General features: G+C 52.9%; 3 protein-coding genes across 8 annotated transcripts; 2 read left to right on the top strand and 1 right to left on the bottom strand.

Annotated features, from left to right (window-relative positions):
* Window positions 1-6551: 6551 nt before the first annotated feature.
* S100A9 (S100 calcium binding protein A9) lies at window positions 6552-8834 on the bottom strand. Its single transcript, XM_033093748.1, has 2 exons — window positions 8618-8834; window positions 6552-6961 (listed from the first exon to the last, which is right to left on the bottom strand). The coding sequence occupies exons 1-2, from the start codon at window positions 8756-8758 to the stop codon at window positions 6665-6667; spliced, it is 438 nt and encodes a 145-aa protein (XP_032949639.1). The 5' UTR covers window positions 8759-8834; the 3' UTR covers window positions 6552-6664.
* Window positions 8731-26620, top strand: LOC117015231 (peptidoglycan recognition protein 4-like). Of its 6 annotated transcripts, none has more exons than XM_033093742.1 (13): window positions 8731-8865; window positions 9395-9427; window positions 9777-9909; window positions 11343-11461; window positions 14383-14516; window positions 15043-15146; window positions 15785-15883; window positions 16539-16740; window positions 18130-18248; window positions 19498-19650; window positions 20886-21084; window positions 23799-23917; window positions 24992-26620. In XM_033093742.1, exons 6-13 carry the CDS (start codon window positions 15095-15097, stop codon window positions 25168-25170), a joined length of 1122 nt encoding a protein of 373 aa, XP_032949633.1. In that variant the 5' UTR covers window positions 8731-8865; window positions 9395-9427; window positions 9777-9909; window positions 11343-11461; window positions 14383-14516; window positions 15043-15094; the 3' UTR covers window positions 25171-26620. The 6 variants fall into 6 exon arrangements, with proteins under 6 accessions (XP_032949633.1, XP_032949634.1, XP_032949635.1 ...); XM_033093743.1 differs by having other exon boundaries at window positions 11343-11478; XM_033093744.1 differs by having other exon boundaries at window positions 11343-11478; window positions 14353-14516.
* Window positions 26621-31267: 4647 nt separating this feature from the next.
* On the top strand, window positions 31268-42458 carry PGLYRP3 (peptidoglycan recognition protein 3). Its single transcript, XM_033093468.1, has 8 exons — window positions 31268-31341; window positions 34071-34210; window positions 35056-35257; window positions 36240-36358; window positions 37298-37450; window positions 38671-38869; window positions 41121-41239; window positions 41905-42458. The coding sequence occupies exons 1-8, from the start codon at window positions 31268-31270 to the stop codon at window positions 42081-42083; spliced, it is 1185 nt and encodes a 394-aa protein (XP_032949359.1). The 3' UTR covers window positions 42084-42458.
* Window positions 42459-53059: the final 10601 nt, after the last annotated feature.

The raw sequence follows: 53059 nt of genomic DNA, 5'->3' as shown, positions 1-53059 counted from the left end.
TCCAGCGTCCCAGCACTAACCTCCTGTCCACCGCCGTGAGCCCTAGCCTCCAGCCATTCCAGAATGTTTCCCAGTTTCCTCGAGAACTGTCAGACTCCTTGGACTTGGACCTGGTGTCCTCTTGTTCTCCTTGGCTGAGGGGCCCTCTCCCCTTCATCGCAACCATTGTAATGTATCCTAGGCACCTGTTCTAGGCCCCAGGGTGGGGGGCTTTTCTTGGCTCTGCCACTCCTGCTTGTCCACTAAGGTCCCACTGAAATGTCACCTCCTCCAGGGAGCTCACCCAGCTCACCCACTTACACACCCGCACATATTTCCACCTCCCATCCAGAGTCGTTTTCAGCTTGGGGACTCTGGGGCTTATCTGCCTGTCATGCTGTCAGGCTCCTATGGGGACGATTCGTCCGACAGAGCCAGCCCTCTGTGCAAGGGCGGCAATGTGCCATAAGGGACACTGGTGTCATTCTCTTGGGTCCTATGTGTGCACCACCTTGCCCATCAGAAAGACCTTTCAGGCAGGCTGCTGGCACACTGCAAGCCAAGCCAACTTGTGTAGCGGGGCTTTGGAAGTCAGGAGAAGGATCTGGATTCAGTGGAATGGCTACTGGAGCCCCTGGGGCAAGAATGACCAGGACTCGTCATTTCAACTTGGCCAATATAGAAAGTCTTCAAAGTTGACAGAAAGCAAACTAGACCTGTAAAGACCTGACTTCCTGTGTGTCTCTGATTTCTCTCATTACCTAACCCAGTACTGGGGACACAGAAATGCAATTCTTGCCCTTTCAACACTCAGCTGGGCCTCGATCTGAGGGAGATTTCCTCATCCCTCCTCCTCTCTACCCTGCCTCCCCGCAGCCAAGAAGGTGGGTACAAAGCGCCTCCTCGGTGCTCCCAGGGTGTCTGTGCTCTTCACCCACCTTTGCTTTTCGTTCTCCCACACATAATATTGAAAACGTCTACTGGGGTGTCTGTTGCCCCCAGTAGACCGAGGGCTCCTTGAGGACATAGACGGGCTCAATCAACGCCACTGAGCCTCCCACCTGGTCCGCATGCTTCTGCTCCTGACCTCTCACCCCTCCTCCACACTGCGGCCAGGATGAGCTCCTCCGACATTAGTCGTATTGTGTCACTTGCCCCATTAAGACCCTCCAGGAGTTTCCAAGTGCTTCTTGCCATTCAGACCTGGTTTTTGTTGTTCCCTCCCCAGGGTGGCCCACTGGTTTCCCGCCTCACCTTGCTGTCACTCTGTCACGTCTTGCTCTTTTAATGTTCGTCGTGGAGCTCATGCCCACCTGAGCGGATCTCCTATTTATTCCTTGGCGTGTTTCCTGTCGGACTCCCCAGGAGGGCAGGGCCCGGCGGCCTCCTCTGTGACCGAGCTTCGTGAACAAAGCCCTGCTGAGTGTCGGTTTAATTGAATCCAGTCACTGTTTTCGAACTGAGGGAATGAACAACTGACATGAAATGAGAGTGAGACACTGTGGTGATGGGGAGGCGGGGGGAGAAGCTGAGTCTCTTCTCTTGGGGGAGTCATCCCTGGTTAGGTGTGACCCCAAGTTACTTTTCATCCCCCTCACGAAGCACCCCAGCTACTTGGGACTGTACCCCACCACCGAGAATGGAGGCCAGAGAGCAGCCAACGAGGAAGAGACTGAGAGAGAATGTAGGAAGGGTAGAGAGAGAAAGAGGGGGGCAAGCAAGAAGGAAGGGAGGGGGCAGGGAGAGGTGAGTGGCAGTGGGGGGGTGCTGCTTTTGCTGCTAGGTAGCACCCTGACCCCTGCCATGCCCACTGGTGCCACCTCCCCACCTCAGGGCTTGGTAACCATCCCCTTCTTTACTGTAGAACCTGCATGGACAATTCTGGGTACGTGAGCAGAAAGGGGGGAACTCTCAGGGAAAAGGGGAGACATGCGGGGTACTCAGACAGAGCCAGCCGACCCTCCCTCACGCATACCCCTGTCTCCTGTGTATGGGAGGGGCTGGGGTCCAATCCCAGGGAGCTGGCTGGGGTGTTGGGGTACAGGGACTGAACCCTAAGAAGCAAAACAAGACTTGAGCAACCAGTAGTTTCAGTCCTATTGTCACTTTGGTAATTGGCGTGTCAAAATCCATGACACAGGGCTTTGTAAAATGTAAGTTTTCAGCAACTGCTGGGAGGCAGACCTGGCACTGAGGTAGCTTCTGGATCTTACTTCAGAGGGACGCTTGGGTCAGGGTTGTGTAAGGTTGCCTCAGGGCTGGTGAAACCCGAGGCTTGTCTTCCTGTTTCTCCCTAGAGTTCTTGGGAAAGAGCACGAAGCTCTCTCCTTTATCCTCTGGGGGTTGGGGGCAGGCCTCCCTGGCTGAGATGGGGTCTGGGGTACTTGAGGACCTGGCTGGATCCATCTTCTCTGAGACGTGCCCCTGGGGCTCCCCTTAGCCCTCACCCGGACAGTCTGCCCCTGAGCCTTGTACCTGCCGTCTCCTTCCCACCTACAATCCACGCCACCTACCACACATCGACTTTTCTGAAATGCAAACACGATTGTATCATTCCCTCTCTAAAACCTCCCCTGCTTCTGCCCTTGGCCATCCGGGCCTAGAGTCTGGCCCCCTTTCCTCAGGTCCTTCCTCTGCCCCTCGCACCCTGGGGCCCCTCATTCCTGCCCAGACTCCACATCTGCCCTCTTCCAGGCCTGTGCACACAGGCTCTCCTCCCTGGCTCTCCACCAGGCTTGACGTCCCTTTACCCTCGTCCCTGCAGGGGGACAGCCCAGCTGAGGACAGACGTCCCCACTCAAAGTCCCCCCTGGACCTTCCATCTCTCTGGCCTTTCTTTTTCCTCATTAGAAGCATTTGAGGACTTGTGTCGTCTGCCCTGCAGGTCTGGTAGCGTCTTAATGACAGGGTGAAGCGTTGTTTCCCATGGGGGCCCCTCGGAGCATACACCGCGCCTGACACACAGTAAACCTGACGCATGGTAAGCCCACAGTTGGAGTCTTTTGAGTGAATGAATGAGTGGACTGACAAGTGAGTGAGAAGATCATTCATCTCTCCCCCAATTCTAGAAGCATCTCACATCACCCAGGCCCCCGAGAACATTCAGAGTATTATTAAGCATCTAGGCAGACTGGTAGCTTAGGCTGCCACTGTTCCTTCCTCGTGCCTCCCCAAAAGTCATCCAGAAGTTCAGGTTTCACGGCTCAGGCCAGCAAACCTCCTTCCGGGAACTGGAGGGCAGTCTCTGATGACAGGTTCTCTGTTTTTCAGTCATTTTGATACCGGGGGAAATCCCAAAGTTCTTATTTCCCTAAAGGATGCATTAATCATAGAGGTAGGCACCCATTCTCACCTGGGGAGGGAATCTTAACCTTGACACTGACACTCTCCTTCCCTGAGGGAAGAAGCCGGCTCTCTCTGCTCAACAGAACCAGTTTGTTTTGGAATGAACGGGGCGTAATGGGATGGCAGCGGCTGACTCTCCTTGACCCGCTCTCGTAAACTATGTCTCCAGAACATTCCACAGGGCTGTGGAAGGCAGCTTGCTGTTCGACCTTCCCCTGGGTCTAGAACAATCTCCTGCTCAGACTGAGCTAGCAGGGCAATAGGCAAAGGGAGAACCCTTGGCATGTAAGAAGCCCCGCCATCCTGCTTCTCAGCTGTCCCATCCTCTCCCAGCTTCTGGGTCGCCAGACCGTGGATGTGGCCCTAATGCCCAAGCCTGTCCCCACCTCACATCTTGCCACACAACTCCCAGCGCACTGGCCAGCTCCAGCTCCACCGGGGCCTACGACCACCCTCTCTTCACCTGCTCATGGGTAGTGCTCACTCAGCTTGGTGCGCGCTGGCCCCTGGGGACGTGCAACCAGTCATTCTCTGTCTCCAGGACGCTCCATTGTCAGACCTGCTGATAAGGGTTACAGTTCCCTAGTGGAAGTGCAACAATACAAGTGTCAGAGACTTCTCTGGGCCTGACACAGGAAGCCCCTAATACACTTGAGGAAGCTGGGTAGTCAGGGAGATTTCATGGAGGTGGTGACAGAGAGACCCCAGGGAGGGGAAAACATTGCTGGTGCAAAGGTGCAGAGGCCAGAGAAAGCCTGCATGCCATTTAGGGAAATGTTTTGAAGAAGTGGGTGGGTGGCTGCATGGGTGGAAGGGGTTAGATTTATTCTGTGTCCTGGTAAACGTGCTGGGAAACTGGTGTTAGTTAATGCCCAGCAGGCATGAGGACCCAGACTCTGGCTGGGTGTGAGCACAGACCTTCCAAGTGTCAGTGCCAAAGGAGGAGGCTCCTTTCCTGGAGGAATGCGGGCAGGGCTGTTGGGGACAAACCTGGGGTGTGGCAGGTTGGGTTAAATCAGCAATTTTCAAACTTTCTTTTTCAAGACAAATCCCTTCCTTCACATGGAAGCTTCTAGTGTACAACAGAGAAAGACTGGTACGACTGAGTAAAGCCAGGGAGGGGGCTTCAGATCCATCAGCTCACTGCCCCCTACCTTCCAGTTTGAGATTCCACGATGATTTCCAGAAGCCTTCCATCTACTGGATTTAATCCCACCCTCTGCTTCCCCCCTTTCTCCACCGCAGCAGGAAGCATGTAGGAAATCGGAGGACGTCTGGATGTCAGTACCTGTTCAGAACCTACCACATACCAGCCACTACCCTAGGTGCTGGGAATAAAGCAGGGACTAGGCCAGATGCCACAGGCTTGGCCCCCACGGAGTTCGTGGTCTAGTGGGAGGCAGTCACAAACATCTTCGGGGCACATTGTGATAAGTAAAGGTGGGCAGAGGGGTGACTGGAGTCTCCCCTCCCTTGGCCTCCCCTCTCCTTTTCCCTCCCCTCCCCTCTCCATCTTACCCTACTCTACCTCACCCTAGTCTAACCTTCCCCGCCCTACCTCACTCTACCCTAACTCTACCCTGCCCTACCCTACATTTCTCTCCCTTCTCCTCCCCTCTCCTTCCCAGCCTTACCCTACCCTCCTTTACCTGAAGCATGGAGTTCCGGCAAGGCCACCGATACAACCCTGACCTCCCAACTCCCTAACTGGCTCTTTCCCCTACCAAGCTGCAGTCAGAAGGGGTGACCTCTCCCTGGACAGGAAGGTGTGGGAGCAGGGCTGTCCGAAGTGAGTGTCCTCAGCTGTGGAGTCCTCAAGTTAGGCAGGGAAGGGATTGGGGGCTTCTAAACTCTGCTCCCCAAGTTCACGGCCTGCAGCGGTTCCTGGAAACACCCTCGTGACCTCAAATGGAAGCCCTTATATCTTTGCCCCCACAGCAGAGGCCCCAGGGGTGTGCGTGGCGGGGGCCACCAGGCAGTGTGGGAGAGGCGACTGTGATCCGTCAGCTCTTTCCTTCCCCTCACCGCCGGGGAAGCAGCTGGGAGGCACAGCTGGCGGAGAAGATGGGTGTCAAGCCCTTTTCTCTGTCTTGGCCAACTCCACCGTGGTAGGATTCTGGACTGGTCCCTTTCCCACTCTGTGCCTGGCTTCCCACATGTGTAACATGGGGGATAGACTGGGGCATAGACGGCTGGCAATCTTTCTCCAGCTCCCCCTGATGCTAATTCCCTCATCTTCTCTCCGCAGGAAGGGTGGGCCAAGGCAGACACCCCTGATTTGGGCTTTGGGCTTTGGAAGGCCCACCCCAGCCTGGTGATAACCTGGGCACCTTGTGGTGATGTTGTCAGGCCCGAGGGCCAGGGGAGATGGCAGAGGAGTCACTGGCATGTGTCTGAAGTGAGCAGTTGGGTGTGGAGGCCGCTGGAGGCGGGGAGCTGGGAGCCAGGCTAGGCTGCAGGTTTTGCAAAGAGAGGCAGGTGCCCCTGCTGGCCTGAGCCTCAGCTACTGACCGGGATGGAGGAGCCTCAGTCACCTCAGGGTGGTCAGCTTGCCCACAAGACTTAGAACCAGGACCTTCAGGCCCGAAAGCCTCTCTGGACCCAGAGTCTAACCTCCCCGTGGGGTTGGTGGGCGCGGGCCCGACTCCCTGACTCTCACCCCTGTGTGTACCGGCCCCAGTGTCCCTGGGGAGGGTGAGACACACCCCACTTAAGAGACACCCACTGCTCCTGTGGCTTCGGAGCTTCAATTGTGTGTAAATACACCCATCTATGCTTGTTCCCTCTGCCCAAACTCCCATATTCCTCAGGTACGGCCCGTCCAATGTGTGTCTGGAAACTCGCAGAGGAATTAGTTTCCATTAGGAAAGAAACGGCTGTGTGGACAGTACAGGGTGAAGAGGGCTCGTGGCTGCGGGGGGGGGGGGGTAGGTGTGGGGGCTGGCATGTCGAGGGCATGGGGTATGACCCTTTTGCTTTCTGTGGTGACGAGGCTGGACAGGGAAGTCCTGAGCCGGGCTGGGGTGACCGGGAGTAGGGCCTGAGGTCAGAGGTAAGGAAACGGTCGGGGCAGGGAGCCCAGGGGGCGCAGAACACACCCCCATTCTGGCGGCTTCTCATCTTGGTATCATGAATGAAGGGCTTGAGCTCCATCAATGCCGGGCTGTGGACCCAGACCCCTGGGCAGGACAGGTTGGGAAGGGAATGGAAGAACATGCAAAGAGCACTGGCTTGGAGGAACACTTTATTTCAGCCCCGGCCCCAGCCCCACAGCTAAGGCGATGCCGCATGCAGCCCTGGGGCCCTAGATGGGCGGGGACAGGGTGGCCTGGCCTCCTGATTAGTGGTCGTGGCTGTGGCCATGGCCGCCATGGCTGTGGCCGTGGCCACCATGGCTGTGGCCGTGGCCAGACTGCTCAGTGCCACTTTTGTTCTGGCAGGTGCCGCGGCTCTCTCCGAAGCCTGGCCCGTGGCTGTGGCCTACCCCTGGGGGGGCGGTCTTGTGCATCTCCTCGTGGGACGCCACCGTCAGCCGGGCGATCAGCATGGAGAACTCCTCGAAGCTCAGCTCCTTGTCTTCATTGGTGTCCAGCTCCTCCAGAATGTGGTTTATGGCCGCCTCATTCCTCTTCTGCTTCTGTAGGTTGGGAGGCAGGGCCGTCAGGCCTGGGTGCCGCCAGGGCCGGGGCCCGGTAGCACAGCAAGTGACCCGATGGCAGAAGCACAGGGAAACCTGGCTCCCGGGCCTCAATTCAAAATTAGGAACGACCATTGATGGAGTGCCCACCATGTACTTTCCCATTTATTCCACGTACAACCGGGATCCGACTCAGAACCCAGTCGTGTCCCGTTCCCTCCACTTCTGCCGACTTCGCTCCCTCCCTTTCCATCACGCTCCCTTCCCTAGAGGTTACAAATTAGTGACGCTCATTACAACCTGTGTAACGGGAAGCACCTGAGGAAAACAAGATGATTCATCTCTAGTGGAGGGACAGAGAACAGGGTGGGTCCCCCCTGACCCCAAAGGGTGTGATAAAGTATGCAGGCAACGGGCAAGGTGAGGGAAGGATCCAGGTGAGGCAGAAGTGAGCTTGGGCTGTTCCAGTTATGCCCCTCGCTGGCTGGGGCACCTCGGCTAAGTCCCCTTCAGACACTGTGGGTACCCAGCTCACCTCCCAGGCCCTTCCGCTGCTCTGGCAGCATCTCCGCTCGGTCTGTTTTTCTACAGTATTGCCATCGCCCCGGGGGTAAAACAGTCACTCTGAGCAGCGCTTTGGCGAGGTCCCAGTTTCCCCTCCTGGCCTGTCACTCTGCTTTTGGCAGAGGGCGTGGGGGATGGGCCGGCCCGGGCCTCGCACAGAGGAAACCTTGCCAGCACTGCCTCTGGGCTGTGCTCTTTCTTGTTTGCCTGGCTCAGCGTCCTGCTTGCTGAGGTCTGCCCCTACGGGGAGCTGTCATCATCCTAGTATGTCCTACTGCTGCACCATTCCACCCACTGCGGTGGGGAGGGCTGGCCACCGACCCCAGGACAGCTGCTCCAGGAATGCAACTGAGGCTGGGACCCGGGTGTCCCACCCTTCTTCGTCCGGGCCTCTCTTCCCCCAAAGTCCCCAAGTTGGTGAAGAAACCCAAAAGATCTAGTGGAAAAAATCCTCCTTTTTCCGAGAACTGCACTAATCATTTTCAGATGGGTAAATGTGCGTCCTGAGTGCGGTGCAGCAGCCAGTCAGGGCTGGGCGGGGCTGTCCCACAGGCGGTTTATTTGTTTCCTACTAGAGACCCTCTGGGTCGGAAGAGCCCCCTCAGGACTTGTCCCCAGCGTCTGCCTGAGGCTTAGTCTCCTCGGCTTCTGCGTCCTCCTCCACATTCAGGTCTCAGCTCAAACGTCACCATCTCAGAGGGGTCCTTCCTGTCCACCTACCTAGTCAGTCACCTCCCCCGCCCAGCCCCACCCCCACACAGCACTGGCGTTTACTTTCTTTCGGGCACATATTGGCATTGGGTTTGTCTGTGCTCTTCACCGGTCACCGTCTTTGCTGTGTATCTGTCTCTCCCATCGGGACACTGGGTCCCTGTTTGCCACCACACACCCCTGCCTGGGACAGGGCCGGGCACACAGCACAGCATCCGTCAGTCTTTCCTGATTCTGTCGGTGCTGCCTAACTTGGAGCCCCTCCAGGGACTAGGCGCCCGCTGCCTCCGGAGGCTGGGCTGAAGGCTAGAATTTTCTCCTTGACCATTGCGTCCCACCCTCCCTCCTTAGCCCAGGCGGTGGCCAGGAGTCCCGCCGTACCTTGAGGAAGTTGGGCAGCTCCTTTCTCACCATCTGTTTGAACTCTTTCTGGTTCAGCCTGTCGTGGTGCTCCAGGCGAGTAGAGTACTGGTGGAAGATGTTGATGATCGTCTCAAGGCTGCATTCCATCAGTGACGACATTTTGTCTTCTACCTTCCTGGTCCGTCTGAGCAGAGGAGAGGCAAGGGGTCAGTGCTTAGAAGAAAAGGCCGGAAGCTTCCCTGACACCTCCTGCTGGTTGCTCTCAGGTATGAAGGGGGACACAGAATAAAAAGGAAGCCATGGGCTGCACCTGAACGGGGGCATGATGACCCTGTCCCTCCCATGTGAGAAATGGTCGTTAGAATATCTGGAGAATGCCCCCAAATCAGAGCGCTTGAGAACAGGAGGCGCCTGCAGCACAAGACCTAGAAAATGTGAAGGAAGCTTTAAAGTGAGTGGGGTCAATCAAGGAGGGCTTCCAGGAGGAGGGTGTGAAAGGAAGATGGGAGGGGGAGTAAAGGAAGAGTCGGCAGGCAGGCAGGCAGGCTCCTGCCCAGGGAAGCTGGCAGGTCACTCACCAAAGCTGAGAAGTCACACAGAGGGGTTTGACAGGGCTGTTAGTGCCCAGCATTTATAGGCCACCCCTGGCCATGACTCTCAGCCCTCTAGTGGGCAGATTACATCACAGGGGAGCAGTGTGGTAACCCCGAGTTGGGCTGTCACTGCCAGGAAGGGGGCTGGGGCGTGACAGGAAATGTTCACACAGATCCTTTTGCTTTTTTGTGAAATTCCTAGTCCTGGGCCTGGAGCTGGTGGAGGAGGAAGCTGGTTGGTTGGTTCACTTCCTCTCCACTCCACACCCCTGCCCTCCCTAAACCCAGCCACCAAGCTGCCTCTCCTCTGGCATCCCTCCCTCCCCCTGCCCTGTTGAGGTGGCACCTTCCCACCTACGCTAGCCAGTGGCTGGTGGTGGGCACAGGACCCCCGAGGAGCCCGATCCACTCTGACCCCTCCCCCATGTGGGTAGCCCAGCAAGGATGGCTGAGCCTTCCCCTGCCTGCCTGGCTCTGTGCTTGTGGGAGGGTGAGCGGTTGATGTGGAGTTCTTAGATTTATGGGGGGGGGATTGAGTTGGGGTTCGAAGGGCCCTGGGGGTTGTCAACCCCCTTGTATTGCAGATGAAGAAACTGACACGCAGAGAGGGACCTGAGTCAGGTCACACAGCCGGTTGGTGACATATCAGGAGTTGGGTCCAGACATCCTGGTTCCTGATTAAGGGTGATTCGGATTAAACTTCCTGTTGTAGCCTGGGTGAGAGACCCTCAGGGCTTAAGTGTCTGTAGAGGCTGTCAGCATTACTCCTCTAAATCCTGCTGCGGGAACCACGCCTTCAAGGAGCTCATAACCCGAGACAACTGTTTTGATGTGGCCTCTTGGGCAAGACCCGTCCCTCCCTGGCTGCAAACCTCCCGTCACCCAGGGGAGAAGGCTGAGCCGCTCTGTACGGGCACAAAGCTCCCCACCCTGCCTGCCCTCCACCCCTGGGCCCCCGCCATCGCAGGGCCCACTTCCAGGCCTTTGTCTTTGGTGCTCTCACCCCAGGAATGCCCTTCCCCCACTGTAGGGTGCAGTCCAACCCGCCCTCATTCAAATGCTGCCTGGTCCAGGGAGCCTGCTCTGTTCTTTCCAGGGGCGCACAGTCTCTCCCCTCGGTCAATGGACAACGAGGCCCACACCACTTCTGGCTCTCAACACTCCCTCTCTGGAGTGAACTTATATACATATTTTGCCTTTGTCTGATCTTGGCCTGTAGGTCCTCAGGGGGCGTTCTTACTCACGTTCATGTCCATTCAGGCCTCGGCACAGGGAGACCTCACATCTGCTGAAAGATCGTGTCCTTACTGGCACCCCTGCCCCTCCGCCCAGGAATCGTGGCCGGAGGACCTACTGTACGCACCTTCCCTAACCTCTTGCTTCCTCTGGCCTCTCCCCTTTCACCGGGGAAGGTTCTCTCTTCCACCTGAACCAGTCCTTCGTCTGGTCCTCAGGAAGCCTCCCCTCACTGCCCCGGCCCCCACGGCTGCTCTGCCCCCTGGAAGCCCGAGGCAGCCCGTGTGTGTGTGTGTGTGTGTGTGTGACAACTTGGCCCCCAGCACGTCCCATGTGCACTGCTGAGATGGCACATGGAATAGTGGCTCAGTTCAGACTGGCTGTGTGACCTGGCCTCTTAACCTCTCTGTGCCTCACTTTCTTGATCAGTAAAGTAGGATAATTACAGGACCTACCTTGAGAATTGAGACCGTACATGTACAACTGGAAGAGCTCAGTAAATAAGAGGTATTATTATCGGTTATCTTTTCACCCATTCATTCATACAAGTATTGGTTGAGCACCTACTATGTGTCAGACGCTGGGGGAAGTTGGTGAGTGAATCACAATACATGGGGGCGGCATAATGTTATATCCTGAATTCCTAGTCACATTTGAACTCTGGGGAGCTAAGAACGGGGCCTGGCACAGTGCCAAGCACACGGCACGTATTTAATGAATGCTTGCTGAACGCCTGCTTGAATGAATGAGCAGATCATCTATGAATAAAGGGACAGTGCAGGAAGGGCGCAGGAATACGCGGATGGAAACTTCAGGGGCATTCCCCAACGGGCCCCCCATTGTTTGACCTGATGGAGGAAGCGCACAGGGCCGCGCCCTCCCTCCTCTGGCTGTTAGGAAACCTCTTGTTTCAGGCAATGGGGACAGGTGCCTGGGAGCCTCTCCTGTGTGCGCCCACAGCGCCCTCTGCTGTCTCTACCGCAGCACGTTTCACTCTGAACTGAGGATCTCAGACGCAGTTTTCTGGAACAAGGTACTTAGAGGAAACAGGTGAGGCTGGCTGGGCCTGAGAATGTCAACAAGGACACCGCCTGTTGACACGGGGCTACTGACGCGGGGCCTCAGGGTCGAGACACTAGGGAGCGGTGGAGACTGTGGCGAATGGGATAGCTCGAACTCGGCCCCAGGCCAGGGTGGCCACGTGGCAAAGTGGACCCGGTGCTGCTGGACCTCCGAAGGTCCTCCGAAGGTCCAGCTGTGCAGGTCCTGACCATGGCGGGCCATTAATGGCCCCGTCAACAGGAGCCCCACCCCACCCAGCCTCCTCCCTGCCAACTTAGGCCAGAGGTTGGGATAGGGGTGGTGCGCAGTGGGGTCGTCTCCTTGGGGAAACTCGGAGCCTCCTGCTAGTGCATGAATTGGGGCAATTTTTCTGGTTCTGAACAGTGACTCTGGAGGTGGCCGTTGGGAGAAAAGGGTCTGGTTTCCTGGGCTGTGTTAAAAACAAAGCAGCACAGGTGAGCAGGCAGAGCTCCTGCAGCTCTAATCCCATCGGGGTGCTCCCCCAATCCCCAATTCCCCCACACCCACCCCTGCCCTGGACCAAGAGTGGGTCTGCGCCTTTCCCCTTCTCTGCAGCCTGCTGTTGTCCGTAGAGAATCCTGCTCCTTCTAAGTTGCCAATAGTACACCAGGTGTTATGTCAGGGGTGTAATACCAGGCACCCCTGGGGGCTTTCCCCAGGCTCTGCATCCTGTAGTTTATGGGAGGGACCCTGGTTGAAAATTAGAGCAGATTGAGGGCTGAGAGCTGGGTTTTAGTCCTAGCTTTGCCAGGTCTGCTGGGTGGGCTTTGGAAGTCATTTCCATGTCCAGGGCTCCATTTTCTTATCCATTAATTGAGGTAGTGGGATCAGCTGGCTTTTAGGTCAGCTTCCCCTGACTCTCTGGAATCCCTTTGAAGCATAGAGCCCTGTATAGAAAGCAAAGGGCATTCACACACATTACCAGGTTGGCGTTCTAATTACTGGCCTTTGGGCCAGTCTCCCTCACGAGATTATTAACTCCTTGAGAGTGGGGGTTCTTGTGTTCACTCAGCCCTGGATGGTAAGCTTTGCCTATGAGAGACAGCTGATAAACGTTTGCACATTAATATGTGATTGAATGGGTTTTGATGGAACCTATGCTTAGAAAATTGTTCTTTCCTGTGATTAAAAAGCTGTGCAGCTGGGAGAACCCAGAGAAGGAGGAAAAGGAAGTGGGGAGGAGTGGTGGTGATAGCGAATGGGGCGAGTCTTGTGGGTGAAAGGCCGAGTCCGTGCTGCCCCCTTGTGGCCCACCTGCATCAGGACAGCCTGTGGCATTCGTTGGACCCGGTTCTCAACCTTTTTGTTCTCAAGACCCTTTTATACTTGAAAAATTATCGAGTGTCCCAAAGAACTTTTGTTTATGTGGGTTACATCTATTAATATTTGCAATATTAGACATTAAAAAATTTGAAGTACTTATTCATTCACCTAAAGTAGTATTAGTAAACCCACTACATATTAACACATTAAAAAGAACACACAAAATAATTATATTTGAAAAAGCTAGTGATATAATAAAAAAAAATTTTGCACACCTCTATGGCTTAAAATAAGATCAGTGGCTTCTCATGTCCACTTCTGCCTTTAATGTGCTATATGTGTTGTTTTGATTGAAGATATAAAGAAAGTCCAGCCTCCCACAGATAAGTAGATGGAAAAGGGAAGAGTATATTTATAGTCTGTAAAAATCATTGCGGATATTCTTCTTTGATAATTCACCAAAACTCAACAAGTGGAGGTTTCTTAAAGGTTAGTTGCCATGTAGAATCTGAAACCGTATCAACAAACCCATTGTACCCTGTTATATTAGAATTCATTGGTCTAGCATAAAATTTGAATTGGTCTTTTATGCAGTCATGACTTTCTAGCTTCATATATTGGTCATCTGGAAAATATCGATTCACTAAGTTATACACATCTTCCAAGTGCTGACACATTTCATTATCATATATATATATAGGCATGTATTAATATCACCATTGATCTCCTCAGAAAAGTCTGTAAGTATTGGCAAATTGTCATACTCATGGTGGCAGGCACAATATTCCAAACTTCTAATTTGTGCTTGTAAGCTCGCTCCATACGTGTTTACTATGCTAACAACTCCCATTGGTTGTTTTCCTTGACTGGAAAGTCTCACTCTGTTCATTTTCCAGAAAATGCCTGCCAGGTACATACCCTAGCATAAATATCCACACTTGGCTATTATCTGTTCTTTAAGTGAAAATCGTGTTCCATGAAAATAGTGAGACCAGACTGCAGAGTGTGGACCCGGAGAGGCGATGACCGTAACGTGGCCTTGTGCTGCAAGTGGGCCAGGGGCTGGAGATACCCGGTTTGTGGGAGGTTTCCTGGGTGGGTGACAGTTGACACTGAAGGTGGGGGTATGGCAGGAGGGGGGTGATGGACATGTAGACTGCAGGGCAGAATGACAGCTGTCTCCTGGAACGTACCTTTCTATTTCTCTGCCCCCACCCTGCCCCTGCTGGTGACCTGGGGGAAAGGTGGTGGAAGGGGGTGGGTGTTGCTGAGGGACCTCCACTCTCAGCCTCTACAGCCCAGAGCACATCTGTCTCCAGGGCAGGAAGTCCCCAGATGTGGGACACACTCCGAGGTCCCAGGGGCACCCCCAGGTTGGCCGGGCTTCCCGAGAGCTGGGATGAGGCAGCCGCTCAGGGAGCTTGGGCAATTGTGTCCTTTCCCAGGGAGGAGGCACCTGGGCTTACTCACAGGGCGGGTCCTAGCTCTCAGCCCGAGTCCAGTCTCACCTGAGCTCCTCTAGGTGCTGTGGACCCAGCCTGGAAGCTCTGCTCTCCTTCTCCTCTCCTCCTTGGTTAGGGGCCCAGCTTTCCTCCTCTCTCCTGGCAGCCAGAGCCTGAGGCTCCATTCCCGGGGGGAGTGGCCTCCAGCACAGGGAGAGTGAAGGCCCAGGGAGCAGCGGCTGGAGGACAGGCCAGGGCCAAGTGCGAACGGGGGAGCTGCCTGCACCCAGAGCTGCACAGGTATTTCTGAGTGTGAGTGTGTGTGTTTCTTTCTGGGAAGCCCTCTCCCATCGAAAGATCTGGACTTCACCCGGTGGAGTGTTAAGATGAGGAGATTTCTTCTGCCCTAGAACTGGGGACCGCCCCACTTCTACACCCCTCTCACCCCACCCTACCCCCAACTGGGAAGGAGGTCTCTGCAGTGACCCAAGCATGTGCGTTTCATGTTGGTTCTAGTGTTCCTGGATTCTTCTATGAGAATGGGAGTCTGCAATCCTACATTGCAGCTGTGGTATAAGGATTAAATGAGATTGCATGTTCTCGTGTCTTGCACATAGTAGGCCCTCAATGAAATGGAGTGACCCAGAGTAAGGGGATGAGGGTGTTTACCCATCCGATGAGTAGCTGACCTGAGTGTGGGACCCTGGGAAGCCTGGCCAGGTGCTGGCCCTCAGGAGGCCTGCGTTTCGCAGGACGCAGACATGCATTGGGGGTGGGTGCCTGACGAGTGAACGGGGTCTGATTCACTGTCTGCGTCTCTTCCAAGATCTGTCTCTTCCACGGTCCACACTCTCCCTGTCGCTGTCTAGGACCACGCGATGATGCTTCCGTGCCTTGTGGTCTTGTCCGTGCTGGGTCTCGGGGCCTGGGGTGAGTTTTCCTTCATTGGATCAGAGAGGGACGGAGAGGGATGGTCCTCAAGTCTCTTATCAGGAATTCTTTAAATGCTGATTCCTGTGTAGGGAGAAAGGGTAGCTTTGCATTCAGAGCCCAGAGCTTGGAGTCTGTAGACCTGGGTTCAAATCCTTGGCCTTCCCCCCTGGCAATGATTTCAAACGAGTTATTCAGCTCTTTAAACCTTAATTTTTCCACCTGAAAATTGAGACACGTCTCCTAGATTTATTGTGAGGGTGGAAGGAGACGGTGCGCAGGAAGGACTCAGCCTTTGGGAAATGGGAGCAGGGCTTCTGTTGGTGGTGTGATTACGTAGACCAGAGTCTCACCTCTGCCCCGGCTTTCTGCTTGTCAGTAAGAGAGCTCCTTGGGAAAAGGGTGACGTTCCCGCTCCCTGCCCCTCACTATGCAGCTAACCTCGCAGGATGATGGGGAGTTGGCTGGAGAAAGCACACCAGGTCCTGGGCAGCACAGAGGGGTTCCTGGAGGGGCTCGGGGACCTGGGGCGGCAGGGGGACCATGGAGGGGCGGCCATTCCTGGCCTGAGCCCGTGCACCGAGGTGGCTGGCACAGGGCTCTCTGAGGACCCGGGCAAAACGAATGTCCCTTTGCAGGTGATGTCTCCTGGGATCAAGCACAAGCCAAACACATGTTGGAGAGGCTCCAGTACCTGTTTACCAACGTCTCCCTGCTCACAGGAAATAGCAGAGTGGGTCTGTATGCGAGGAGGCCTAAGGACCGCTGGGGTTTGTCACGTGGCCAGATGTCTCTGAGACTGAAACAGCCACTTGTGACTGGGCTGGGGACATGTGGGGCAGAGTGGGGCACCAGCAGAGCACCTGCACAGATTACCATGGCCCTTGGGGGTGGGTGGTGCCTGGAGGGGACAGAAACCAGCAAGGGGAGAGGTCGCCACTGCACTCAGAGGCCCCTAGCCTGAGGATGGAGACCACACTCTCCCCACCCTCCCTACCCGGGCTCTGCCTGGAGGGAGCCCCCAGGCAGAAGTCACTCGGGGGTGCCCAGGACAGGGGACTCAGGGAGTTGCCCAGAGTGGGTGCTGAGAAGCTCCCGAGAAGACCTTCTGGAGCAGGGAGGGTGGGCGTGCAGGGTGGGGACAGCTGGGAGTCAGCAAAGCATCCAGGCTTCTCTGTGCAGGTGCAGACTCCGTGTTGGGGGTGAGTGGAGACGAGATGGGGGTGTGGAGGGGAAGGGGGTATGCCTGCTGCTGAAGGCCTCCTCCTGGACTCCTCACCTCACCAGCATGGGACAGACACAGCCCAGGATGGCACATGCCACCGCCCGGGGCTGATGTGACAATGGGCACGGTGTGTTGAGTGACGACCCCCTCCTGCGTTCTCCCCACAGATGTCTCCACCATGGTCTCTCGCAAGAAGTGGGGTGCAGAAGCTGTGGGCTGCAGCACTCGGCTGACCACGCCGGTGGATTTCCTTGTCACGCACCACGTCCCTGGCCTGGAGTGTCACAACCGGACTGTCTGCAGTCAGAGGCTACAAACACTGCAGACTCAGCACGTGCACAACAACAGCTGGTGTGACGTGGCCTACAAGTAAGTGGCTGGGCTGGGGACACGGGGAGGCACGCGGTCGGAGCTGCTCTTAGGCACCCTCCCTTCTCATCTGATTTCCTGACTTTCTGTGTTGAGGTTACATTGGGTTTATCATGAATAAAATATTGAAAAAACCCTATAAAAACTCCAGGTCCTTTGGGATTTTCTGTGAGGTCCCTGACGCTGAGATCTCCTGAAAGGAAGCTGGGAAGGTTAAGTACTAACTATACCGTCGAACCCCCTGGGAACCCGGTTGACACAGCACACTGCGGGTTAGGGGTGATGTCCAGGGCCCGGGTGCGTTTGCTTCCCGACAGCGTGGGAGGTTGGTAGGGCAAGCGTTACTATCTCCACGCTACGGGCCAGGGGACCAAGGTAGGGAGGCTGATTTCTTCCAAGTCACACAGCTGTGTGACAACTGTGGCGCCCACACTGGCTCCGAACGGTCTCTTTGTCCGCTGCATAGTCCCTTCACCACACGTATGGGATTCCATCTTGGTGAGGCGATCGTCCATCTCTCACCCTGATGGTCACTCGACCAGACCCTATTGGTGGCCACGACCACATGCCCTCGGCCCACCTCTGACTTTCTCTAATTTCCGTGCGTGGTGATGGCTTCCTGCCTTAAGTGCCCACTGCGTCTCTCTGTTTCCTGCGCCGGGCTTTCACCCAAGTCCTGCGAGGTGAAGGGGAGTGATACCCCCTGACGGGGGGAGGAGTTGTGGGTAATTCCTCCGGCCCCAGCCCTTCTGAGGGACAATTCCAAGGTGTAAGTACGCGGTTCCTGGGAAGGTCACGTGTGGGGCTGGTGGTGCTGCTGGTGCAGGGGATTGAGCCCCAGGCGGAGACTGTTCCCATCCCAGCTCCCACATTTTGTTGGGTTTCTACCTTCTGTCCCATCCTCCTTGATCCCTCATTGTGGCTTCTGGGATCTCTTCCCAAATACACTGCCTACATCCGCATCCTTGTTGGAGGTGCCCCTTCCTGGAGAGTCTTTGTAAGGCAGTTGCCCTGGCAGGGAGAAATCCCATGGACAACCTGTGTGGAGATTACCCGGAAGCGTGCCTTGTGGAGGAAGGCAGGGAGCCGTGTTAAAGGAATGTGGAGGCAGAGAGAATCTTACCTTGTGTGCTTGGGTGTGTGCTAATGGCAGACCTCTTCTTCCGAGCATGAGAAACCCCGGGGGCGTCTGAACAAGGGAGTGGGTCCTTCTGAATTCGAAGGACACGTATAAATGACTTAGCTTAGCCACTGTCTGGGACGAGTCCGCACTGATTCCCTTTAGTGACCATGGCTCGAGCCATTGTCCCTTGGGAGGCAGGTGGTTCCTCCTCTCGCAGGCATGTGCCACAATGCCAGCCCCTGAGCCCATGTCTCCCTGCTCCACAGCTTCCTGGTTGGGGACGATGGCAGCGTGTATGAAGGTGTTGGCTGGGACGTGCAAGGCGTGCACACCCAGGGCTACAACAACGTCTCCCTGGGCCTCGCCTTCTTCGGCACCAAGGAAGGTAATGGTCACCCCAGCTGTCCTTCTCCAAAGAGCCACCTGCTTCTTTCCCATCGCTCTGCTGCCTTCTCCCTTCTCATACTTCCCCGTGACCCACTGTCTCCTGGGATTCGCCCTGCCCTTCACTTCCATGACAGGGCGTGCTGACGGCCCTGCTCGCGCCCTGGATCCCTTCTCAGCCTCTGCAGTGGACTACTCTTCCTCTGGGCACCTTACAGTGGGGGCGCTGTCCCCCCTTCTCTCTACAGCCTCGTTCTCCTCCTGCTCTTGTCTCGGAAGCATCTGGCCCTCAGCTCTCCCTTCTGTGTCAACGACTGTCACGTCTTCCTGTCCAGCCCGGACACATCTGTAGCAACAGTCCCATTCCCTGCCAGGCTCCTCCTCCTTCCAGCTCGCTTACTCCAAGGTTTCCGATGCAATTGAAAAAAACCTCTTTGAGACCTCTGATCCCTGAAGACCTTCCCCTTTCTCCTAGTCTTATTGTTGCTCCCCCACCCCCAACACACCTGCTACAGGACCGTTCCATGGAATCTGTGTCCCTTTGACTGGTAACAAAGTTATTGCGTATCTAGTTTGTCTTTGTCCCCTCCCAATACCCTTAGAGATCATCCAGGAAGTTTCAGCGTCACTGTGATACAAAGTGCAGCCCCAGAGAGGTAAATGACCCGAGGTGACACGGCTGTAGGAGAGGAATCAAAACAGGAGCCCTCTCCTCCCTTTTCCAGCCCCAGGGTGGTTCCCAGCCAGACGCCTCGGTGTGGTATATCTCTGTGACCACCTGCTGCCACCTGCATGTCACCTGGTTAGCGGAGGGGTCTTGAGTCCATTGCTTCCCGGAGCCTCAAGCTCCTCTTTCTGAGCAGGGGGGTTAATAACAGCGGCCACCTCTGAGGTCTGTGGTGAGAAGCAAACCCATTCGTGAAGGTCACGGGCTGGCACATGTGCAGAAGGGCCCCTTCCGGCGAGAAACCCTGAGCACGGCATGGTCTGCAGCTCTTCCATGGACACCAGGGGAGGATAAATAGGTCTTGGTGGGTCTTTGAGAAAGCTCTTCATCCTGGGCCGCTGAGAGCTCTTGGTGGATTCTTGCCTTTCAGGTTTTGGACCTGGAGGATGAGCCCGTCCCCTTTCTTCCCCTCCAACAGCTGTTGGGCTATGTCGCTCCCCAGGAGCTGGTAGGATATGTCGTCTTGCCCCACAGTCCCCGACTCAGGCCAGACTGAGGATTCCTACCGGTCACTCTCTCGTAGGTCACAGCCCAAGCCCTGCGGCCCTCTCCGCCATGGAGGGCCTGATCTCCTATGCTGTCCAACAGGGCCACCTGTCACCCTTGTACATTCAGCCACTTCTTGTGAAAGGCGAGAACTGCCTGGCCCCCCTGCGGACGGCCAGTCCCAAGAAAGGTAAGACCTTCAGCCTCACTGGGTATTCCTCTGGACTCCTCGCCAGTCACTTCCAAATGCCACCGGGAGTGACGTTTTCAGTCAGGTTCCCACTGAATTCCTGCTGATAGGTCATCCAACTCTCTGAAACTTTAGGGCTGGCAAACCTTGAGAGGGACCCTCCGGGTCACCTCTCTGGCCCTCGGGTTCCTAGACTATCAGAGCTGGGGCTTTATCCCCACTGTGATATATGTCTACTCATTCCTTCAGTCATTCAGCAATTATTCACTGGGCACCTGCTTGTCACCGATGCTGTGCCAGTGAACAAAACCGGCCACAGCAGTGCCCTCATGAAGCTTCAGTCTACAGGGGCGAGAGAGCCCATGCGCAAATAAACCAGCAAAATATGTTATATATTATATGATGAAAGGTGTTGTGGAGGGAAAGAAACTGGGAGCGGGCAGGCGTCGGCCACAAACACATAAGCGCAAACGCACATCGTTCTGAAAACAAAAGCTAAGACGGCAGCTGGGGACTGAAGCGCTTCCGACTCCACTTACACTGACTTCACAGGAGGCGTTTAACATTTATCAGGGGATAAAAGGAAGGTAAAAGGTACATTTGGGGTTTGATGAGCGGCAGCGTCAGAGCCAGCATAGTTAATAAGCGCTTTCAGCCTTTTCTTGGACTTAATCAAGTTTTAAGGGAAATTAGCTCTATGATACGAAAGCTCTAAGTAAAATTGATCTTTGCTTTTGGGTTAATGCCATCTGTCATATTAGTAATTGCTTCCATTGAAAGATAGTTTTATGGATCGCAAGTGACTCGCAAAGATGCTTTCCAATGAAAATTCAGTTCATTTCTCCGAAAGGGCCCCGTTACACATGTACACACACACACACACACACACACACACACACACACACACACAATCATGCAGATAAATAAGGACACTTTGTCTTTGGAATAAAGCATCCACGACCCCTCAGAGTTCACATCCCCACTGTCCTTTGGGTTAGAACCTGTGGCTCTTTGGTTCGTGCCTCTCGAGTCCAATCTCTCTGTGCAGACCCCCCCATATCCAAGGCGGGGCCACTGCTGGGCTGTCCTGGCTTCCACAGCCAGGATCAGGTCAGGTCGCCCTCAGGGTCGGTGGGTGTTGGGAGCTCCGGAGAATTACGTCAGCCGTCCGGTGAGGTATGGGACATGGGAGGCGTGTCAAATCCTCACGGGCATGCTTTCTCTGCCCCACACAGCTTGCCCCGCCATTGTCCCTCGGGCAGCTTGGGAGGCCAGGGAGACCCAGTGCCCCACGATGACCCTCCCGGCTAAGTATGTCATCGTTATTCACACCGCTGAGAGAACCTGTACCACGTCTGATGAGTGCCGTCCGCGGGTCCAAACAATGCAGTCTCGGTTCCTAGACAGATTCGGAGCATGTGACATTGGGTATAAGTAAGTGTTGCTGAGGACACAAGGGCAGACACCCACAAGGGAAGGGACACGGGAGCTGAGGCTTACTGAGTGTCCACCGTGGGGAGAGGGGCCCCGTGTGCCACCGCAGATCCCTCTCATGGCACTGGGTGGGCCGTTGTTAGGACATAGCTGCGGGGGTCGTCATTCCCCTTGAGCGTGTTCTCAAAATGTGTGTCCTTGGTAGAGGTCATATATCGACGTGATGGAGCGAAGCCTTTGCTGGAAAGGTGTTAGAGGGAGTCGTATGTGTGCGAGATGGCGAGACCTGTAGAAAGGATGGATGCTCTAAGGTTGTGTCCTTTTCACGCGATCACTTCCCGCGACCCAACAGCTCAGGTCTGGCCCTCGGTTCGGCCGTAACCTGAAGTCTGTCTCCCTCGTGTTAGACTTGTGCTGTTCCTTTGCATCTGGAAACTGTCCGCCTCCTTGGGGAGAATATCTTTCCTAGCTGAAATCAGGGGGAGAGCCCAGATAATGTTGTCTGATTTCTCTAATGCCAAGATCTGCCATTCGTTAGTCAAGAACACACTAACCACATGGGAGAGTAGAATCTTCTGGAAGGATGCTCTCAGAGCTCCCCGATGGGGTTAGATGCCACTTAACACCCCATCAGAAGCAGTCACACAGAAGTTTGTCTCAGGCTCGGCCACCACGAGCCCAGATGGCATGTTTGTACATCAATCAAAGGAGCCTTTCCTCGAGAGTATTCATGGCGTAGCTAGTGGAGCTGGAGTTGGTCCTTCTGGGCCTCTCGCCCGGTACCTCTGTGCAGAGCGCCACCTACACAGCTGTATGCAGCGGCCGTGCCTTCGATGGAGTTACCATCCCTTGCTATATGCTCCTGGGCTGACCGCCTCTTCTCTCTCCCTCCCCATTTTAGCAACATCCTTTTCAAGATAGGAGAAAACGTTTCCTCCAGCATCCATCACCTATGAGGACCCACCCGCTGCTTAGCTAGGTCCTGCTGTGCAGGGTTACTCACAGCACTGTGTTCTTTAATTAGATTCCTGAAAATTGGCTGTAAGTTTGCAAATCCTAAACTGGAAACTGAGAGGGGCTGAAAGGTCCTTTCCCCTTCCCCATTCAGGTGTCCGAGGGCCGTTACCTGTCCCTTGGCATTTGACCTTGTGCTATGTCTCCTGCACCATAACTTCACAACCGTGCTGTTTGCTTACCTTGAGACAGACACTCTGTGGTCAGGAGTAAATACCCACTTGCTGTAAATCAATTATGGAAACGAGGTTGCGTTGCCTACTGTGTGTGGGCCCAGGCGGTGCCCTGGGGACGCCAGGAGATGTACCCAGAGAAGGTTCCTGTCTCCATGGAGCTAATGCTCTGGTGAAGGAGGAAGCTAACTAAACAAATAAATCCTAATCAAGTGCTTTAGATGCTCTGAGTGAGGACACAGGGTTGTGAACGGGAGGGTCCTTAACTCTTTTTTTTTTTTACCTTTTTTTTTAAATTAGTTTCAGGGAGGGTTTTTAACTCTTGCTTAGGTTGCTGGGGGCATGGGGTGAAGATACATGCCCTGAGGGTGTAATATGTTAGCCAGGACCTAAGGGCTGAGAGGGAGCTAGTCAGAAGAGGGAGGGGGCCGGGAACTCTGCAAAGGCCTGGGTGCCAGCCTGAGAAGGGTGCCTTAGAGGAGCCGAGAGAAGTTTATCAAGATAAAAATAGATGCCAAAGAGGGTGTGGTGAGAGGTAAGGCTGGGGAAGCAAACGGGCCGTCCCATGAAGGCTCTTGTAACTTAAGCTGGGGAGCTGGGACGCTGTGCCAGGGTGCCGAAAGCAGGGTTCTACGTACGATTTGTATCGGAAAGGCCGCTGACGTCAGCGCTTCAGAAAAGGAGGGGAAAAGGCAGGGCTGGAGGTGGTGAGATCAGTCTGAGGACTGTGCAGCCATCCAGGCAGGAGGGGTTGGTGACCGGACTGTCACGGAGAGTGGGGACTCTAAGAGGTCAGAGGAGGCTCGGGGTGTATGCTGAGGATACAGGGGTCCACAGAGAGAGCGGTGGGGAGACGCAGGTCACGAGCTGGTCAGTGAGTGGTTGGAGCCAATGGGGGTGGTGGTGGTGCCTTTCCCCAAGATGGGGAGCCCAGAAAGAGGAACAGGTTGGGGAGAAGGTGGGTCCAGGTATGGACATGTGGACTTTCCTGGATGGCAACTGAAGCTGAGGAAGTGGGTGGGTTGGTCCTGGGAGACTGTGTCCAGGGAGAAGAGGAGAGGGCTGAGGGCAGCCCTCCGAGGTCCCCCATGTGTAGGGAAGGGCACAGCGAGAGGAGGCGCAGAGGAGACTGACCAGGAGCAGCCGGGGAAGGTGGCCGGGAGGGCCTGGTGCGATGGAAGTGACGGGGAGGGGACGCTTGAGAAGGCGGGAGGGGTGCTTAGTGTCAAGTTCACAGAGATCAGGGAAGGCAAGGTCAGAGAAGTGTACTTTGTACTGAGTCCGAAGGAGGTCACAGGTCCCCTTGGGGTTTGATCGGTGAGGTGTGGAGAAGGCCAGGTTGTCGGGATTGAAAGCAGTAGCTCTTTTCTTCATAGACAGCTACGTGGGGCAGCAGCGGAGTGCTTAGAAGGTAGTAGTTAATCCACGTGTGATGAGTTAAGGCACGAATGAGTGAATGCGTGAGTGAAACCAGCCCGGAGTGCGTCTCTCCCGTGCTGATTTCTGTCTCTCCTTGCGGTCTTCCAGCTTCCTCGTGGGCCAGGACGGTGCCATTTATGAAGGCGTAGGCTGGAATGTTCAAGGCTCCCACACTCCGGGGTACAATGACATTGCCCTGGGCCTGGCTTTCATGGGTACCTTCTCGGGTAGGTGGATGCTTTCAGCAGTCGTGGTCATCGCGTGGTGTTTGAGGGAGAGTGTCTGGTGGGGGAGACAGTGGCCTCTGACTCACGTAGCATTTTAGTGGCTGCGTTTGCTGGATTGACCCAGCTTCCAACGGGATGTTTTACTAAGGGGACTGTGACAAGAAGTGTGACTCCCCCACACAGAAAGACACCCTCAACCTACCTCCGTCACACCCAGCCAAATGTCTCTCCTCCACTATCCAAGACACGCGGAAGATGAGGAGCAAAAGCCTTCGTGCCTACTTTTTTCTGGGTTACTACCACGGCAACAGGGTGGGGACACTTTCCTCACTTGTCACGACCACGGCGGGCGAGCCCTTGTCTCGGCACGTGGAGCGCACGCTGAGAATTGTCATTGCTCAGAGCTCTTGACCGGAGTTTGTTTAGACCCAGGAGCCTTTTGCAGACCCTCTGGGAAGAGGGGGCCATGTCCCTGGGGCTGGCTCAGGCTGGTACTAAAGTGAGCGTCGGGCGGGGCGGGGGTGACCCCGGAATGTGCCTGGAGATGAAGCTGGGAAGACGGTGCCGGAAGCTCACCTGTACCTAACGCAAGGTGTCAGCCTCGGCTCTGCTGACGTTCAGACCAGATCATTGTTTGTTGTGGGGACTGTCCTGTGCATTGGAGGGCGTTTAGCAGCGTCCCAGGCCTCTGCCGCTCGATGCCTGCAACGTCCTTCCCCTCGTTGTGACAACCCAAAATGTCCCTAGACACCGCCAAATGTCCCCTGGGGGGCTGCGATGCCCCCAAGGAGTGAAGTGCCAGACTGAACTTTTGCGGTGGAGAAAGGCTTCGTACATCCCAGGTCACTGCATATTTTATCCCAGGCTCTGCTGTTTGGATTCAGGAAAAACTCTGGCGTGGAGGGATCTCAAGTCTTGACTTGGTCGTCTGTCTGTCTGTCTAGGGTGGCTGGCAACAGTGTATATATTAGCTTGGGGGTAGGTGTGGGCTGGGGGTATCCAGGAGTGGGTCCTGCCCTGGGCAGGTTACCCTGGAATCCTATAACTGACTGGTGCCCCATCTGTGTCTTGCAGAAAAGCCCCCCAATGCTGCGGCGCTGGAGGCGGCCCAAGCCCTGATCCAGTGTGCGGTGGACAAGGGGTACCTGACTCCCAACTACCTTCTGGTGGGGCACAGTGACGTTAGCAATACCCTGTCTCCTGGGAAGGCTTTGTACAACGTCATCAGCACCTGGCCTCATTTCAGACAGTGAGGGAGCGCCTGGTCCCTGAGACCGTCCCCCCACTTCCCCCACGGGCTGCTGGGCCTCCCCTGTCCTCACCCTCCACAATGGCTCAACACCGCATGTCCCCCCCTGCCAGCCCCATCTGTCCCTCCTGTCTCAGGTTGGTATGACCCTCTCCTGCTGGCATCCTCCAGCGACCCCCGATCCCTGTGGCTGGGCATCCAGCCCCCTGAGTCTGGGCCCACTTCCCCTCTCGTCATCGTCCTCTGCCCCGGGCGCCCTGCTGGGCGTAGGGCTGAGTGAGGACCCGTTGCTCTGGAGCTCTGCAGCCCTCCCTGCCTGTACTGGAAACACAGAAGTGTCCTTTGTTTTCTCTGGTCTTGGTCTGGAAAACAGGGGAGGAGAGAAAGAGAAAAACAGACTGGACGAATAAAAGGAAAAAAATGTGCATAAGGAGAAGTAGAGTTGGAGCACACGGCGGCAGAACTGTTATCCTCCGCCAACCACACCGAGTGCTTCCCGACCTCCAGGGATCACTCACGCTGTTCCCCTGGACACTGCCCCCCATTTCCTCCTGTGCAAATACTCCCCTCTAGTGAGCAGAACTTCAAGCACTATGTCTGTTTCTTGCTTTGCTGCATAATCAGATGTCTCCTGCGGGCAGTGGCTAAAAGCTTGGCTCCAGGACCAAGGGCTGGAGAGAGCAAGATCGGACCCCTGGCGTCCCACGTGACTGCCCAGCAAGGGCGTTTGTGGCAGAGTGGAGTCATAATAACCAGCTAAATCAGGTGACTTCAGTCAGTTTATTTCTCTAACCACCTAGGTACTTACTCAAGGGTCTCATGTAAAAAGTGGCCATGTGGCAGAGATGAAGGCTACAACTGGGTCCAGCGACAGTGTTCCCTTCACCGAACCAGCCACCACTACTGTTGACTGTCCAGCCTGCCCACAGCAGAGGCCAATGACAAGTTCCCAACTGGCCCTTTTACCTGGGAGATCCTGCCACACCACTAGGGGACAGAATCTCTTTACAAACTCCCCGAACGAGCAGATGGAGACCAACCACCAAGAGCCATAGGTCTCTTCGGTTCCAGCATCTGTGTAGGAGGAAGCAGAGGGCGACAGCAGGATGCCTGATGGATCTGAGGACTTCACAGGATGAAGCTGTACTTACCTACAAATTTAGACAGCTCAGCAGCTAAAGTCAGGAGGGGTTTACACGTTCTGTCTGTGGCAATGTCTGCGGGACCTGGAGCAGTCTGGGTATTACGACTCAAAACGAGCCAACTTCTAGAACAGAGTCCCCCAGGGGAGAACGCCTGGGAAGAATGTCATGCAGCTCATGGATAAGAGACGCAAAAGATCAGAAAAGGGTCAGATAAGAGTGGGGGCGGGCGTCAAGCTCCGTGTTCTCTCAGGGCAGTCGCCACCCTTCCTTGAACGCTTGCCAGACTACAGTGACGAACAGGGAGCTCTAGAGAGACGGGATTAGAAATGCCACCCCAAACCATACATCCCCTTGAAAAGTTCAGGAAAACTAATTTTATGTCAAATAAGCAACATAAAACAAATGGAGGTGCAACGCCATATAAAGTTATTGTAAGACAACAGGAGAGTCAGGCACAGGTGAGGTCGTGAGGGTGGGGTGTGTGACCTTGTTTTCATCGCAGCTCAGGACGCCGAATTCTCTGGGCTCAAGGGCCCCCTCAGCTGGGACTCCAGACAGATGTCCAGGGTGCGTCTGCTGAGCTAACCTAACACCGTGCATGACAAGAGGTAGTTTGTTAGCTGAGTCCTGACCCTCAGGGGAGGGGAGCTGCTCTCTCACCTTCCTCCCCGCTTCTTCCCTTCCCCACAACTTCTTCCCTTCTCGCCTCTTGCCAGGGGTCAAGGGGTCTTGTCATGTTCCCGAGGCTCCTCTCTCTCTGTGAGGACCTCCCAGGGCCCCAGAGCCAGGTCCTGTCCGACGGATGCTGCTGTCTTGCACCTGTCCCAGCCCCACTGTGCCCTGTCGTCCGTCCTCCCAGACAAATGAAATCCCACTGCACTTCTGACTATCCTCGCTTGCCTCGTCTAGCTCAGCTCCGACCCACCCCATGGCGGGATATGGTTTTCACTCCCACTGGGAGCCAGGCGTCAGGGCCGTGCTGTCTGTCCTTCCCACCCGGAAACACATGTTCACCTGTGCTATCAGGTAGAGGTTTCAGAGTATAAGATACGACTATATATAATTGTAATACATATGAGTGGCCACTATTTAAAAGAAAATGGGATTAGAGCTCTTCTGAGAAGAGACAGCATGTGAGGACACAGAGGACGGCAGCTGTGTACAGCCAGGAAAAGGGCTCTCACCAGACACTGACCACGCTGGTACCTGGATCTCGGACTCCTTGCAAGGTGCTTCGTGGAACCATAATATTTCGGGCCCTGCTGCTTGCATACTTCCCTACACTAGGCGTTCACTGTCTTCCTGTCCCCCACACCGTGTCTCTTGTGCATGAGAAGGTCTCGGCACGCTCTCCATGGCCAAAGGTGTCTTCAGACTGCGGTCCTTCCCTTTGGGTCAGATCAGGTCAATACTTGATCATCCCTCTGGCCTCCAGCCTGCTTCCCACTGAGACCACATCTGTTATCTCGGTCCCTTCAACTGTCTCCACTTCAAATGCCTTCCCCTGGCTTCATCTCAGCGGCCCCTGCTCACCGAGCTCTCATCTCTGTGGATTACCCCACTTTCCAACTCGAGAACCCCAGAAATGCCTAGTCTCTTTCACGTCTCACACTTCCACGGCCACCATTTCACTCCCTGCTGAGGCCAAACACAAAGCCACAGGGCTGTGGTTTAATCACCCATTTAATAGCTTCTGGACTTAATAACCCGTTCCTGGTCTCCCCGTTGCTCCTCTTAATTCGTTTTGACAGAAAACATGGATGTCCACATTTCACTTGACTGTCCTAACCACGATGGGTGTTTGAGCCTGTGTCCCTAACTGTATTATTAGCTCCTTGAATGTGAATTAATTCTTGTTTTACGTATCCTTGGACAATGAGCTTCACATGATAATTATGAACTAGATAATTGTGTGCAGAAGAATGGCATGAACAAGATGGGTTTGATTGGGAGGTGTGGTGTAGTCAGAAACACAATAACGCTACAGATACGTGTAGAACACTTAAAGGTTCTCGAAAGACACTAACATTTTTTCTAAAGAATTCTGTGGTCCTTTCTCTCTGAAACCTTTAAACTTGGTAGTAAACGAAGAAGCTGAAATTTCTCTTGATACCCTTAATAGTTTTTATATTGTCCAAGAGCTTAATAGCTACCTTTCAGCATCAATGAAACATTGGATTACATTGAAAAGATTATAAAAAATTAATTTAGAACAATCATCTAATATGTGATGTAACAGTCAAAGTAATGCCTTTAATAAAGTTGTATTCCAGAACTCAAGCATAAGGCATATATTTAAAAATAACCATGTTAAGCGTCATTTGCTCAGTAATACCTTGGCATAATTTATTTAGTCAAATTATTATTCTGAGGAAAGTTATGTAGGCAGTTCAATTTGGTTTTCACAATGTCCTTGAAAACAGACAATTTAAAGAAAAAAGAGGCAAAAATGTTTGTGGAAAATGTATTAATGATGCTAACAAATTAGGAAACTCTTGACTATGACAGTAATTTCTCCAACGTAGAAAATATTAGAAAAAAGGAAGCACTCACTTCAATTGTGAGTCTCATATCAACCCATCAACCTGATATTTCAAACTTTTCAAAAACCGGATATGACAGTATCATTCTTAAAGAAAATTCTACAATACAGATAGAAGGTTATGGCTGTTTTAGTATTTAGATTTCATATAAAGTTTGGAAAATTATGATGCACACAGACAATTTCTACTAGGTGACATTTTACAATTGAAATGAACGGATGAATATAGGAAGGAAAGTGATATTGATTAGATACCCTTGGATGAGGGAGCGGAGACTTTTACTTATTTTCTCAGTCTAGTGTGAGTCCTGCTGAAGTGGAAGCATGTTTGCAGCAAAAATACGTGTATGCCAGATATCTTTCTGAAAATATCACGTCTCAAACGAAAATGTATGTCAAACGGCCCAACCGAGAGGAGATAGTCATTAGGTTTTTAAGACAATGAAATACTTGATCAAGTTGTATCAAAATTAGCACAAAGAGTTTTGTTTCCAGGAAAGTAAGGCAACGGCATGACAAGTTATTCTACCCCAGTGACTCTGAGTTCTTAATTATTGTTGTTAAAAATTTAAAGTGCTGGGCCAGCCCGGTGGCTCAGGCGGTTGGAGCTCCGTGCTCCTAACTCCGAAGGCTGCCGGTTCGATTCCCACATGGGCCAGTGGGCTCTCAACCACAAGGTTGCCAGTTCAATTCCCTGAGTCCAGCAAGGGATGGTGGGCTCCAACCCCTGCAACTAAGATTGAACTCGGCACCTTGAGCTGAGCTGCCGCTGAGCTCCCGGATGGCTCAGTTGGTTGGAGTGCGTCCTCTCAACCACAAGGTTGCCAGTTCGACTCCCGCAAGGGATGGTGGGCTGCGTCCCCTGCAAACTAGCAACGGCAACTGGACCTGGAGCTGAGCTGCACCCTCCACAACTAAGACTGAAAGGACAACAACTTGACTTGGAAAAAAGTCCTGGAAGTACACACTGTTCCCCAATTAAAGTCCTGTTCCCCTTCCTCAATAAAATCTTTAAAAAAAAAAAATTTAAAGTGCTAGTTTACGTTTAATAATTTGATTTACGTGGCATGTAGGAAGTGACTACTTCTAATTGCTTTTGTTAATAAACAACCTATGAACTACAATTTTTACCTGTGGAAGGAGCATCTTTTCTAACTCTCACAAAAACACCATATGGGCGAGCAGTGTGGGCCGCACAGTGGCTATTCAAGCAGCCTCTGAAGTGGGCAGTGTGGTTTCCAGGACCTCTGGTCTGAGCTCTCCCGTTTCAAGGGCTGTGACTCAGGTATGTACCCTTGGGAGCAGGAAAGTCTGTCTTCAGTACAGAGCTCCTCAGAGAAGGTTCAGGATTCTGGGAGACAGCTAAAGATGAAAGCCACTGTCAGAAGCGGGTGAAGAGCGGGAGAGCCTTGGTTTGTAAAATGCTTCTTAAGGCGTTCGGTTCAGACAGTTGGATGCTAAGATGGGGGTGGGGGAGGATAAATGGGCCAGTGGGCCACAGGGTCAGGATCACTTCTAGTGATGACACATTGCAAGCTGCTGGCAGGTGCCTTTCTATTTCTCTGAACCCACCCTGCCCCTGCTGGTGACCCCATGGAAGGGGGAGGTGTTCACTCACAGCTTCCACACCCCGGAGCACATCTGTCTCCAGGGCAGGAAGTCCCCAGATGTGGGACACACTCCCAGGTCCCAGGGACACCCCCAGGTTGGCCGGGCTTCCTGAGAGCTGGGATGAGGCAGCCGCTCAGGGAGCTTGGGCAATTGTGTCCTTTCCCAGGGAGGAGGCACCTGGGCTTACTCACAGGGCGGGTCCTAGCTCTCAGCCCGAGTCCAGTCTCACCTGAGCTCCTCTAGGTGCTGTGGACCCAGCCTGGAAGCTCTGCTCTCCTTCTCCTCTCCACCTTGGTTAGGGGCCCTGCTTTCCTCTTCTCTCCTGGAAGCCAGAGCCTGAGGCTCCATTCCCGGGGGGAGTGGCCTCCAGCACAGGGAGAGTGAAGGCCCAGGGAACAGCGGCTGGAGGACAGGCCAGGGCCAAGTGTGAACGGGGGAGCTGCCTGTACCCAGAGCTGCACAGGTATTTCTGAGTGTGAGTGTGCGTGTTTCTTCCTGGGAAGCTTTCTCTCATCGAAGGATCTGGACTCTATCAGGTTAAAATGTTAACATAGTGGAGGAGGTTCCCCCAATCTCTCCTCTTATTTGTAGGGAAGTCTCCCTCCAAATGAGAAAATTTTCTCTATTCTAAATTCTTCTAAATGAGTTTGGTTATACCACTGCTGGTCTGTCTTGCCAGGGCTGTGGGTCCTGGCTTTACCTCTATCCTAGTTCTTCCCTTTCTGTCTAGCCCGTAGTCCCCTATCTATTACGTCTCGGTTGTCTCCTTTCCTGGTATTTCGTCTTTGTTTTACGTACACGGAATGCATAGCAATGTGACCGAGGGGCCGAACCTTGGCTCCAGCCTATCCTGCCAGTTCAGTGTTTGCAACTGGAGGTGAGAGTGGGAGTGGGGGTGGGAGAAACCTCTGGTGTGATCCGGGGCTGGGCTCAAGCCTTGCAATTTCAGCTGTGTGATGTGACACCTCAGGACAGCGTTTGTCACATCAGCATTCGTAGTTGGAGAAGCACCAGGGTCAAGCGAGCAGGGTGCAAACCTGTTGACCAGAAGTGATTGCTGGTTTCCTGTTAGCTTTGCGGGAGGCCAGCCTACAGGGCTTCCGTCTTGGGCACATTAATTCCCGCCTCTCATTCGGCCCACGAGGGAGGTTGGACACTGTCCCACGTGCTTGTTAGGTGCCTGTGCTCATCTGTGATGGGCTCATTTTGTCTTCAGTGCAGTCTTCTCGAATGAATGGAATCCTGGGTGTTATTTACCAGGAGATTGCTTGTCCCGATCCAGGAAGTACCTACAGGCTCAAGTCTTAAACTGTGGTTCTAAACGTGTTCCATCTGGGATTACCGGTGAAAATATAAAAACTCTGGAGAGCAATGGTGTACGCCATTTCCTCTCAAACCTCCTTCTATAGTTTCTCAGTAAGATAACCGGGAGAAGAGTGGATGGTTTGGTCGACATCTCCAGGGGCTGATATTTCATTTTGATGGAGCCCAAGTAAGAATTATTTTCTGCCTGAGAGCAGAAAAGATTTGTGCAGCTGGAAAGGACCACGGAGGTCCTGGGCCCACGCAGAGACCCTCTGCCATCAGAAAGTTCCCGGCAGAGCCTGCGGAGTCAGACAGACCTGGCCGTGATCCGGCTCTGCTCCTACTGGTTGGATAACTTTGGGCAAGTGACTTAGAGTCGCTGAGGCCCCGTTTCCTGATGATAAACGTGGGTCTCACAGGGCACTGTGAGGAAATTTGATGGAATATCTGGGGAGTCCTTGGAAAATATGTGCAATGTAGGACGTGATCCGTGTGTGGTAATTGTTGCTGTTACTATTATTCTCACTCAAGAAAAAGTTAATTGAGCATCTGTTGGGCTTTTTTTTGGGGGGGGATAGAGCACCAAATTGGATGACTTAACACATCTCTGACTCTCAAATAGTGCTGGGGACGAAGCCCAGCCTCACCCCTACTCGTAGTTCACGGCTTCTGAGCCTCAGTGGGTTCACTTCTAAAAGCGAGACTAAGAATATCTTATGGGAATTTTTAAAGATTAAATATAAAATGACGGCACTAGATGTGAAAATATCTACACAGGGTTTACTCATAGCATCTGCTCAAGGATTTTAGGAATTGCTATGATCTATGCTGGAAGGAGCTCCCAGGGTAAGAGGTGGGGGAGAGGGTGGTGGCTAAACAGAGGTGTTGGTGGCCTCCCCTCTCCTGAGCGCCTGCTGGGGGTCAGGCCGTGTGCTGCGGACCCTGAGAAGCCTGGCCAGGTGCGGGCTCTCAGGAGGCCCACAGTTTGGGGGGAGGCAGACAGGGTGCCACGCAGTGGGGCGGGTGCCCCGTTTGAAGAGTGAGCCAGGTTGGACTAACAGTCAACGTGTCTCCCAGGGCTTCACTCCGCACTTTCTATTGATGTCCTGGGACCACGTGATGCTGCTGCCGTGGCTTCTTGTCTTCTCAGCTCTGGGTCTCGGGGCCGGGGGTAAGTGTCCTTGCATTGGGTCAGAAGTGCGTTAGGCATCAGCCCTAGCCTGGTTTCACTTGCGAACTGTCCTCTCCAGGTTCATCACTGCTGCCCACCAATCCTGTGTTCCCCTTCTTGGCCCAGCTCAGGTTCCCCCTCCCTGCTGAGACGGGCTCTAGTCCTCACGATCTCTCCAGCCTGCACAGCAGACCTTGGCCTCAGGGTCATGGCCATGTACATGCTCCTGATGATTTCACGGAAGGAAGCATCTCAGAACCGTGGTGGAGACCCTTAGGGACCTTGTCTTGTAGACAGAGAAACAGGCCATGTGTAGCAATGACTTGCCCGAGGTCATCTGACCACGACCTGCCCAAGGTCATCTGGGGAGGCCACGGCGTGTAGTGGTGATGAACATGGCTCTGGGGCCAGACGGCCAGGGTTGGAGTCCAAGGCTACGGATTACAACCCGTATCATCTTAGACAAGTAACCTAACGTCTCTGACGCTTAGTTTCTCATCTGTACAGAGGGAGTAGTTAATTTGCTTTGCTTTGCTTATCTTATAAAATTGTTTTAAGCCACAAATCTGCGAGTGCCCTTGAAAGTGCTTGGTAACTTACAGCTGAGACATTGCTGGTTCTAGGGCCTCAGGGACTGGACAGATGGAGGGGGGTGAGGCATGCTTGTGATGGCTGATCCTCGATTGATCCTATCTATAAAACCTAGTTTGTGGGGGCAGTCTCAACAGCCTGCAAATTCCTATGTTTCAAGAACCTCGTCTGGATCAATAGGTGCTTAATATTGTACAGAATAGATGTTAGCTCAACATGATGAGGACTGCTTTGGCCTGTGGCACTCTGATCTATTCCTAGGTAAGCAGGTGGCCTGGGAAAGGCAGAGCTGCTCAGTCAGAGAGGGGGCAGAGAGCCTGCAGTGCCCCTGGCATGCAGGGAGGGTTGGGGAAAGTGGCCGCAGGAGGGCCTCGTTGGGGCCGACGTGAGAGGCAGTGGCAGGGTGAGGCCAGAGACATGTGCGGTTCTCCTCTGCCTTGCTTCCTAGAGGAGGTCAGGGCACTTGGGGAGCTGGGAGGCTGTGGAGCGGGGTGGGGATATGGAGCCTGTGCCTCTGAGCTGGTCCGGGTGTTCTCCAGAGACCAAAACCAAGTACGACGTTCCTTTGCAGGGGATTCCACACGGTTCTCCTGGAGTGAACGTCAAGCGAGAGAAGTGTCGGAGCATCTTGTGGACCTGTTTGTCGGCATCTCACGGCTCATCCACAAGGGTCACAGTGGTGAGGCGGTTTGGGGTTTGGCTGGGGCTTCTTAGGTGTGGCTGGGAGCATCAGTGGGTGGGGGGCAATCATAAGATGGGTGTCTGCCAACGATGGCCATGGATTGTCCTGAGTCCTCAGGCAGAGGTGGGGTTCAGGAAGGAGAGAAGACACGGGGAGAAAAGACAGGGCCCCAGTCCCCAGCTCTCAGTAGGAGGGTGGAGATACCCTGTCTCTCAGAGAGCTCCCGGGGGGCCCACGATAGGGACAGAAAGGCAGGCTCAGGGGGCCTGGGGTCCTTGTGGGGCTCTCATAGCCCTGCCCACAGGGAGTTTTCTTCTGGAAGAGAGAGACACGTACCTGACGCTCATGGAACCTCCTTGGGCTCTGGACCCGGGGAACCACAGTTTGAGGAAAGTGGCAGAATGGTCTTCAGAGAGTCACCACTCTGAGGGCTGGGCTGGACAAAGGACATGGTCAGAGATTGGGGCAAATGTCAGTGAGGACCATGCTTCCTCAGAGAAGGCAGCTGAGGCCCCGCGGTTGGGCCGTGTGTCACCGGGGCTGCTTTCTAAAGGCAGGAGTGTGAAACCATCACAGAGAGAGAGGTTGAGGGTGGGAAGTACAAGGAGCCAGTGTTTGGAGAACAAGGTGATTGGACGTCCAGGCTGAATGCAGAGTCTGATGGGATTTTTTTTTTTTTAGCCTAAACGGACTATTGGAGATACAAAAGGGAGGCTGTGGGTGAAGACCTTCCTTCCCCAGGGCCTGTCACACCACGGTGGGTGGGGCAGAAGGGGCCCTGGAGGGGGAGGACTAGGGCTGCCTGGGCAGCTGCTGCATGCCGTCCTTCGGTCTCCCTGCAGGTGCGCCCACCATTGTCTCCCGCAAGGAGTGGGGGTCCAGGTCACTGACCTGTAGCGGCCGGCTGTCCCTGCCTGTGCCCTACGTCCTCACGGAGCAGCTTGTGGGGATGGAGTGCCAGGAGCAGAACGACTGCAGGCAGAATCTGCGGGACCTTCAGGCCCACTCTGTCTACACCAAAGGCTGGTGCGACGTGGCCTACAAGTGAGAGCCCACATCCAAGTTCCCCCTCAGGGGGGGCCTCCCACCTCCCCTTCTCTGTTTTCCCCATGTCCATTGCTTTTGAAATGTATGATAACTTAAAAAAAAAATCTCAAACAAACAAACAAAATTCAAAATCCTCCAGGGTCATTGTGGGGACGCTCTGGGCCATTTATTCAGATGGGGTCTTGGAGGCTGGGACCTCCTGGAAAGGAGCAACGGAGGTCATGTGCTGGCCACAGCCGTCCCCTTGCAGCTCGCGGGCCATTACAGTTTACAAAGGTCTTCACAAATATTACCCAAGTCACTCAAGGACTGGGTAGGAGAAATACTACCGACTGTGATCTGGGGGAGTTAGAGAATTTGCTCGAAGTCACACGGCTAAGCAACGTGGACCCAGAACTGTTCCCAGACTGCCTGCTACTCCAGCACCTGTTCCACGTGTGCACACGGACAGTTATATAGAGGCGGAAAGAAAGGGGGAGGTAGAACAAGAGAATAGCTACATTGGTTTTCAAAATAAACGGAGAAAAGGAGCGTTCTAAACAAACTTCTGTGCTAAAGAAGAGCTCACGGGAATTCCTAAGGCTAAACTGAAGCACAAGTCAGTAGGAAGGAATTCCTGAATCTCAGTGGATGGTTTTAGATGTTCAAGGGCTTGGTCCCATAATAAAAACTGGATGAATGAATTCTCATGCCCTTGGAAAATGTGGAACCGACGTGCTCAGGTCCGTGAGGGTCACACCTTCAAGTTCCACTTTGAGTACTTTTAAAGTCAGGTTCTGGGAAACACGCATAAGCTGAGTGTCAACAACATCTACAGGACGTCTCTGGGAAGTCCAAAGTGGGGTACTCCAACCCCCGTTAGGCCGCTGAGCATAGTATTTATTTATGAGCCTCGAGAACCTTTGTCCCTTCTGAGGATGGCTGACAGGTGTCCTGTTACAGAGATTTGCCTTGCAATCCATGTTTCCTTGCCTGGCAGCTTCCTGGTTGGGGACGATGGCAGCGTGTATGAAGGTGTTGGCTGGGACATGCAAGGCACGCACACCCAGGGCTACAACAACGTCTCCCTGGGCCTCGCCTTCTTCGGCGCCAAGCAAGGTAATGGTCACCCCTCTGACCCTCTGCCAGTGAGCTGTCTGCACTGCCTTCCTGTGGTCCCTCGTGTCCACACCCTTGTCTTTTCAGCCTACATCATACTTGTCCTTGCGGACTATTGCCCGCCTCTTGAACTTCTTTCCTTGCTTGGATTCTGTGACATGGCTTCCTTTTTGTCCTCTTCCTCTTCTCTGGTCTGCACTCCTGTGACATTGCTGAAGCCACCACCGGCTCTGCTTGAGCTCCTGAGTTTGCCGTTGCTCGTGGAGTCTGGGGTTGAGTGACTGAGGTGCAGGTGGCAGAGGTGGGAAAGCATGGTGACGCTCTTCCTCCAGCGTCTCCCCTGGGGAGAACCCGACCAGAAGCCGGCAGGCAACACAGCCTGGGAAGTGTCGTTTGCAGGGTTTTAGCCCCTTGTAAGACAGGAGAGCAGAGGGCAGAATGGAGTGGAGAGCTAACAAATGACTGGCACCTGCCAGGATCCTCCTCTGACAACCGGGGCGACGGATAGCATTTATCTCAGAGGTTTTCCATGAAAATTATATGAGTTAATGGATATAAAGAGTGCTTGCCGCATGTCTGATTGCGAGAGCTCCTAAGTAAATACTGTCACCCTTTTCTCCGTGCTAGGGCGGACCTGACTGGGTGAGGGCGGCCTCCCTTCCCATGCAGATTTTACTGCCTGCCAGCTCTTCCACTTACAGATGGAGCGGATAAAAGTCTTATTTTGGCACTTGGAAAAGGTCAACTACTTTGCCTCCAGGAGCTCTGTCCAAGTAGTTCCTGGTCTCTTAGGTCCCCTGTCCTGGCTACTGGTCCAGCTTCCTCTCTTCTCATCCATCAGTTCTGCAGGCTCAGGTGGTCAGCGTATCCTCCCTCCAGGTCTAGGCCAGGTCGGAGTTTCTTGCTGACAGCTCTGTGTTCTGTGTCACTCTCTTTCAGGCAGTACTCCCAGCCCTGCTGCCTTATTAGCTGCAGAGGACCTGATCTTCTATGCCATCCGGAAGCGTCACCTGTCACCCAGGTATATTCAGCCACTTCTCTTGAAAGAAGAGGTCTGCCTGACCCCTCAGCAGCCAGTGATGCCCAGGAAAGGTAAGGTTCTCAGTCCCACCTCACCCTCCTCCCAGTGAGCACTCAACCGTGAGGGAAGGCTTTTTCCTATTGGCGTTCATTGGCTTTGTGGACCAAGAACACCTGAGGTCCAGAACATTCTGAGACGGTGTCTTCCTGGTCTCCTCTCTTCCCCACTGGAATAATATAGCCATGGAGCCATTCTTGACATAAATACGTATGTACACACATTTTCACTTCATCAATAGTTACCGAATACTAGACACTCTTCTGGGTACTGAAGATACAGCTGTGAATAGAACAGACAACACTTCACATTTCCGTGAAGAAAGACATAACATGAAGAAATCCGAAATTAGCACGTAAAATACATGTGATGTCAGCTGACAGGAAGGCTATGGAGAAAAGTGGGGCGGGATAAACATGTGTGTATATTCATGTCTACTATGTGAACACACACACACACACACACACACACACACCCATACACACACATCTCCCTAAGTGCAAAACCCCGTAAACCTGCAACATGACCACAGGGCTGCGAAAAACTTGAGTTCACCAGTTACGTGGACGTCAGAGTGAATATTCAAAGAAGGTGGATAAGAAAAATCATGTGCTATGATAATAAAAATCAAGCAGCCACCTAAAAGCAGTACAACGAGTAAGCGCGGTCAGTAGTTTAGCACTCTCAGCTAGGGTGGACTTTTTCTTGGAATCACGGGTATCTTTTATTAACGTTTTTGGAAAATTGTCAGTTTCTAGTGTTTCTTGCTTTCGGTCAGGTGTTATCTTCAATCATGATAACCTAATAAGGACACACTAGTAGAGTCCTTATTAGATTTCAAACTATTTCCATATACATGCAATTAGTAGTTGAGCGAGTCAGCTGATTTCTGCAGACTGGCCCTGTTCCATCCGTCCACACACCTGCATGTATTATATCTACAAGGCATATTCAAGCAGGTAGGTACACTGTGTCCTTCGAAGGAAACGGCCATGCCTCTGTACGATCAACAGAACCCGTCGATTTTTGCTCCTGTCCATTGGCTCCAGCCTCTGGACCGAGGCAATCCTTATCTGGCCTTTCCTAGAACCCCACCGCTGAGTGCGTGAGCTGGTGTGCCCGTCGGTACGAGTGGGTCGGGGAGACTGAGCAATAACCCAGCCCACAGTGGTGAGATGCTCCACGTGTGGGCACCGGTGAGCACCCATGTCCTTCGCTTTTCACTTCGCCACAGCTTGCCCCGTCATCATTACGCGGTCGGCGTGGGACGCCAGAGAGACACACTGCCCTAAGATGAACCTCCCGGCCAAATATGTCATCATCATCCACACTGCTGGGGCCACCTGCAATGAATCCATGGACTGTCTGATTCGCGTCCGAGACACACAGTCCTACCACATGGACAGGCTGGACTTCTGTGACATCGGATATCAGTAAGCGGGGTTGGTGGGGATGCAACCCTCCTTTTCTTTAGGGCTGTAGGAAGAAAGGCTGCGGGACGGAACCGATGTTTACTGAGCCCTTCCTGTGCACCAGGTGCTTTACATACGGCATCACGTTTTATTTGTGCGAGACTCTGGACTATCGTTCAGACATAGCTAAGAGTTAGTTATCTCTCTTCTCCACGAGGGACCGAGAGGTAGACTCTGGAAAGTAGACGTTAGAAGCAGCAGTGATACAGCAAGACTGTGAGCGCCTCCCAGAAGGCCGTCGAAGGGTTGTGCCTCTTTTGTGTAATCCCTTCCAACCACTCAGAGACACAGTACCTGCTCACCCCCCTGCCTTGGTCTCCCAGCCCCAAACTTGCTCTCTCTGATGTTAGAATCCTCAGTACCTCTGGTATTGTTTACTCTGTTTTATACGCACGGGAGCTTTTCATGTCTCTGGGCCTCTCTCCTCATCTCTACAGCAGGGACAACAGTCTCTGTTCTATTTGAAGATACAGAGTGACATCAGAATTTTCTTGTTTGGTGCCTTTAACGCCACGTCCATAATAAGGAAACACATGAAGCTGATGGAACAGCTGAAGCTACTTGGCATTTCATAGAAGGGATTTAGAGTTAGAGTATGACAAATGGCGACCCTTTGTCTGTGACTTCATCACGACAAACTTCACCAAGTCTCGGGTGGACGTGCTTTCACATGTGTCCTGTTTTGGCTGCTGACTCTCTCTTCTTAACTCCCACTAAAAAGCAAGCTTTGCGGACAGTGGAAACTGTTGCTGTCCTTTGTGGGACTTTCCACGGCCTTGGACAGTAAATTTGGAAATCCCAAGTGCAAAATGCCACAAGCTGAGGGAATGTTAGTTTTCCCTTCTCATTCAGTCTTCAGGGACTCGATCCCTGGTTCCTGACTTTGAAACCTGTTATGCTGTCCCCCTCGCCTTCCAGCCTCGGGGTGCGTCATCTCTAATCCAGATGGGGACTGTCATCAAGGCAAAGCGTCCTCTCACTCACTGTTTTCTAACTTTTTTACCTGTGTTTGTTGGGTATCTGCTATGTGCCTGGTGCTTGGCAAGATAGAAATGGTTCCTTCCTCTGGGGAGGAGAGAGAGGGAAGATAGCAAACCAGTAAGGACCGGTCAGAATTAGGCTGTGACGGACGAGGAAGAGGATGGACACAGGATGAGGCTTCGGGGGAGTGAGTGTGTCAGGGTAGGGCTCCCAGAGTGGGGGGCATCCGAGCTGGGACACGGGTAACAAGTGGGGGTGAGCCAGGCAAACAAGGATGGGGGATGGTCCAAGTAAGGGCCTGGATGCAGACAGAGCACGTCTCTCTGAGGACCTGAAGAACTTTACCTCATACATAAAACTAGGTTTCAAGAGGGGAAGGGTGAGAGGTAAGGCTGGAGAGGCCGACAGGAGTCACGTCACGAGAGAGGCCTCGGAGTTGGTCCTGACAGATTGACTCTATTTGAAGGGCAACTGGAAGGTCATGCCCTATGATAGGATTCGTGTGTTAGCAAAACCACTCTGGGTGCTATTTTAAGAATGGATTGGAAGGAGGCGAAGCACGGAGCAGGAAGCTATTGCAGTAATCCTGACAAATACGGCGGGGACCTGGAGCAGTGTGGTGGCCGACGGCATAGAGGGAAGAGGAGGGATTTAAAGTAGGAGATATGATTGACAAGCCGATTGACCAGCCGTGATTCATGATTGGATGGGCCTGGGAGGAAGAGGGAGGCATTCAGGATGATGCCCAATTTCTGGCTGAGGAAACTGCAGAAGCAGCTGAGTCTGTTGGGGCATGTGGTCTTTATAGACGGTAATTGAAGCTACGAGACTGGGTGATTGGGAAGACCATGCTGAGTGAGAAGAAAGAAGGGGCTCGACCGGAGTTCCCAGGAGCACCACCTTCCTACCCAGCGTCGGCGTAACCCAGAAGAAAACTACGTTTCTGCTGTACTCGTGGAGGGGTCAGAGTCTGGGGCTTTATGGGGAGAAAGGCCACGTGGCAGGGGACTGAAGTTGGGACGATGATTGCTTGTCACTGCGTGACCTCACTTCTCGGGGTCAGGGGCTGTGGTGGTTTTTCCTGTTTTGTCTCTGTGCACATTGGCCCGTAAGAGCCGTTCAGTCAATAGCCGATACATGGACGAAAGAGTGAATGAATGAGTCAAGGAGGGAATGAAACCCGTCCTTCTGCCCAGAGTGACGTCCTCCGTTTCCCTTTGCCCAATCCTAGCTTCCTGGTGGGCCAGGACGGCGGTGTGTATGAAGGCGTTGGCTGGCACCGCCAAGGCTCTCACACTTACGGCTACAACGATATTGGCCTGGGAATTGCGTTCATGGGCAACTTTGTCGGTAAGGACTGAGCCTGGGGCAGAGGTTCTGGGGGATGAAGCACGGTGTGGGGTGTCTAGGGAGGATGGGGGAAGAGGTCACCTGGCGGTGCCTGGCAGTGTCAGTGGAACCTTTTAGCTTTAAAGGACTCTCCATATGGGATGCCAGTCACCAGGAGTCCCTCCCTGGCAGACCGTTGTCCCCAAGCCATCCAATCCCCGTCTCTCCTCATAGCCATACCCAAGGCAAGCAGGGAGCAAGACAGAACATAATCTTTTGCAAACTTTGGTGCTTTTATGGCTCAGTCAGCAAGTGCATCCTGTTCCTTGGGAACCATGGCAACAGTGCTGGGGCGCCTCGCTGCCTGTGATGCAAAGCCGTGGCCATGGCTGGTCCAGGGGGGCCATGGCTACCTAGTGATGCCTTCTGAGAAGAGTGTGGTGGGCTGCAGCCTCTCTTTCAGAGCAGTTTTGAACTTTCTGGAAGAAGCTTTGCATGGAGGAATCAAGGAACGCAATGACCGTGTTTCCTCTTTGTGCCTGGCTGCCACAGTTTATGTGTATTGACCGTGGTGGTGGTGGTGGGCGGGGGAGGGGCAGAGGGAGACTGGAATCTGGGCTCTTGTCTCAGCCCTAAGCAAGTAACCTGGAGACCCTGATGATTGATGGGGTAAATGTGTCTTGCAGAAAAGGCGCCCAACGCCGCGGCGCTGGAGGCGGCCCAGACCCTGATCCAGTGTGCGGTGGACAAGGGGTACCTGACTCCCAACTACATTCTGGTGGGGCACAGTGACGTTAGCAATATCCTGTCTCCTGGGAAGGCTTTGTACAACATCATCAGCACCTGGCCTCATTTCAGACAGTGAGGGAACCCCTGCTCCCTGAGACCGTCCCCCCACTTCCCCCACGGGCTGCTGGGCCTCCCCTGTCCTCACCCTGCACAATGGCTCAACACCTCATGTCCCTCCCTGCCAGCCCCATCCGTCCCTCCTGTCTCAGGTTGGTATGACCCTCTTCTGCTGGCATCCTCCAGCGACCGCCGATCCCCGTGGCTGGGCATCCAGCCCCCTGAGTCTGGGCCCACTTCCCCTCTCGTCATCTTCTTCTGCCCTGGGCTCCCAGCTCCTCAGCCTGGTAACATGACGGCTGGTCCCTGTTTGACTTCTCGCTCCCTTTGTATGCGCCCCCCTGCCTGGTGCACCTGTCCTGCTGTCTGCCCAGTCCCTCCTCTCTGCTCACACACTGACTCATCCATACTTCAGTGCAGCCCTTACTTAGGGCTTAATTGTTTCTGGACGTGTCTATTCTCTCTGACCAGTCCATTTGTTTTCGTCTCTGTGTCCTCAGTTTCTCAGCAGTGTCTGGAATCTAGTAGGTACTACAGATATTTGTGGAAGAAATGCCTGAATAAACGAATGAATGGATCCAGGTTCCTGCTCCCCTTTCCACTTTGCTCATCATCCCCTCTTTGGGGAACCCTTCCTACCAGCATCCTCTCTGCTCCCGTTTCCTCTGTCTGAGGCTCAGAACTGGCTGTGGTTACTTGTCTGTAATGGGTGCTGTGTCTCCAGGGTCCTGGGTGCCCATCTTCCCAGAGCTCCAAGAGGGCAGGGACCACGCACTCGTCCAGGCTCAGGCTGAGTCCATGCGTGGCGCCCGGTGCCCGCTGCCTGCCTTTGCCTGGCCCGGCCCCTGGGTGTCAGGCTGACCCAGAGTTGTGGACACTGCAGCCCTCCTGGCATGGAAGCCCCTCTTTTCAGACAGAGGACACAAGTACTGCTGGTCGGGAGAAGCACAGGAACTGCTCTTGTTTTTTCTGATCTGGAAACAAAGGGAGGAGGAAGAAGGGGGAGGGAGACATAGAAGGAGCCAGAAACATGGACTCTCCCTGCCCCCATACCTTTGGTATTTGGTATTTGGTCTGTTACAGAACAGAGTGTTCGACGACCCGGTGCCAGCAGAGCCGAGCTCTAACCACCGAGAATTGCAGTGGAGAAGGATTGGCTATTTTATTATGAACGGCACCACCCAGGAGAACGGGAAGCCAGGGCTCAAAAGCTGGAACTCCCTGATCCAGGGTTCGGGGCAGGATTTTAAGGGGCTACAGGGGGCAGGTGTGTGGAAGTGCTGGCGGGGTGAGTTTTAAGTGGAGAAACTTGGAGCTTGGCCATTTATGGTAAAGGGTTGTCAACACTGGATCTTACTGGATGGTGGACCCTCTGCTTCTGGAAGGGTTCCAGTGTCCAAGTTCTGGTTGTGTCCCTTTGATTCCGTTATGTGTGTGGTGGGGTGGGAGGTGAGGGGTGATCGAGGGGTTGGGGGGTGGGAGTGGGGGGAGCGGCTTTGATTCTGGGTGAAGCTGGAGGTTAAAGTTCTCTCCTGCACAGGCTTGGGCCACATGACATGCGGTTTTCGTCTGTTGTCTCAGAAGAGCAACTTATTAGCTCATTAAACAGGGTAGGACCATTTTGTGCTGCTTCTGTGGTTACATATCTTCGCTTTCAGAGTGTTTGAACAGCTCTTATAACAAGGCAGGTTTTAACAGCCTCACGTTTTTATAGCCCTTGATGCTTTTCAAAGACTGTCCTTCAGACCTCTCTGGATTCACTCTGTCCATTTGTCATTTGTCCTCAGGCGACCTGGCTTGTACATCAGGGAAAGAATGGTTTGTCTGCAGGTTCAAGGAGGCCCAGGGGAACTCAGTGCCCCTCCCTGATTTACTGGGGGGGGGGAGAGGAAGTTGCTCCAGGAAGAGAACCCCCCGGGATGGGAGGGGGGGTTCTACCAGACTCCCGGCCAACCTGTCGTCCCTGTTGGGGTGGGGGTGGCGGCTGGGCATGGACTTCCTGGAGGAACCTTCGCTGCGCGTGTTTCTCCTTCTCTTACAACACTGAGGGTGAGTCCCACAGCCCGTCAGCCCCTCACGCAGGAAGTAGCCTCAGGGTGGACGTGAGAGGCGGGGGATGGTGGCCCTTCAGACTTCGTGGCCTCCTTGTAAATGGTCTGCAGCAGGGAGTCTCCTGCCTGTGATGCAAACCCCCTCCCAGGCCGCAGGGTCTCAGGGCCTCCCCAGCCCCCACCCCAGGAGGCTGTGGACTGTGGACGGGGCGTTGCCGACACCCCCAATTCCATCAGCCTTCATCAAGGGGTCTTCACGTCCACAGTATCGCATGGTCTGGATGATTGTTTTCTCAAAATGCTGTATTTCTATCGGTCTTAAATACACAGTCAAAGGTAGAGCACTCAGCTGGCAAATGCTCCCCCCTCCCTGCGAGTCCCGGGGCGACATGTTCCAGGCAGCTGCCTCTTCTGCGTCCTGCCCAGCTCCCCCTTAATCATGAAAGCGGGTTCATGCTAACACCCCCCTCACAGGCTTGTCGGGAGGATTACGTGATTTCAATGTGTCAGGGCCTCAGCACTCACGGTTGGCACAGCAGACGGTTTCCTTAAATTCAGCAGAGGCATCGTCAGTCTTGGGGCTGCGAATGTCGCTATGAGTCCTGTGTGACTGGCAGGAAGGATGTACCTTCGTGGGCACCAGCCTCAGCGGCCTGAGGGCGGTTTGGTGCCGGCTGGTGAGAGCTGGCTGAGCCCCAGCCGTGAGGAGGAGGAGGGAGGAGCCACGTCAGCAGGTCACCAAGGAGCCCAGGTGAAGGAGGGGCACGTCCCCTGCACGTCCGTCCCCTGCACTGTTGGTGTGTTGGGTTGTCTCTAGAACTCATCTTGTCAGCTGTCTTCCACATTGGGGGCTGGAAAAAACAAAAGGTGCCAAGGGAACTTTTCTTTGGTTCTGGAATAGAATGGTAATCTGCTTCAGCCCCACTTTTACAGAAAACTGAAACCAACGGGCACAGATGACCTGTTCACGTTCACCCGTGAGTTAAATAAAGGAAGGAAAACTCCGATTCTGGCCTGGGCACGTTCTTATTGCCCCTCTGGTCACCATCATTTTATGACACCTCCTTTCCGACACAGTAAGGAAACCATCCCAGCAGCGTTTGGGGCTTCCCACGATCTCCCTCCTACCTACCCTTTTCCACAGAAGGAGCCTAAGTGGGCAATTTCCAAGCTCGCCTCCTGGCCTGCCCACCTTAGGGGCTTTGCCCACACCGTCCGCACACCCCTCCTGACCTCTCCAATTCCACCAGGTTTTGTTCACAAGGTTAGCTCTTCCAGAAGGCTGCCTGCTTCTCCAGACCAGACATGACACCCCCTCCCCTGGGTGCCATGGACTTGGCCTGCTGGTGGCTCATCACTGTCCCCACCCCTGCCTTGGTCCTCCTGACCTGGATTTCGAGGCTGCACCTGCACCTCCCTGGTCTCTGTGTCTCCAGGGCCCAGCGCAGGGCCTAGCCACCTGGGGGTCACCTATGTGCCTGTGGAATGGAGGGGTAAGAGCCACACCGGCAGGGTGGCATGAACAGAAGCCGCTCTTCCCTCGGCTGGTCTTGGGACATTTGTCACAGAGTGGAAAATCCCAGTGTCTTCATGCAGCCTGAAACCCGCCCACGAGGGTAGAAGGTCAGATTTCTCACAGGTTAAGTCCATCCTAAATCCAGGCCATCCATTGCTCCTGCCCCCCAGGGCCTCCCATCAGTGTGGGATTCAGGGGGTGACACTCTCCAGCACTTGCCTTCCCCTGTCACCGTTGGAGCCCCATGGCTGCCTATTTCCAGGTGGCCTATCAGGGAACGTCTCCTGCCGAGGCCCTCTGCCCTCTCCCGGTACTCCCTGGCTCTTCCTGTCTCCCTGGCTTCTTTCTTCCCACCCTTCAGTCTTTTTCTCCGATGCCTCTGTGTCTCTCTCCCTTGCACCTCTGCCTGTCTCTCTTTTTCATTCTCCCTCTCTGCCCCTCAGAGTTTCTCAGTGTCTCTCTGCCTGCTCTCCTGTGTCTGTGTCTGTCTGCCCCTGTCCTTGCCTTTCTCTTCTGCTCTTATCAACGGCTAGAATATGGCAGTGAGGAAGGAAGAGTGGGAGAGGGGGCCTGGGCTTTAGCACTTCGGACCCCCACTTGTCAGCTCCACTCTGCCCCCGAACCAAGCCCTGCCTGTCCCAGGGCTGCCAGGAGTGCCAGGGAGGGGGGGCGGGAGCAGAAGGTCAAGGGTGGGGTGGCTCAGAAGTTCAGAGCCCCACAGAAGTGGGATAGGTGTGTTTCTGGCCCAGCAGGTTCTGCTGGGCAGGGCTGACAGGGCAGGGCCTCAATGAGAAGAGCTGGCTCATATAGAGGGAAGGCGTATCAGCAGGGAGGAGTGGTGGGCGGGGCCGGGGCTCCTGGGGGGTGTGGCAGGGACCGCTGGGGGACATCCAGTGGGTCAGTGTAAGAAGTGCCTCCCCATGGTAGGGAGCTGGGGGTTCCCTGTCAGGGTGGCCGAGAGCCCTGTGGTACCCAAGATTGATGTTGCCTGCCTGGGAGGGGGCTGGGGACTTCCTACTCATCCTCCAAGGCTCAGCTCACGTGTCCCTTCTCAGTCTGGCTCTTGAGGCCCCCAGATTATGTCTTCCTGTTCAGTCCTTCTTGGGCGCGCTGTTCATTTGCAATTCTTTATTTATGTGTTTTGTTCTCTCTCTGTATGTACATGTTTTGTTGTCTGACTTTCCCACTACATTATAAACGCCATGAGAGTGGGCTCCTGTCTGTATCTGCTCCTGGTGCATAGACGGTGTGATCGCAAGGTCTGGGGACAGGTGCTGTGATGGTCTATTGACTTGTCCAAGTGCCATAGGTGTGTCTGGCCCGTCCTGGCTGAGGTCCCGTGGCTCATCCTGTGGGAAAGGCTGGGGTGAGGGGAAGGGACGTGGCCCAGGCTGGGATCAGAAGGAAAGCGATCTGGGGTCAAACCAGATTACAGCAGAGCGCAGTGTAGACACTCTAGGTAGATAATTGTGAGGGCTGAGGGCCTAGTAACATGTGCTGGTCTTTTCTCTGTGCAGACTCTGCGTGCGGCACGTGATATTTGTGATATCACTGAATCTTCGAGACAGCTCTGCGTCTGAATGACGCTGGAGTGGTCATTCCTATTTGGTGGCGGAGGAAACGGAGGCTCTGCTTGTAGGGGTTCAGTCACCTCCCTAAGGTCCCAGAGCCGGTGCTGAGCCGAGCGTCTGTCCCTTTCTCTGCACATCAGGCTGTCCTCCAGATTGCTCACATTCCTGGAAATGGACAAAATACCCAGGGCCCCCGTGACTCAGACAGAGTTCACTAGAGTAATTACTCCCCTTTATCCAATGATATTCTTTAGCGTACAAGGTGGTACATGTAAGAAGCCCATGGATATGGTAGTTCTGAATTCATGCCGTAATAATAATAATAATAGTGCTGAGATCCAAGATTGCTTTACCTTTTGGGTCACACCATCAGCCCCACTGGGCCAGTGGGTCTTTCCATCACAACTGCTACTAACCCGTCTCTCCCCACACCAGGCCCTCACCAAGCCCGTTTTTCAACTTATGTGCAGGACTCTGGTTTGTCTTGATTTCATGTCCTATGAGTAGGGTTTCCCCATAGTTTAAAATCTGTTGACATCTTTTTGAATTTTGATTTTGCCATCCTCAATGAGCCATCGCTCCCTTTTTCATCTTCAGCATTTTTATTCAAATCCTTCGTTGTCATCTCCCAAGCATCCACGAATGTTGGGCAACAAACCCCAGGCACTCCTACGTACATTGCCCCACTGGACCCTCCCAAGAATCCGTGCGGAGGGCACTGAGATCCCCATTCCACAGAAGCATAACTGGGGAGACGTGCTCACGCACCCAGATGGCGCACTTATTTCACTTCACCATCATTGTCTGGTGTAGTGTTTCCAGAATTGAACTTTAGGATGACGGTAGCCCATTAGCCGTGAGTCTGTGCTGTGTGCTGCACAAACCACTAACGCGCCAACAGGAACGATCTATCATTGAAGTCCTGTGATTCTGTGACTGCCAGAGGGAGAGAAGAATGTGTGACACACACGCGTGCGTTGGTGTGTGCACGTGCACATGTGTGGTGTACTAACGCCACTGTTCATTATTATCAACGAGTCCATTTTCATTGCTGAACGCCCACGGTCATTATCTCATTTATCACCCATAGTCTTCCGACTCCCAAATCTGGAGTTTCTATTCTGGTTTTTCACTACAACGCAAGTTTCTCCCTTAACGCCATTCCTCATTACCGGCGCTCTGTTAGTGTTTTTACATGTGTGTGATGAGGTTTACATCTCAAGCGTGCATCTCTGACAGCGTGGCCAAGACCTGGATATGGCCCCTGAACCTTTCGAGTTCACTTTGGACGCACCAGCCTGTTACTGAACCAGGCACGTAGGGGATAGCATTGAATTTCGATAGTAAGCCCAATACGGCCAGCATAGGACTTGTCTGATCGATGTGTGGCTTCCGGAGGGTGGATAGAGTGTGATCTGTAGACTTCTGGTGTCTGAGGAAGTTAAAGGTGTGTTGTTGCTTAAAATCACACAGAGGCTTGGTTCACATTCTGGTTCCAATGAAGCCGAGGATTCTTGTTCAAACTTCCTGGTTTGTTATTCTGTCAAATTTAGGTAATAGCAACATTCTCTGGGTTGGTATTTGCAGATAAATGAGAGAAAGAACCGGCAACATTACAAGTAAATTGAAGTATAAAATACCCACATGTTCTCACACTGTGTGAACGAAAGGTGACCCATATGGTCTTTTCTTAGTGATGTTTTCATCTGGGGGTGGGTGGGAACGAGGCGAGGGAGGGGACCCGTGAGGTGAGACAGAGCCCTGCTGGTCCTGGGCTGTGGGCCTTAGGGCCTTTTCTGTCTGGAACGTTGTCCCCGTACCCCTTCATTTCTTTGCCTGGGCAATTTGTATTCATCCTTCAGTTCCCACCTAAATGTCATATCATCAGAAAAATCCTTTTCCCCCTTGCGTTCCACCAGCCATATCCTCATTCAGAAACTTGCACCTTTCTACCATTGCACGATTGGGACCTGTATCTTTAATTCTGTGGTTATTTATTTTATATCTGTCTTTCTCACTAGACTGTTAGCTTTACGAGGGCAAGGACCTCCCCAGTGTCCCTAGCTCCTGAGATGGTGTCAGGCCTATTGGCACATAATAGTGGCCAAGTAAATATTTGTGGAATGCATGCATGTCCTCAGTATCTTCTCTGTACCGGTGGGGTAGAAATAGGTGACCAGGACTTTTCCTGGTCTGACATGTTTTGGGTCCAAGTGTGGGTTCTGACTCCTGCAGCTGTTGGAGTGGAAGGTGGGTTGGGGAACAGCTAAAGGGAAGTGGAGTCCTGCCCTGGCTTGGCCAGCAGGTGGTGCAGGTGAACTGGCTCCCTGGCCGGGGCTGGGGACTGGGGAAGCTTTGCTGCGTGAGGAGGTGGGGTGCCCAGGTGGTGCAGGTACAGGAAAGAAGGGGGAATGGCTGGACATGCAAACACGCTGGGGCACTTGCTGAGGGGTGTGTCACATATTGGCATCCTGATACTTCTGGCCACAAAACTGGTCTTGGCATGGCAGGATCCAGTGGCCAGGCAGCCTGTGCTGAGACTCGGAGGTCAGAGAGGAGCCATGATGTGCTTCCCAGATGAGTCTGCAGCGCTGCCTGAGGACAAGTCTCCACTTGCTCTTGTTCAGCTGTCCTCACAAATATTTCCACGTTTCACTTCCTTTCCCAGGTTTCCGTTCTGGCCCCCTGCCTTCAGCAGAGAACTGAGGGCCATCAGCAGGACCTCTCTCCCCTTCCTGGGACCTCACAGATGTTCCTGCGACCACAATCCCAGAGCTGCCTTCTCATTAGCTTCAGCAGGTGATGAGTCCCTTTCTGTAAGGTCCAACTTTCTATTCCTTCTCTTGATGTCCTCCTCTTCACTCCCCTTTGGGACCTCTCCCCCTTAAAACAAAACTCATCGCTTTTACCTCCCAAATTTATATTTATAGCCCAAACATCTTTCTTTAACACTAGGATCAAATTTTATGTGCTTTCTCCACTTGGATGTCTAGTAGGCATGTAGAACGTCCATTTCCGAAGCCGAGCTCCTGGTCTTCCCTCTAAAACTGCTCCCACCACAGTCTCCTCCAGCTCAGTAAATGCAATGCCACACATCTAGTTGTTCAGATCAAAATCCTTGGGACCGTCACTGACTCCTTTCTTTCTCTCATTCCCCTCATCCAACTGGCTCTACCTTCAAAATATACTCGGAATCCAGCCACTTCTCAGCCCCCTTGCTGCCACGCTGGGTCAGCCATCTACCACTTGCAGAACTGTGATGGCCTCCGAATTGCTCTCCCTGGTTCTGCTGTCCCCCAGCCCTTGAGTGTATTCTCAACACAGAAATCAGCGAGATCCTGTTAAAATCCAAATCAGATCATGTCTCTCCTCTACTCACAACCCCCTGATGGCTTCTCGTGTCCCCCAGAGTAAGAGCCAAAGTCCCTACTATGGCCTCAAAGTTCCTACACAATCTGGCTCCTCGTTTTACCTCCGACCGCGTCTCCTACTATTTCTCTTCTCTCCCTGCGCTCCAGCATCATTGCCCTCTCCCTTCAGTGAGGTCTTTTCACGCATTTGTAGTACAGTTAGATATATATAAAAAAATACATTCTGCTTGCTGTCTTGGAAGTCTTCCTACCTCCTAAATGACTTTTTAAGAATTGCATACATTTCAGATCACTGTTGTTGTCATACAGTTCAGTGGGTTTTGACCAACGTATGGTCATATTTCACATTTGCAGTATCATACAGAATAGTTTCCTTTCCCTAAAACAATCCTTTGTAGTCCCTCTATTCAACCCTCTCCCCAAACCCTGAAGACCTGGTAACCACTGATCTTTTTACTATCCCTCTGCTGTCTTTTTCAGAATGTTACGTAAGTGGACTCGTACAGTGTGGAGCCCTTTCAGATGGGCTTCTTTCCTTTATCAATATGCATTTAAAGCTCCCCCATGTCTTTTCCTGGCTTGATAAATCATTTCTTTTTAATTGCTGAATAATATTCCATTGTCTGGATGGACCACAGTTTGAAAGGATGTCTTGGTTGCTTCCAGTTTGGGGCAATTGTCAATAACGGTGGTATAAATATTTGCATGCAAGCTTTTGTGTGGACATAAGTTTTCAAATCAGTTGAGTATATTCCTAGAAACATGATTTCTTGATAACATGGTACGACTATATTTAATTTTGTAAGAAACTGCCAAATTATCTTCGAAAAGACGTGTACCATTTTGTGTTCCCAACGCCTTCAGCGATGATGGAAAGTTCCTGCTGCTCCACGTCCTTGGACCAGCTCAGACTTGGGATTCTAGGCATTCTGACGGTGTGTAGTAGTGTCTCATTATTGGTTTAGTTTGCAATTCTTTAATGACAAATGAAGCTTAGCATCTTTTCATATGCTATTTGCCACCTGTATATCTTTTTCAGTGAGATTTCTGTTCAGAAATTTGGCCCATTTTTAAATTGGATTGTTTGTTTTCTTATCGCTGAGCTTTAAGTGTTCTTTGCATATTTTCAATACAGGTCCTTTATTAGATATGTGTTTTGCAAATATTTCCTCCCAGTCTGTGGCTTGTCTCTTTATTTTCTTATCACTGTCATTTACAGAGCAGAGCTTTTCATTTTAATGAAGTCCAACTTATCAATTTTTCTTTCACAAATTGTGCTTTTGGTGTTATATCTAAAAGCTCATTGCCAAACACAAAGTCAAACAGATTTTCTCTTATGCTTTCATCTAGAAGTTCTATAGTTTTGTATTTTACATTCAAGTATATGATCCACTTTGAGTTATTTGTGTGAAAGGTGTAAGGTCTGTGTCTAGCTTCATTTGTTTTTTCCTATAGGACTGTCTGATGGGTCCAGCACAATTTCTTAAAAAGACTATGTTTTCTCCATTGAATTGCCTTTATACCTTTGTTAAAGGTAAGTTGATTATATCTGGGTGGCTCTATTTCTGGGCTCTCTATTTTGTTCCATTGATCTATGTGTCTATTCTTTTGCCAATACCACACAATCTTGATTACTGCAGATTTGAACAAGTCTTAACAAGTCAGCTGTGTAAGTCTTTCAACTTCGTTCTTCTCCTTCAATATTGTGTTGGCTATTCTAGGTCTTTTGCCTTTCTGTATAAACTTTAGAATCAGTTTGGCAATATTTGCAAATAGCTTGTTGGAATTTTAACTGGGATTGCATCTATAGATCAAGTTGGACAGATCTGACATCTTAATAACATCGAGTCTTTCAGTCTGTCAGCACAGAATGTCTCTCCATTTGTATAGATCACCTTCTATTTATGGCATCAGGGTTTTGTAGTTTTCTGTACATACATCCTACACATACATAGTTCGATTTATACCTAAATATTTTATTGTTTTTGGTGCTATTGTAAATTGTATTATGTTAAATTTCAGATTTCCAATTGTTCATTTCTGGTATATAGGAAAGCAATAGACTTTTGCATATTAACCTTGTATTCTACGCCTTTGCTATGTTTGTTAAAACAAACAAACAAACAAAAACAAACAAACAAACAAAAACTCCAAGAGCGTTGTTTTTTTTTTGGTCTCTTCTTTGGGGTTTTCTACATAGATAATCTTGCCATTTTTGAACACAGACAGTTTTATTTCTTCTTTCCCAATCTGTATATGTCTGTATCTCTGTGGCGCTCATTTGTGGCTCACATATTTCTATCAGACACAATTGATGTCTGATAGACTGAGGCATTCCAGGACTGAGACATGAGATTGGTGATTGGCAAGGCTTGGGGAGAGCAAAATGGTTTCTGTGAGGGAAACCTATCCTGTCTCATTTCTCAGAGCATTCTGAAGGGGCGAACAGGCCGGCGTGACCTGTTTGGACTTTGAAACACATTTTG

This window comes from Rhinolophus ferrumequinum, chromosome 22 (assembly GCF_004115265.2).
Source record: "Rhinolophus ferrumequinum isolate MPI-CBG mRhiFer1 chromosome 22, mRhiFer1_v1.p, whole genome shotgun sequence".
Classification (NCBI taxonomy): Eukaryota; Metazoa; Chordata; class Mammalia; order Chiroptera; family Rhinolophidae; genus Rhinolophus; species Rhinolophus ferrumequinum.
The sequence above is the reverse complement of the archived record's forward strand: the minus strand, read 5'-3'. Positions and strand labels throughout refer to the sequence as shown.

Excerpts from the sequence above, each read along its gene's own strand:
- S100A9 (XM_033093748.1), bottom strand. The coding sequence starts at position 8,758 with ATGTCGTCACTGATGGAATGCAGCCTTGAGACGATCATCAACATCTTC. Across the intron at positions 6,962-8,617 it reads AGCTGCCCAACTTCCTCAAG|AAGCAGAAGAGGAATGAGGC; the intron begins GTACGGCGGGAC and ends CCCAACCTACAG.
- LOC117015231 (XM_033093747.1), top strand. The coding sequence starts at position 15,095 with ATGATGCTTCCGTGCCTTGTGGTCTTGTCCGTGCTGGGTCTCGGGGCC. Across the intron at positions 16,741-18,129 it reads TGGTGTGACGTGGCCTACAA|CTTCCTGGTTGGGGACGATG; the intron begins GTAAGTGGCTGG and ends CCTGCTCCACAG. Across the intron at positions 23,918-24,991 it reads TTTCATGGGTACCTTCTCGG|AAAAGCCCCCCAATGCTGCG; the intron begins GTAGGTGGATGC and ends TGTGTCTTGCAG.
- PGLYRP3 (XM_033093468.1), top strand. The coding sequence starts at position 31,268 with ATGCATAGCAATGTGACCGAGGGGCCGAACCTTGGCTCCAGCCTATCC. Across the intron at positions 35,258-36,239 it reads TGGTGCGACGTGGCCTACAA|CTTCCTGGTTGGGGACGATG; the intron begins GTGAGAGCCCAC and ends CTTGCCTGGCAG. Across the intron at positions 36,359-37,297 it reads CTTCTTCGGCGCCAAGCAAG|GCAGTACTCCCAGCCCTGCT; the intron begins GTAATGGTCACC and ends ACTCTCTTTCAG.